We start from the raw sequence: 60,948 nt of genomic DNA, 5'->3' as shown, positions 1-60,948 counted from the left end.
AAAACAGGACTTCAGGAGATACTTTACCTGGCTACTGAATGTTAGCTGATGTCCTGACAAGGTCCACAGAATCTTGGTTTTTACCATGTCTTCCATCAAATGCAGACCAGCAACAACATGCATCCTGCACAAACGCTCAGCAGTGGTATCCTATGGGGAATAAAGAGCGCAAAGAAAATAAATGACATGTTCTTTCAAGAACCTCATCTACAGAAAGAGCCATAACATTACCTTTCTCCCAGCTAACACAGAAATTTTTGTTTCTGTGTTAGCTCAACACAAGATTGAGCTTCCCTCTTCATTTTGGTTCACTGGAGTAGCACTGTGGCAAATCTTTTCCTTCTGTTTGTGTACACGTTCAAATACAGGGAGACTGATTAACCTGAAAGTGACTTTAGAGGAATCCCCTAGACAGAAACCTATAGGTCTTGGACAATTTAGAAGCTATCCTTGCATGCTCCAGATTATAAAACTTGCTAAAGCTCCCCATACATAATCTTTATGATGAACCATACAGGTGGTCTAAGCAACTGAATTTACATTTAGTTTCTTCCTTTGTTTTCCAAGCTTTCCACCACTGGTGGTTCAATACCCTATCAATATTGATTTAGTTGGAAATTACTCATGTGGGAACAGGCAGACTATGCAACTCAGCAGCCTTTTGTGATGTATTTTCTATGAATCCAGGAATTACTATGATGATCTAGGCACACGGCATGACTTGCGTTAGTGGAAATTAATGTTCAACAGGCTAGTAGGAGACAGCTTATTGGTTAGGAGTTGCTCCCTTGACTCTATGCGAGAATGCAAGTCACTGCTGCTGCACACATAGCTTTGCTATCAAGCAAACGAATGATATTTCTAAACCCCTTGGAAATGTCATGTTCAAATGGGGTTGGTCTGTCTAGATTCTTTTTAAGGCATTTATCTTTTTATATCCGAGTGCTAGCTGTAAGCTAGCTGCCACCTGAAACACAATTAGCATGCAAATAAAATCCCTGCTGCATGAGCTGCCTTTGTAGCTCATGTGAGTAGATTTTTAGCTTTGTCCTGGGAAAATGGCTTATATACTTTCTCATCCTAATGATGGATAGCCTGGTTGTGGGCTTAGCTGTGCAAAAATTACTGCAAAAAAACCACCATTTAATTTAAATAAATAAACAAAATAATCATATGACCTGCAGGACCTGCTTGCTGATGCCCAGAATTCCCAAACTCTTGTCCTGCCGTACTCGCTATCCCCATCAATAAAATGAGCTCTTCTCAAGAAGTTGACACCATACCCACATCTAGAGCCACAGAGCCAAAATCCAAGACTCTGATGCAAATGTCAGGCCCTTTTGAAAACCCCAACCTCAAATAGTGGAAAGCCACCTAAGAGTTTGAGAATAGTTGCACACAGGAGGTTTGAGCTTTAAATGAAGAATGACCAGAAATGCTTGCACTTCCTGACATTAAAAAACAAACAAACTCTGTCAATATTGAAGAGAGAGATAGAGGTGAGGGATGTAACATCCTCTGTGAGAGTGCAACTTAACCAGACAATGAATCTTCCTAAGAAATTGTTTCTATAAATACTGCATTCCCAAATTCCCCCCTCCCTCAGTTCTTACAGGCTGCAGAACTCAGGCAGGAAAGAACAGAATAATCTGCTAAACGCAAGAAAACTTACATTAAATTCCATTCTATCATGAATGGGAAGCAGGGATGGTACAAAGACTGTGAAAGGTCCATATTTAGTCAGCAACACTGAGCAACCAGAAACTGTAAAAAGAGTGGCAATGTAAAGTAGTTACTTAGCATATGGTTTAACTCCAGCAATAATTATTCTTCTCAACACAATTCAATCGACATATTTTTGGCCTAGTGCAAATAACTAGTACTTGTTTACAGGGAATCAGAGGGAGTTTGGTATTGGTATCACAGCCCAACTTGGTTGCTATTAGTTTTAAGCACCTGCCCACACGATTTCTGAAGGACTGGTGGTGGCTTTGGTTTACTTTGAACCACTGCTGAAATCTGCAGAATGTTCATAATTTTGTTTCCACATGCTTACTACTTTATTCTTGGGTCAAGTGTCCTTTGTCTTTCCTTCGGACCAATTAATTTGGGGGTTTGAATGAAGAAATTCTTTACATCAGAATTTATTGAGACTAAATACTTCTTGAGAAGCTGCTATGAACCCACACCTGCCAGTCTTCACAGAGTCATCATTGGCCCATCAACAAAATCCACATCAACAAAGCTCAATAGGTAATAAGTCCCGCTGCACAGGTGTTAGAAACCTGGAGATCCTCATGTGGTTGTCCATTGCACAAATCATTACGGGCAAAAAATCAGTGCTGCCAACACTGATACATAGCAGGGAAGAGTATTCACAAATACTAAGCTGAGCTTTGAGACCTATCTCTATGCTCCTGTCAAGTTAGTGGAGATAGAGAAGACTGTGCAGAGGATGAGTTGGAGAAGGTATCTAACATGAATATGCTTTGGTCCAAAGGGTTCTCATTCTTTCCTTGGATTACAGTGAGGCAAAAAATTAAATTCTGCAGCTATCACTCCCCACACTTGCAGTACACAGGTTCTAAAACATTTTTCTATGCTTTGCAAAGCATTTCCTCACTCAGAAAGTACCATGGTGCATAGAATAAAGCCTTTTCATCCCTATAATAGCCTCTCATTAAGGCTGTTTAAGGGCTCAGTAAATGTTCTAGTAAGTAGAGGACCCATGGCACACCAGCCTCAAGCATCACTGCTAGAAAACTCAGCAACTGCTGAAGATTGCTGAGCTTTCACACAGATGCTGCAGGTGGAGGCACAGCAGTGGTTTGATACAAAGAGGTTTGAATTACAGCTCCAAGGTAAGCTTTTCTTCTTCTGTGGATATGGTACATTCTTCACCAGAACTGTCAAATATCTAATACACATCCACAGTGCTCTCTGCAACAGTCTCCTCAATTCACAATCTAGAACTGGTTATATGAGCTCAGAGATGTGATGTGTTTAATTTGTAGCCCATGCTCATACACTGCAAAATAGATCTATTATACTTGAAGGCTTTTAGCCTTTTCTAACATGCTCATGTTTGCTCCATTCCCCAAACAAGTTCAAAAGACATTTACCAAACATTTTCCTGGCGACATTTAACTTCCTAGCAAACCTTCCTCTTGAATTCTGCTGATTTATCTCACCCAAGAGATCTTTATAGCAACTTCTCCCATCTCCAATCTCCCCTTCTTTACACACACAGCTAAGAGACAAGAATGAAACACAAAAAAACATTACAAAACACTTCACAATGCTTTCAACAAATGTGAGTAGAACAACATGTCAGAATCTACATTTGAAAGACAAATCCGAGCTTTAGGGAACAGGTAAGAGCTTGATAACTTCTCCTAAACTGACAGGAAAAGATGCACACTTCTGGAATGCAAGCAAATTTGGACTTACCCAAAGAAAATAAAGATGCTTTCTCAGATATAATCAACATGAGGATTGTCTGCTCCAGAGTTAAGGGTGCAGATAGCCACAATATATTTATCAACATCTTTCTAACTAGATATTCAGTCAGTACTAGTCATTACAGCAGCTGAAAATTTGAGGTAATGTTTAAAAACCACAAGCTAAGTGAAAATCTAACAAACAGCTCCTGTGTGACCCCTCAGATTCACTGAGAAGTGCCAGTGCAAGCGCATCAGTTAGCTACGGCTCATCTTAGACTTAATGAGGGCCCCAGGCAGGCTAATGACTTTTCCAGAAAAGCTTATCTACATGTGAAAATCTCCGTCCTGATTCACACGCGTTTACAGTCATTACTCAGAGACTACCCAAGATCACTGGCCGATAACTATGTTTTTTCCCGTTTGGGTTTTGTCCAAGCATCGGCTCTGCTCTTTCTGTTTCAGGGATGCAAAGACATGCGACACAGGAGAGGAATTTGACATTACTCCAGCCTCAGAGAGCTGCGTGCCAGCTGCTGGGGAACAGACCTACTAAGGCAGGGACTGTGCTGAACACCGCGTCCTGCACTTTGCTAGCAGATCTTCAGCAAGGGGAAGCCGCCATATTTCAGTTCTGGCCTGGAGCACACAATGAGCAAGTGGAAGCTAACAGTTTTAGCAGCACTGGAGAAGGAAGGGTCAAAGAAATGGGATTGCTCTTCCCCTCTTCAGCCTCTCAGAGAAGCTCCACCTTTTCTTGGACTGACTCTTCACTTTCAATGGGCTTGTTACAAATAGGCTCTACTCAAAAGGTGACTCTGGCTCATTCTCAGTTAGCTCTCAGTTTCTTCAAAATTCAGCTCACCCAAACTCAGTTTCCATTCTGGCTTCAGAATAAGCATTTTTAATAGCAAGCTGTAAACTGGCTTACCTAGGATTCCCCTGGGAATTAATTTCACATGTGGAAGTCATGTCGCAAAGATACTGCCGGCAATCGTTGGGAAATGCAACACACTCAGATGAAGGACTTCTCCTGCTCATACCAGGCCTGCAAATACAAGTTGCCTAATGGAAGGCAACACAGTGATTATACAGCTTCATTCATCATCTTTTACCCACTAAGTTACCCTACAAAAGAGCAGTCTGGTTTCCCTTTGCAAAAATCTAAGGTGAAGAGAGCAGATTTGACCAACACAATGGTGAGCTCATTTGAAGAACTCACTGACCATTTTTCAGACCCTTAGAGGTTGCTGAGATGCTGGTATTGCCCTTACCTCTCCTGGACGTCTGTAAACACAAACTGTGGAGTTCTCTGGGCAGCCTCCATTGTTGTCAACACATGGGTTTATGGGCTGGCAAATCTTTCCATCTCCCTGAAATCCTTCTTTGCAGGTACACTGATACTTTCGTGGTCCAAGAACCTTACATACAGCAAAGGGGGAGCATGGAGAAGCAGCACAAGGATCTTGAGCTGCAATTAAAGAAGTGAGAGTAACCAAATTTGTTTTCAAAACAGCACTTACTGCAGCACAGCAGAATGCAAAAGGCCTGGAAAGAATGGATTATAAGGGATTTATACAATTAAGCTTCTAAAATTTCACAGGATAATAAAAAAATTCAAGAAAGTAGACATTTTGATGGGTTTTAATCTGAGGAATTTGGATGACACATTCTTCATGTTACTTCAGTAACAGAACTGGGAGTGACAGAGGATGCTTGGGCTTATTTCTGAATTTCCATGACATTTGAGGATATATGAAACCACAGTTTTGTTGGCAAAACCTGCAAAAAGCCAGTCAAAATAGAGCTATCCATAGCTAGCTGATCGCATGCATCTTACTGATTTTCTGTTAACAAAGCCAATCCAGAAACTTATATTTGAAATCAGTGAAGAAATCCACAATCACACACCTTATTATTTAAACTGATACAGACAGCAATATCCCATTGTAACAGTTATTCAATACATACTTATAAGTGAGTGCTGGATGAAACCTGCAAATCTGATCCATTTCTTGCTTTCAGGACCAAGTGAGAGGAAAGCCAAAGCTTTAGCCGTTAATCTTAAAGGTATTCCTGAAAACCAGGTTCTTAAGCATCTGCACTGAAGTAGGCACTGCATTTATAGTGATCAAATTCATCCAGAGATGCCAGTGCAGTAAGGTTTTTCCAAACAGGGGACCATTTATGGTCACAAAGAAGTTTCTCACCTTGGCAAGTGCTCCCGATTTTTCTGTATCCCAGCTTGCAGTCACACATCGCTGTTCCATCCCTTACCACGCATTCGCTATTGGCCTCACATGTCACGCCTTTGCAAAGGGGAAGCTCTGGAATCACACAGCAAAGAGAGTTTCCTTTTGAGCATGCAGAACACTGCTGGAAAACACATCTTACAATGTATCTGGAAATGAAGGCAAATGTGGTTTCCAGAGACTGCCAAGCTGACACAAAGGCCAAGGGATACAAGCAGTATGGACAGCTCTAAATTACTGCAGCCTAGGTAGTCAGGTCCTGCAAAACTTGGAAAGAAGAGATGATCTATCTGCTTTTCAAAGAAAGAACAGAGGCATGAAGAAGTGGTACATCTCGGCCACTGTCACAGAGTGGGGAGGTCACCCCAGCTTTTCCCTCTGTCTAGCTCTCCAGTGCTCAGATCATCTTCCCTCTACATTCCCAAGCTATTCATTGCCCCCCCCCCCCCAGCTGCTTTTGGGACACATGCATTCAAGCCCATATCACAGTTTAGCTCTAATAGTTCCTTTGCAGTTATCAATATATTTACCTTGGTCACATCTGGGGCCAGTGTAGCCTCCATAGCACGTGCAGCTTCCATTCCCATTGATGCCACTGTTGCATTCCCCATGCACACAGTCACACACTGCAAGGGAAGTCCAGACAAACCAGCTACAAGGCAGTGACAGGGCTCCAGGCATATACTGGCCAACAGCCCTTAGACTTAGCACTCTGATTTCCCAGTAATCCACAGAACCAGGAATTCACAGCAAATGCAGCTACTTTTAAAAGCTGTCTATGCCAGTCAGAGCTTACAGAGGGCAAACTGGATGTCCTGAGCTCAAGGAGACCAAGTACTGCTCTGTAAGACAAGCCTTGAAAGCAAGATCTAGACCAGCTTTTCAGGCATGTGTTTCAAATTCCCACTCCTCTTACTGCGGCCAGTGTGGAAGGAGGCAGTGTTATGAGTGCCTGCTACATCTGTATCCCACCATTGGTGTTGTCATGTGAGCACAACTACCAAGATCACACCTCTGTAACGACCTGGCAAGAAAGAGACAGGAAACTGAGATAGCTCTGGTAAGGGGATAGACAGATTTACAATAGGAAAAATGGACTGTTTTGAGTGAAAGACTGAGAATCATGTGTCTAACAGGACAGTGGATAGGGGCACAAAGACAAAATGCCAAGACACCTGCTACTGAACACTGACAGCTGGCACCCTCTCCTCCTCTCCAGCAGCCTTCTTCATTCAACCTTCCCCCTCCCTCCTTCCTTGCTTTCAGTTATTCATGTGAAGATTTCACTCAAATTACTCATTCTTACCTGACAGACAGTCTGGGCCAAAACGATTTTCATCTTGACAATCCTGGCAGGCAAACCCACTGTATTGCTCCTAGAAGGGCCCCCAAATGTCCCAGACGTTAATTTCTGTATCATTGTATTATTCCACACATCGTTATAGTTCAGTCTCTCCCCATTTCTGATTTTTTATGACAGCCAACACAATACATTAAAGAAAACTGATCTGTTAAGTGCTCCATTGTATTAGTCAATCCCCATGGCAAAGATCACCACAGTGTAAGCTGACACAGAGAGTGCATGCAAATGCCAGCAAAACTCTGGTGGGCACTGAGGAAACAATGTCAAAATGTGACAAGCATACAAGAACGTACCAGCTCGCTTCTGTTATCTCTGAAAAAGGAATCTGGAATTCACTAATGCCAATGGGATTTCTGACACTGATTTTACTAGGCCTGGGGACCTTCAGCATATATTTTAATTGAGATAAGGCATCTTTCAGTCAAATCCAAAATGAACCTTCCTTAAAGAAAGGCCCAAGAGGTAAGATTTTAGCTCACAATGCTATTAATTAAAGATGCTGTAAAAACACACAATTCATAAGAGAAAGTTTCAAGCCTAACACTGATCCATTAAGCTAAACATTTTAGAAACACAGCTCTGTATGATTCAAACATGCAGGGATTTTTTTTTATGCTTTTGTTGTAGTAAGTCTGAAGCCGTAAAGAAAAAAAAATTAACATTAGTCCTAAATACTCTTTCTGGACTCTTCTGCTTTTCCTGAGAAAGGTGCAGCACCAACTAATTTGGGTGATAAATCACCTACGTCTGGAAAAGGTGCTGTGCATTAAGAACCAAGTATCTCAGGGCTTCCTGCAGCCACAGACAGGCACTGATTATTTCAACTGCTCAGAGGGTTAAATCCATGCATTTTTTTCTTCATTTCCCCACAGAGATCCTTCCCAGCTCCACACCCTCACCACCAGTATCTTAGTGCTACTGCAGACCACACCAGCCCTCCGGGAAAACCACAGACACAGATGCTGAAACGACCCTCCAGGCAGAAGGACATCCTTCATCCAAAGCATCCGTACAGACACCGTACAACTCCCTCTGACAAAAGCACATGACCCTCAGAATAAATCATACACTGACCTTGCAGATGCAGGTCCCATTTTGCTGCATACCATCCAAGCATGTCCCATGGCCATTGCAGGGATTTTGAGAGCCACCTGCACACTCTACGCAGGCAAGAGATAGGCCAGATAAAGTAAGATTTAATACTTTAATTTAATACCAGCACCTGTATCCCCCTTTTTATCTCACCTTCCTCCAGGCATTCCAGTTGTGCAAAGGCAATGCCCTCTTCACCAGTGTAGTCCCTGCCTACGTATCCAGTACCAGTCGCCCAGTACTGGTGAATATGGCCAGAAGTGGCATCAAGGAGCAATCTGGCTAGTAGCTAAGAAAAGCCTTTTATTGAAAGTCTAAGGAAAAGTCCCAATGGGCCATAACTAACTAAATTTAAGCAAAGGCACTGAAGCATGTTTTGAGATTGAGCCACTGCTGCACCAGCAAGAGACAGTATCAAACATCTGAGGGCTGTTCTGGAACTGAGGACAGACAGGAGCCTGCTTTGCGAAGATATTGAGTATTTTCAGCTCTCCCTCACTTCATGAAGAGCTGGAATTGTGCTCAGAAAGCCAGTATCCACACATCTTTGGAGTGGGGTACCTCCAAATTCTGGGGACTATTTCTAGTAATTTTAGGCATGTGATTCCTCTGACTAAGCCATGTGTTTATTCAAACCACTTTGTGTGAGAACAGGCCCAAGCACTCAAACAATCTCCCATCCCATTTTGTGCAGGACTGGAGAGTGTCATTTCCATAATCAGTCAATCATATGAGAAGTGTTTAGCTTAGCAGGTCTTGCTTTGGGATTTTTGAGACAAGACAAATTCTCTTTACTTGGCATAAACCAGTGTGGGAGCTTTGGAATGGTTATTTTCACCTTGGATTGGAATTGCTAAGTATTTTCAGTGTCTGAATGGCTGACTAACTCCAGACTATACAGGAGCACACATGGCACACGTGCTGCAGACTAGGACACCAGAAAGAAACAGCTTCCTCTTCCTTTGGAAACTTTCTTAAAGAGGAACAAAAACATCCCTTTCCAAAAGCTTATTTTTAAAGAAGAGACAAAAGGAAGTTCTACCAAAGGAGATTATGTGTTAAATGCAAGAGGATTCAACTCATCTGAAGCAGAGATTCCTTCCCCATTATATTCTGAACCTCCAGACAGATAACAGATCTTGTGAGTGTTCAAGTAATAGTGGAAAAAAAAAAAATCACCTCAATGCATATTTAATGCCTCCTATTAAAACTGTTTGGTTATTCAATAGCTAGAGAATGTCATAAAAGGATGAAAAACTTACCATAGCATTCGGTACCCCAGAATCCTGGACAGCACTTTTTCTCCTCAATTTCCTTCTTACATATGTGATGGCACCCTGGCTGGGAAAGGGTATTTTCTCCTAACTTGACAGTGTATCTTAAAAAGAGCAATCCAAGATTCACAATTACAACACAAAACCAATGTATGCCTGTTGGAGGGTTTCTAAGCAATTACACTGCAGTGCGCTGAACTCTGAATAGAAGGAAGGACACTCATTCTCTCTGCACACAAGAGTTTGCACTTGGGTTATGTCTTCTCTAAGGATGCCCATTGGTCTAAGCCTCAAAGATTGGTTCCAAGAAATCTGCCAGGGACTGGACATGAGACAGGACCTTGGGCATCAGGACAGAAACTGTGGATGCTGGATGCTTAGATAAAGTCAGTATCTACAGGGTGACTCAACATTAAATTTCACACCTAAAGTAACCTCGAAAGAACAAAATCTCTTCGCAAGACTTGTCCCTTTCTGTTGCACTAAAGGTTCCAGGCTGAGATGCTGGAAATTTGGATTTAATAACTGTGTAATCTACAGACTCTCTGTTCAATCTTGGACAAACCCCTTTTCCCCAAAAGCAGCACCTCCTTTTCAACCCTTCATCCATCACCTCTACACACAGGGTAAGCCTTTGGTGGCAGTGTCTCTTGTTCTGCACGTATGCAGCACAGAACTATTCCTGGGTCTGCCCAGCAACCACCATGACAGCAGATAACACTCAGAAAAGCTGCATACACTCACATTATTCTTATACTTCATCTCATTTTTGGCACAATGTCCTTCCCAAAAGGAACTTGGAAATTGTCTCAATAGCACTGCTGCTTTGGCTTCAATCTGACTCCTATGTGTGTCTGTGCAAAAACTGCTATAAACTGCAAAACTGCCATGGCTATTTTTAAAGTATTTTGATAGAATAGTGAATCACAGAAAACAGTAGACAATGGAGCTATATATTAAGTTAACATTCACTACTGAATAGATATGCAAACAATAATCTATAGTGTTTCAGTTTTTAAAAACTTCCTAGTAAATTCAGTTTTCCTTCACCCTTTTCCTATTACAGCCAAGCTCAACAGAATAAGAGCAAGGAACATATGAACAAGCAATTGTCATAAAGTGAATTAGGAAGGTAAAAAGTTCAGAGAATTATTGCTGGAAGCTGGAAGGATATACAAGGGGAACTATCATTATATTATTTTTCTAATAATACACTATGGAATTCTGGGTCTGAAACAGGTTTCTATGCTAGACAAACCTCTGCTAAGTGCTTACAGCAGGATTAGCAAACTCAGGTTGTTTAGGGCAAGTTACAGGTAACAAACACGTAATTTCTTCCGTGTATATAGAACCTTATGCCCAGCAAAAAGTCCATGGAATTTGCAAGGAGGCAAGAGCAACAGTAATAGCGGCCATAAATCTATTTTTATGCCTCTGAAAACAAAACTTATTGCATCTTTAGAGCTCACAACCCATGTGTGTTCTCCTGAAGGCATACACACTACTTCTTACATAGCAAGGCTGCACCAAAACCTTAACATTGTTAGGAAATAGGCCTTACCTGCAGCCTCTCACTCCTAATCCTTGGGTCATCTTTAACCAGCCTCTTGGACACATCATTTTAGGTGCTGCAGCACAAGCAGTACACGCTGTATTCAAAGTAAACATCGTCTTGATATTGCATCGCATGGATTTTAACTTCAAAAGAAAAAACAAAATGGAAATAAGCCCAGATTAAATTGTTACCCTGGCCACTAATCTTGCCAACCTTCAATATCTTTAGCAACATTGCACCATTATTTAGATAGCAGTGGGGAGGACAGTGACCAGTGCAGCTGCTGGGAGGTACACCACACACTCAGATGGGCTAAACCATCATGTCATGCTGCTGCATGCTGCTCTGCTCGGATCTCAGCTAGAAAGCAATAAGGTAGATCACAGCTATTTTATCTTTCCCTTATGCTTCACAGTAAAAATTCAAACAATTTCTAAAATAATCATAACTGCGCACTGTTAATTTAAGCTGATCTTTTACAATCATGTGGTAGTGGTATGTGAGGACATGCCCTAAATTAATAACCCTTGTCAGGAGACACTGACTTAAAATTCAACATAGCATTTCTCTTTTCCATGCCATTGACATGATGCAGTTCACTGGTGGTTTCGTTGCTGTTCCATGGGTCTGAAGAACCACATGCATTAGTTCAGTCTATTACCCAGAGCCCAGGGGCCGCTCACACAAATATATCTCATGGCAATTTTCTTCAAGGCGTGTGCGAGGGTGGAGAGGTGTGGATTAAAATGAAAGGTGGTCTGTACTTCTCTGAACACCTGAATGGCCCTTCATGCTTTTATCCTAGATGAAAAGGACTCCATAAACACTGGCAAGATGACCAGGTTGGATGCTTGGATAATTCACATGGCTGGTGATAAATTCAGCATGAGTCCTTCCAACCCAAGCAGAGTAACTTTAGGGGTTTAGGTTTCCTCACAGGGCTTTCCCGAACCCCCATAACAATTAACTTTACTTCTTCAAATGAAACATAGCCTGAGCGACAAAAAACGTACAGCCTCAGAGCGAATAATCATCAGCATCAAATGCCAACTTGTTACTAAAACTCATGATTTTACCCCAAAAGCATTTCCTTGAATTTCTAAACTCCTGAAGGCAAGCAACTGCATGGAAAACTCATTGCTCATTTTAAAAAAAGACAATGTTTGCCACTGATGATGACAGAGAAAAGCTGGGAGGCACAAGCTGTGTTTGCCCGAAAAGGTCAGTGGCTGGAAAAAGCTCCATGCAGCTCACCTCAACTGTGCCTCTGCAGGCACTTTGTTTTCTAAATATAAACCCATTAGATCAGATTTTGGGAGGAGGCCTTGATCTGGGTTCTTTTAAGCCTATCCTGAATAATGGCCTTAATGCAGCAGCTCTCCTGGGCCCAGAACTTCTTGTTTTGGACTCCCATCAGCAATCTTAGCTTTGCTTCCTCTGAACTTTGGCCTAAATGCATATATTTGCCTCAAGGCAAGGCAGGAAGCCCATGGCTTCCCATCAGTTATCAACAGCTCAGGAAGGCCCTCCCAAATGATAGCCAGCAGACCCTGTCAGGAAAACCTCCTGAGAGATAACCCTCAAGTCCCAGGTCTACAGAGACATCTCCCTGGAACGTTTTCCTGACTCACATCCACATTCCCTCTGCCTGGACTTGTTGAGCTTTTTCTCATCTTCATGGATCCATCTTCTGAAGCCATCCATACAAGAATGCTGCCCAGTGAAGAAAGAGATTTCTGTGTCTCTGGTTGCCCTTCACATAGATGTTAATTTCTAGTTGTACATCTGGGCCTTTTCTTACTGTACAATAACTTCCACTTCCTTTAGTAGGAGAATCCCCAAAGAACCTGTTACGTCAAGGATTCCCTTGCATTAGGAACAGCTCGAACCCAATCTGAGATCCACCAAATCTACCTATTCATGTCCCGAGAGCACCAGCTTTACTAATTTCATGCAGCAGGAGAGAGATCAGCTTTGCTGTTCCTTATATTTCCACCCCACTGGCACGCAGTGCCGTCAAGAGATTTCCCTTTTTTCACAGAGCAAAACTGAGAAGACAGCCTCTATGGATGGATAAACCATGTGCTGCCTCTGGAGTACTTTGTCTTAAAAGATCTGCAGTGCTTGATGTGGTAGGGAAGTTGCCCATCTAACCAGCTGATTCAAGGACAAATTAGGTCTTCAGATTAAAGTTAGGCTTTTGAGAAGACCCATCTGAAGCCAGGCACACAGTTCTGACAGAACAGTACACCTCCTGCCTTTCTAGTCTCACCAAATCCCAGCTTTAACCTTCACTGAGACAAAGCTTTGGAAAGAGGAATGGGAAGGTGCCCAAGGAAGAAACACAGAGACTGATGCCTTCCCATGAGTTATGATGTTAACACTGTCAGAATTACCCCACAAACCTTTATCAGATGTCTTAGCCACCCTATCTGTATGAAAAAGACCACACAAACATTAGAGCACAAAATACCAAATGAAAACTCTCCAATCTTCTATTTCATCTTCACTTCCAGACATCAGGAGTTGGCTGTCAAAACACAGTTGGGCTATTAAATGTATCCTCTGTCACGCTGGTGGAGGAAGACACCGTTATGCTCACATTTTCCTTCTCTTTCCTTCATCAATGTGACTCCATTTCTAGATGGAGATGGACACTGGGAGAGAATGGCTATCACTCCTCCCTTTCAGCATCTTTTATTACTTGCAGCCCTCTAAGACAAGACAGGTTATTGTGGAATCCCCTCTACCCTACTTTCCTAGGACACTTCCTGATCTTTAGGCAGCTTTCCAGTAAGATCTTCCCCTTTTTATAAAGAAATACTCCTGTGTCAGCAGCAACAGGCAAGAGAAAAGAGGAAGAAAACAGCTGAGTGGAAAATAAAAAAGATATTTCCTTTCTTATTTGAGTGACAGAACTGATGAAGCAGTCATTTTCTGGAGAGTTTTGCTTCTTAAGAAAGCAGAAGAGGGAATCAAGGAACATAAATGCAGCTGTTTGAATACTCCAATTTTGGAGAGGATGAAAGACAGACAGGAGTTTGAGTCAGAGGTGGCTCCTGGGGCACAGCCTCATGATAAAAAATGAGGCTCTGCTCCCTTGGGTACATCTGTGACCACTGCTCCTAAGTTTGAAGATGCTGGAGAGGAAGCAGCAAGAGGGCATGTCTGCTCCCTGTGATGCAGCAATGCTACCTGGTGGGCTGAGAGTCAGTGAGGTGCATGGTGGCTATGCTAGGGAAAGGGGGTGAAAACAAGTCACTGTTCTGACCAGGTGATGTTGTGAGCATGAACTGTATCACACGTTGGGTACAACACAATGGAAAAGAAAGACTGGTGCTCTCAAACAGCTCAAAAATGAAAGGAGGCCCTTAGCAGAAGACATCTAGCTGTAGCCAAGAGAAGTTAAGAGCCAGGGTGCCTCTGTCCATGCTAAGCTCTGTTTTGCCAGGGCTGGACTGTGCTCTCTCCCTGCACTCAAACACATGCATGTGCGTGAGCAGCCATTGCCCTCTGTGCTTAGCTGAGACATATCTGAGCTTTTAAATGTTGTAGCATTTCCTTCTCTCCTCTCACTTTGACATGGATGTCCTTCCTTCTCAAGTGCTCATGTTTCTCCTACTCCACCTCAAAAGAATAAGCTGGAGAGGTTTTTTTTAAGGGCTACTTTCATTCCCCTCATTTTCACCCTTTATCTTTTCCTCCCAAACTGTAACACAAATCCTTCTGCATGGCAAAATCTCAAGGAAGAAAGAAAAACACATTTGGACGTCAGCGTTTGGCTCCAACAATCCTGGGAGCTGGTTCGGGAAACATTCATTATCTAATGAATCACCAAGTTTCCAGCACATGTGCCCTTTACAAAACAGAGATGTAGACACATGCTTGAGTCATTATAGTCATGTACCTCCCCAAGAAGCTTTCAATAACACTAGCTGAACAGACTAGTGTCTTCCGGACACATAAACCCTTCACATTTGTCCAGGGAAGACACTTTTCAGCATGAGGATGAACCATCAAGCTCAGAGATCACGTAACATAAGATCTACTGTTGCCCTGAGTGTTTCCTACTGTCTCAGCTGCAGAGCACTGGAGGCACAGGGACGCAGAAAGCACTTCCCTCATTTCCCACCTGCCTCCATTCATCCTCCAGTACAGCTTGGGATTGGCCTCCCCCCACCAGAAGAACTGTCATGGTTCTCACATCTGCTGCATCTTCCCCCACCCATGCCAAACCAAATCAGGCTAACACATTTGCTGTCATGTCTGATCCATCAAAACAGAACCCTGAGGTAACATCGCTGAAAAGCTAGCACAAAAGCTCTTTTCTCTCTTAATGGCCCCTGCAAGGCTCCTGCAAGCCAACGGAGGCCTCTTGTGGAATCACAGCACTTCTATTGCAGTCAGATCCAATGGCCATCCTAAACGATCAGAGAAGACTTCATCAGACTCATATTTTTCCTTATCTCCCATTATAACTTTTCAAAAGTTTCTTCTCTTTCTCCAAAAAAAGCAGCCTTTTAGGGAAAAAAAAAAAAACCAAAAACCCACCAAACCAACAAACTCTAAAAGGGAGTTATTTTACCTGGATTAAATAAAGTGCTCCAGAGGTGATTCCAAACACTGCCCTTCTCTGTGAGCGGGTACTTATTACCTGACACAACTTTTTCACGTCAAGCCAGACACCTGAGTGATTTGAGAAATCAATACAGTGTCTCAAAGTGAAGAGACATAAATTTTCACCTCCACCAGTTGAAGATGTGAGCCCATGTTTCTGAACGCACAGAACCTATGCTTCTAGACAAAGGAAAACCACCAGCAGAGACACTTCTTCATGTGATGATCCTACAAACTGAAAGTTCATGAGGTTCTTACCTTATTTGTACGCCTATTAATCATTTATGGTCCTTTTGTTAAACAAAAGTTTCCACTCAAATTTCTGACACTGAAGCATCTTCTCAGTGCTCTGGCTTTTTATAAATAGAGTCTTTCAGACTCACATGCACGTTCCTTAGCACAGGTCTCTCCACTCCCCACAAGGCCCATCATTGTCTTTCAAGACAAGACAACCCTTCCATAGCTTGGATCCCCAGGGAATACAATTTCCAATGCCCCACACAGCTTCTGACTTTGCAGACCAGTTCATTCTTCCAACAGCAGGTCACCAGAAAGGTGATGGCAGAAGACAGTATAGTAGGAATTAGTGTGAATTCTAGCCTACAGAAGATGGGATGCCTCACCATGGAGCCTAGAGAACAGATCTACAAAGGCATCATACATACTTTTCTAGATGTTGCTGCTAAACACAAGAACAGAGATAAAAGAATCAAAAGAAAACCAACAAAACTGAAACAAAATGGCAAGTATTCCACACTCCTCACCGGGGTGCTGCTGGGAAACGTACCTGAAGCAAATATATTTACCCTATTGCAAAGCATCAATTTGCTGAGATTTTTTATTTATTTATTTATTTTTAATAAAATTCTCCTGGGAAGTTTATGGACCTGTCCTGCCACATACTAAGCTCCCATCACACATACTGAAGGAAGCGGAAGACAAAGATGTTGAGTATATTCCTTTCATACTGCTACTTTCACATACAGTGTGAAACAATTTAAAATTCAGGCAGCTCCCTTCAACCTTATTTGTAGTTCCTCAGTTTAGACTACACACATACATACCTACACATAAAAGATACTTTACAACAAAGAAGATACTTTACAGTCCTGAAGCTTAATTATGGATGTTATCCTACATATAACTAAAAGTCAGTGAAAAAAGAAGTTTTGGGGAGGACTATTTCATAACATGCAACCATCTAAATATGAAGAATCATTCAATTAACATTTAAACAAAGACTCACAGACTTACCTTCTGACTCTGGCAGTTAGCTGTGGGAGTGAAGCATGCTGCTAAGAAGAAAAACAGCAACCCAGGAGGATGCATTTTCATGCTTTTACAGGCAGGACCCTTTCCACAAAAGGGGTGGCGATAGAGGCTGCAATTTCTGTAAGATAAGACCGCCTACTAAGAATCAGATCCAAGAAAAACCAGAGGTTAAAAGTAAACAGGGAGAGAGCATTTTCGCACTGTGCTCTGTGGCTGCAAAGCCTTCAGAAGTGGATCTGCTACTTGGAGCATTACGTCTGAATTGATACCACCTTTTTCTTTCTTTCTATTCTTACTTAAATGCACAAGCAGAACTCCTTAGTAAAAGGTTTACTCAAAACAGGAACATCTACGGATTTCCTCTTACATATCAGTTCAAAACAGAAGGAAGGAAATCCTTAGTTTTCAACTAATTGCAATGAAAAAAGGTTAACTGTATGCTTAACTGAAGGCAAATCCAATGGGCAAACTTAAACACCATGAATTCATAAAGGGTAAGTTAATTTCCTTTTATCACTGATGTTCGTGTGTCCACACTACCTCAAAGAGAGGGTAGACCTGATCATTGCCTATCCCAAAGTATACATGAACAAAGCAATGCAAATGACATGCTGTGCTTCAGAGGAATAATGCAAGCACATTGTATCAATCAATCAAGCAAGCAAGCTCTTTGGGTAGGCTTTGGTATTTAAAATATTTAAGTTTCTCAGCAAGAAAAGCATCAAATTTTGCAGGTGTTATGGCAGCAATGGCAAAATACATCATTTTCCAAGCACTCTGCTGACAGCTTGATGAGTCCAAGGAACACCTCCATAACACTCAGAAAAGTCCTAAAATTTGATTTAAAAAATACATGCTAGCCTGAGGTATGGTCTGCAATTTATTTTCTCCTTTTGAACACCAGAAATAACCAAGAATTGATTATCAACAGATTTTACATGGACTTTGTCTCCCTGTGCTACCAAGAGAACCCACAGTACTGAGTAGTCCAAGGACTGTTTCTGTTAGTAACAAATCCTGTTTAATTTTTGAGCCATTGATAGCACATGAAGGTGCCTAAATGAAGCTAGGATAAGAAGCTGTTCTTGTCTTTACATAAATAATTGAGAGCATTACTATTTTTTTGCCCCCTGCATACACACATACACATGCTAACATACGAAGGACATAAAAACTGCAGTACTTACTAGCGCCGTTAATTGTGCTTTACCTCTTCTTCCATCCTACAAAGAGAGCCAGCATGATGACCAGCCAGCACTATTATATATCCTGCACTAACAGGAAGCAGATAAGGCACACAACCATCCACTGCAACCCATTTGAGAAGTACCAGCCCACAGCTCAATCTGACAACTCAGCCCACTTGTCCTGTTAACAGGACAACTGCAGTGTCAGAGGGTTCACACAGCTCTAGAAATCACTTGGTACCCTGTGTGCCTGTGAAACGAGGCATAGTCCACATAGCTCAGACCACTTCTGGTGGGATGGTAAAGTCGCAAATGGACAGTGGGAACATTCTTGTAGAGGGGGCATTAGCATGGAAGCTGTACGCCTTCTTCATCCACAGTCACGGTACTAGGCTGGCCTTGTAAACAGAAGAATGAGACTGCTAGTCTTAGGCACACACATCTATAACAGGCGGCCTAGAAGGATGTTGACTGCTGCTTGGTGGGTTTCCCAGAGCTGGGTATATGATACAAGGATTATGTTGTCAGAGATAGCTAATAAGTTTTTAAAGGCGAAAATAGACTACCCTGAGGCACCTGAAGAGGCATAGGCATCTTTTAAGGAACCTTCAGACCATTTTCTAAATGATTTGACACTAAAAATGGTACAGGGGAAAAAGGACAAAGACAGACTGATTCCAAGGCTCTCCACTGCTGCTTGTCATTACCTACTACAAGGAAACTAGGAAGAGAAGTGAGAGATGGCTTGGTGACAGTCCCATCTGATTTAAATCAGATTCACAGCAGCATCAAAAGGTTCACAGCCAGCTTCTTTATCTGACTATATATCATTTAAAGACAAGCAATGCAACAGCAAAATACAAGTAAAAAATGCAAACACTGAGTAGTGCCGCTGTACAACAGCAGAGCATAAACTGAAAAAAATCAAAAGATGATCTGTCATCAGATGCTGCTTTCCTGATCAAGTGGCACAGCCAGCATGTTTCAGTCACTGTTTATGAACTGCTCTGAGGGAATGGAAACTTACTTTACTGATCACTGTTGCTGCACCTGGAACGCCAAACCCCTTATCAACTTTGGGTCTATGTGATTCTGTGAATTAAGAAGGTGAAGCACCAAGTGCCTCCAAATTAATGGGTGACCAAGAGCCATTAATAATACTCAGCGCACAGTGGAAAGACGCCATTAGACTTGCAGTGGTATTGTCACCAAAGATGGCAACACGAGCATGGAAACAACACAGGGAGCAAAGCTGGGTGAAAAAAACTACTGCTCCACTTACACTGTTTCCGTTCTTGTCTAATGGATGGATTCCTCCTAGGCAGACAGATGGACTTTCTCATGGATGACATCAATAAAAGTCTTATGACTTAGAGACAAAATGCATTGGATTGATTTTTGATTGCACTGTTTTGTCCAACACCCTTCAAAACTGTCAATAAATAAAAAAATCCAGTTCCCTCACTCCTGTCTACATAAGACCAGTCCATATAGAGGCATCTGCACAAAGCATTTAAATCTTCTAAAGTCCCACAAAAAAACATCCTGAGATCTGTCAGAGAGCTCAACATCTGTTTGCTTCTAAACTGTCCAGAATTTACCCAGGAAATACCCAGTAGTGCATTAAGAATGAAGCCATGGGACTTGCTATGTCATTAGCAATTATAGGAATATATAAGACAGGAAAACTAGGGGGAAAAAAGCCTTCATCAGAAGTAAAATTTATAGGCAAGACTTGTAAGGATCTAATGACAGAGCATGTGAACAACCCTGTGGAGGCAGGGTAGAAGGATTTTCATTCACATCCTAGTCAATATCTGATTAAACAGTATTGTGCAAATCCAGTTTTAAAACATACAGTAGTTGTCGCCAACTGTCTGCCAGTGTGCTTATCTGTGAGGTTTAGCATGGGGGCTTTTGTTTGTTTTGGAAAGCACAGCAGTTGACTTATCAGTCAAGTGTCTCCCCTGCCCATTCAGCAGAAGGCAGCTGGTTTAGCAGTTGAAGTCACAGATGTAGGTCTCAGAAGCATCATCTTCAACTTCTGGCCCTGGCACAGACTACTTCTACAAAACACTAATAATTTGTCTTGTGGTCTCAGTCTCACAAATCATCAGCAGACCGTTGGCAAGCAGCACTGCTCAGGATTTTTTCCTCACTTGCTGTTTTTCCTTCATGCATTGATGAAAGGTTGGGTCCTCCGAAATAACTCGTCTAAGACCTGGCTTTTTTTTTTTCTTTGAACACATTAACATCCAGAGTTGAGAAACTGCTGGCAAAAACTACTCAACCTGTTCCATGGGAAAAAAAAAGAGTAGCCTGGATAAAGGCAAAGGATATAGCTACAAACGCTTCCAGCCTCCGTGCCTGTGTCAGACATTGCAGTTTAAAATGCTGGGTCACCAGCCCTCCTCTGTGATGTGTGCAGCCCTGGCGAGCTTGGGCAATTTCCTGCTATTGAAATCTTTTGTTTAAGCAATCTTTACAGAAATTATAGAGCCAGGACAAAGGATTTGCCATACAGTCCACATGGCTTCTGCTGGACCTACTAGTTGGTTATATCCACAGGGAGAAATGGACTCTCCTTTCACTCTTCTTAGAAAGCTAGGAAAGAACATAAAGTCCCTTTGCTCTGAATTATAAGTGTGTAAGAAGGCTATGAGGTACTACCAAAAGATTAAACAGACCAATCCAGAAATGCTTGTGTGTAGAAAGAGGGTCAGCTGTACCACACTTACTGAACCTACTCCTGAAGCTCTTGGTGAAGAGACTAGGATACAACCCTAATTTTTTTTGCCTTTTTTTCATCTTGGCAAATTGGAAAGTACAGGAATTTTATTAAAGTTCACTGACAAAACAAAAAACCAGAAGGGTCATACAGTAAGCAAAGAGGAGTTCACTTATCTCTCTCTCACACGTGCACACATGCAATGGTCCAAGCAGACAGGTAGAGCTGCCTGAGCACAGTGTTGTCATGTCAGTCAGGAAGAAATTATCACAGCTGCTCACATCCTGTTAGGTAGATACCTCGAAGGGCAGCAGTACAAATGTCAGTACATAAATGCTGGAAGTCCTGGCTTGTTCATTGCTATTGACTCCCAGTTCCTTTAAATACGCTCCTGCAGTGAAAGCCAGCTACATACGTCCCATCTCTTGGTTTTATTTTTGTACTTTTCTCACCTATTAAGCAGTGCTCTGGCCTTGTTCTGAGAGAGTCAAGCACTAAATTCCCCACAGATATTGAATATGAATTAGAAGTCTGAGTAAAAATCTTTTGAACAGGCTGAGCTATTGAAACTCGGCACCTGCTCACATCAGCGTGATCAAAGAGGCAGTGTGTTTTCCCCATGGTGATGGCTGCTTATCCTTCACATACTGTTACCTATAAGGGATAGAAAGGGCCTATAACATGCCTGCCTGAGAACAGCATGATAAAGATAGGAGTTTGGATTCCACTATCCCATCATTTTCAACAATCTTTAGAGATGATGTGAGTTCTTGTCATCTTCTCTTAAAGTCTGAAGCACAAGGGCTTTGTGCCCAGCTTACCAACCCTGGCTATTACTCTTTATGCACCTATTCAGGTGTTGGGCTTTTTCTAGTGTTGGACAGAGTCCTTAGCACTTTTTTGGTCTAGTGAGTTTCATATCCCCCCTTTTTCCACACTAATTTTTAGCTTTCCAAATTACTAACTGCCCTTCAAAATTAGGTAGACAGCAAGAAACAGGAGTTAGCAATCTGTTTGCTCTGAACCACACTTCACACTTTTCCTTGCATTGCTGCTTCTCCGACTAGATTTAGTACATTCAAGTAAGAAGTAGCAGCATTTTGTATTAATTCCATTAAAAAAGAAACTCCTTATCAAAGCTGACAAGAACAGGAGGACACATCAGGAGGGCTGATGTAAATACACCACCATTCAGTACATCTACACCCAGGCAGATCACAGAGTGCTGTAAAAGCAGCACAGGAATGAACACAGGACAGACAGGATGCAGGTCACTCTATCATGTTTTTTTACAAAGACAGCAGTTTAGCTCAGGTCAGGTCAGCACCTTATTTACTTTCCTTCCTAACGAAATTCAGATGGAATTTTCCAATTGTAATAAAAGGGAAGTTTCAAAACTTTTGGCCAGATCTTCAGCAGATGTCACTGAACATAAATAATTACATGGGTCTTCCAAGGGTGACACATCTACACCAGCTGCAAAGCCAGACTATGGAAGTCTAAGATGGTTTAGCAGGTACCTTCTTCAGGCAACTATCTCCACCTGCCTACACGCACTTTTAGCTACTCAGATGTTGTCTTAATGTTAAATAGGGTTGGAAATTGTAAAAGATCTGGGTATGAAGGATTACTAAAGAAAAATACACATGCAGGCTCCATAGCACTCTTGCAAAAAGGAAGGAAGAAATCAAGACTGTCTCATGTGACCACAACCACTTACAAAACAATTAATTTTACAGAACTTTCTCTAGAAAGTAATTACGGAAAGCTCTGAGAAACCTTTATGAAATGAAACAACCAGCTAATTCATAAAGCTCAGGATGAAGGATTGTGCATTTTCAAGGAAAACTCTTTAAATAAATCCCTTTGTATAGAAACAAACAATTACATCAGAATTAAACAACAGGCTGGTGCTGAGGAATGACAGTAAAGAGAATCCTTCAGCTTAGCACTGCACTTAAATAAACAGAAATCCGCACCCAAATCATTGTAGCTCCAGCAGATTTTAACATGGGCAAAAGAGCAGGGTATCAGATATGTGGTGACAGGAGAGAAGGAGGATTTCTTGGTTTGGGTTTGTTGGGGTTTATTTTTTAAAGAGAAAAATTAAAAAGAGCTGAAGTGTCAGAGAAGACACTTTACTTCACATAGCCCATGTGTTCCTTGCTAGAGTGTAAAAGATTATTTATCAGAAAAAGATGACCTGAAAATAAAGAATTCTGGTAGCACCACAGCTGAGATACTTAATGGAAGAATAACTGGAAGAATACTGTCGTATGTATCTAATGAATGACTGAACATTTTGTTCATCTTAAAATGTGATCACAGTTTACCAACAACTCAAAGGGAAATTGTACCTTTGCCCTGGATTAATAATCTGATCTAAAGGGACAGATTTAATGTTTTAAACAGCTGTGGACTTCAAAGAATTTCAAGTTTAATCACAGCTGTGTTCTTGCTGCAATACAATCTTCAAGGAGACCTTGACTGCTCAAACTATGTAACAAGAGGGGATTATCCTTGCTTATTCTAATACAAGATTCTATGATATGCATTAATGTATTAAAATAAATCTGAACAGTTGGGCTTTACAAAAGATGCTTAGAAAGAGAACTCGGGTCTGACTCAAGCAGAGGGCATCCCCCAGGACGGGCCTTACGAAAAAGATGGAAGCAAGGTTGGCTTATCCGGAAATAATGACAAGTATAACTCCCTAGACAGATCTATTCATGTTGGCTCATTAATAGTTTGGCTCAATAGTTCCAAAGGACTCAATACAGATTCCCTTTGCATTCACTTAAACCATAAACCACAGAATCACAGAATCCCAAGGGTTGGAAGGGACCTCAAAAGATCATCTAGTCCAACACCCCTTCAAGAGCAGGGTAACCTAGAGTACATCACACAGGAACTTGTCCAGCCGGGCCTTGAATATCTCCAACATAGGAGACTCCACAATGCCCCTGGGCAACCTGTTCCAGTGCTCTATCACATTGTAAATAATCTACTTATCTGGTAAATTCTCAAATGCTTTGCATATCAGACTACTCAAGTTGCCACAGGTTCCTCCTAAGTGTTACCTACAAGAATTACAAGTGATTAAAAAATTTACATCAGAAAGAATGAAGACCTAAGCTTTTAATTATGTTTTCCCTAGATTTTTTTATTTTAGAAATTAGGGGTTTTTCCTAACTGATGATGATTAAGCTTACATGAACATAAGCATCCTTAGCTTTTCAGGGAACAGATGACCTCTAAAATACAGGAAAATTTACTTTTCCCCAAGAGTCTACCATAGTCCTCAAGAGTACCTACCTTAATAGTTCAGTTTGGTCTAATCTTGAAAGGGGTTAAGTTTCCTCTGCTGAAGTGTGAGAAGAGAAGCACTCAAGTAATGCTCCTCATCTCTTTGGTTGCTTAGGGAACTCCACTGCATCCTGCAGTACAATCTGGCTGCCTGTGTCTGTCATCCTTGCACTGACTGCAACATTTCCTTGCATCTGGAGCACAGCCAAGCTCCACATCAGCATGGAAAAATACTCCATGGAACCATCAGATTTCCAGCTCCACTGTGGACTTGCCATTCTTGGGGAAAATTCAAAACTTGTTTGGACCAGGCCCTGAGCAATCTGTTTGAAGTTTGCCCTATTGTGAGCTTGACTGCTGGACCTCCAGAAGTCTCTTCCAACCTAATTTCTTCTATGTGTTTTCCTAAGGAGCATCAGTTTTAAGCAACATCATCTGGCACATATGTATCAAAACTGTTTCCTCCCTTCTTATTCCCAGTGGATATAGGAGTCTTTTTTCAAAGTCTCAGTGTTCATAATACTAAGGACTTTACTGTCACAGGGAAGGATAAGCTTATTGGGCATGATAATAACTCTGTGACAGAATTCTTTTATTTGACCAAGCAAGGAAAAAAAACCTTCAGACTTTGTTACCTTCACTGTCCTTTGATTACTTACAAGACTTTATAAGTTAGGCTGAAACTTGCCAACTTGGATGACAGCTTGGAAAGCAAAGTCCTAATATCTGACGAAGAAGCAAAAGTACTTGAAATATAACCTCCTTAAATTGTATTTAGAAGCCGCAGATCCTCCGTTTCCATGACAGCTCTATTTCTGGACCAGTAAAAACTTGCTATAATAGAATAAACTACTTTCTTCTTTCATCTTGCTGCATATTTCATACTTTACAACACACTCTAGGAACATAGCATGTGCTGCTGAACTGCCATATGGTATCCTGCAAACACAAAATAAATTCAAATAAAGACAAAGCCAAAAGAAAACTGTCAAATTACACTTTATTTGTATTGACAAGATAAGCAAAAGAAAGACTGTGTTCAGAGATACAAATTCATTATTTGCTGACAAAATGCTTATATACCCATGTTGGGTATTTCCACTTTCAAGACAATACTAACTGGATTTTTTAAACAGGTAATTCCCTTTATCCTAGGATAAGGAAAAAGAACTCCCATGAAAATGTCACATGAAAATCTGTTACCTGCTTTTGGCTCAAATTTTCCTAAGTTAATGATTGGCAGCAAATAATCGCATTTGGCCTCAAAGAAAAACATATGTAAAACTGTAAGATCATTAAATAATATGCATTAGAGCAGAATACCCAAAATACTTCTCATACAAAGAACATTGCACTTGAACATACACAAGCATTTACCCTTATTTACACATTAAAGTTTGTATAGAACAGCAAGACTGATATATACAGAAAATTAGCAGAAACCTTAACAGCCCTAGACAGCATATCTAGTGTTGACTCCTTAATTTTTCCATACAGTTTCCCAGGATGTGTCATGATTATTTTTTTCATTATACACTACTGCATAAAAAATAGACTTTATAAGAAGTTCAGTCCCCAGTTAACATGTCAGAATATTTCTATATACTATTAAATGTTCACTGCACTAGGGAGCTAGGGAGTCCACGTCACCTCCTTATTAAAATACAGAAGTTAACAGGCGCTATTTAAACACTGTGCTTTATCTCAAAATCATGTACCTGTGCAATAACTAGCCAGTGAGTTCCAAAGGCAATTCCCTACCACACAGGATCTCCCACTGTCTTGCAAGCAATGAAATTAATTTCTCCCTGCTTTCTGCACTTGGGATAAAGATGCACCACTGGATCTCTCTGCTCCTGCTGCCTTCTTGTTTAGCATTTCCCTTTGGGACACTATGAGTTTCTCCAAAGTGATCCAGTGTTAAATTCTGCATCAGATCCTGATTCTGAACATCATCAAACACAAACGTAAGGGCCTGTGGATATGTCTGATAACCCATAAGCACCCTATCTAAATCCCGGATTCGTCTTCCATCTGCAAGTTGATACTTATCTCTCTTTGGCGGTTCCTTAGCAAATTCAGGCAGTGGGTAACTGATATAATCTTCATCAAAGAGAAACAGATCAGAGCTCGTTAATATAAGTGTTTTAGGTTGAAGCAAACTAGCATTTTGGGCAGATCCTTCAACATGATTTACTTGAAATGCCAACACATACAGAAGGATGTTGAGGGACTGAAGATTAGTCAAACCATCCATCTTCTCTGCCACTAGAAAAGCAAGGTCCCCAATTTCCTCTTCATTTGGATAAATAAATTTTACTCTGCTAGAGTGAATGAGTTCATAATTCTCCATTTTTCCTGCAAGAAACATACATTTTTATATTTAGCACTTTAAAATACTTTCTTAATGTATTAGCATCTGCAACTAACCTTTGACAGTTGGCTGCAGCTGGAAGAATTCAAGGTTTGGATCTATTCATATACAGTTTTACTTATGTATAATATCGGAAGAATTGTATTTGGATTGCAGATCCTTACTGGAGTCTCCTCTTGCATTACCAACATACTTTTCCGCAAATTTCTAGCCACATAACTAGTTCAGGGAGTTGGCAGAAGAGGTTCCAAATAAATACAGCTGGATTCTCAGAGATGATCCACCCCCCCACCATCTGACCTCCTCTGCCTCCTTCCCACTCTCCAGTTCTGAAAACACTGAAAGCATTATTAGATCACAGAGCACAAACAAAATCCCTGCTTCTTTTAAGCAGAGAGAAAAAGCAGAAATTAAAACAAAAAAGGAAAATCATTCTGATTTTTATGCATTCTGGAAGGGCAGAAGGTGACACAGTTCCTTACTCCCTAAAAGTGGTGAAATACAACAGAGAAAACCTTTAAGGAAGCATGCCAGCTTTTTTCACATAAACTGATCTAATAAAAGATGCCTTCCCATTAGACCTTGCACTTTCTGGGCTTACACAGCTTCTTAGCACAGTAAGGGTAACAGTCATTCTTCAGGGAAATGCCATTTTATTTCGTGCCTTCAACTAGATTCAGAATTCTAAGCAAACGATTTCACCTCATATAGGAATTAAACCTAACACCTTAAAAAAAAGCCTAGTTTTCACCACATTCTCACAGAATGACAGGATTCTTTTATTTGACCAAACAGAAAAAAATAACCTTCAGTCTTTGTTACCTTCACTGTTTTTTGATGACTTTATAGGTTAGGCTGAAACTTGCAGTAGAGCTACACTAATGTACACCCCAAAATACTGTATTGGAAGTGCTGTTTCTGCTGGACTCAAGAAGCTATCACTAACTTCATATGTGCAAGACTTTGTATTTAACAATTCTGTTTAGATAAGGAACATGTAAGAATTAAAGTCAGAGAGTCTGGTTAAAGTATGAAATGGGAAACAACTGATGCATAAATTTCCCTCGAAAGAGTTTTTCATCAGTACACTTTAGATAATGCCCTAAGTATGATGCCCAAGTAACTCATGACAAATTGAAAAGACTACCTACCTGTGTTTTTGCTCCCAAATTCAGAGTAGAAGTCTTTATCTACTGGTTCAGGTGAAGGTGTTCGTGCAAGCAAGGACAGAACTGCCATAAGCTGCTGTATGAAGGTGTGAGTGTTGTAACTGTCTCTTGTCAGGCAGGTGACTATATGATCTGCAGAATGTCCTGAAGAAAAGACAGAATATAAATCACTCACAGATCTGTAAATGGCGTTATCATTTCTTCAACCAACATACAACTGTCAACAGAAAAGGATTACTTCTCCTGAAAATATGCATTATTCTGAAAGCTTTCAAATCTTTGGAAAACAAAATACTTACAAATACCACAAAAAAAAGAAAGAAAATATTTTAAATCATGAGAAATTATAATGTACACTTAGGATTTAACTGTTCAACTACTGCTGTAGGGATTCAACCTCTTCTTATGATTACAATTTATCTTACAGAAAAAACTGCCCTCAGTTTTCTTTGTTACACATAAAGTCACTTCAAACAATTTCCACAAGGGAGATTTCACCCCCAAAACTCTCAATGCATTCAGAAGGCATTTTAGAACACAGCAGTGTATGCTCACATGCATGCACATTTTGCAACACATGGGCAGTACCTTGATTTCACTCCTTATTGCAAGCCAAAGCCTCAGAATTTAGGTTTCCCTTCTGACATGTCACTAAGTGAATTTTTAAGATCACTTGTGGGACCAATTAAATCTTTGATATTAAACTTCCCATTAAGATGTTGCAAGACAGCATATCAGCTACCGGCACAGCACCAGTGTTACATTAACTTGATTTCTTTAAAGAAAATAAAATATACACTTCTACTTCACTAATAAAGACAGGAATGCATCTAAGATAAGACTAAACAGACCAAACAGAACTGGAAAAACTTAAAGTTCAACATGTACTCACCAGTAATTCGGAAGTATTGGTCAAACAGGCCAACATTTACTGACTGCAAGTCATTAAGTTTTAGCACAAAGCAGCAAGAGAGGTGGAAAGAACTATTTTCACAATCTGAGTCTTCTTTGTTCCAAAAATCTGTTGATAAAGGATATATGATAAAAAGTCAAAAGAAAAAATATTCTTCCTTTCCATAAGCATGATTTTTATATTAAAATCTTATACCTGTATCATACTCAAAGGAAGAAATTTGGAAGAAAGGGGGAACAGCAACTAATTTCTCAAGCAACAAATACAACCAAATCTCCTTGTTAGCAGCATTTCTTGAAGTACATGTCACATCACATTTAAATCAGCAGGTGAATTAACAAACCACTTTCACTAATTGAACACACACCATGAGTTTCATTATCCTTCACTTACCATTTTGGTTATGAAAGGGTCATTAGCTGCCTAGGTGTTGCTAGGGACTACAGAATTAAATCTGAGAAAGGCATGGATACAACAGCACATGGAAAGGTCTACTTTGAAAAGCAGCCATGACTGAAAACCCTGGTTTTTGAACCTAAAAGCCTTATGCAAGTATTCTGCACACAGCAAGCTGTGCCACTCCCTCCCTCAAATAGGAGGGCCAAGTAAGAATATTGACCAAACCTGGTACTGAAACTGAAGACAAACACAGAGTAAAGGATTAAGTTAGTAATCTTACTAAAGGGTCAGAATAGTTTCTTACCTGACTGGCACTCATCAGCATGAATGAAAGAGTCATCCAAGAGAAAGTAAACAGCTTTTGTTGAGAGAAGCACACAAGCCATCACTTCCACATTGGGAGTCTTGTAAAACAGAACTGAAGACCACATGAGATGTCTCAACTCTTCATTTTCCACCTAAGATATAAATTGCATTTTATAAGTTATCTGCATACTTTGATATTTCAGATAGTTTCATCATCCTAGAAGCAACTTTAGATTATTGGAAAAACAGTTTCAGAATCTGAAGCATCTGACCATGCTATAGTCAAGTATCTGTCTACTTGAAAGTGTCTTGTGCTTGGATCACAACAGAAAAATAATTCTGATATAATTATTCTGTTTTCTGATGAAAACTAGAAAACAAACATATAGTATACAAAACTTTCTAGAACAGACCCTATACATGAAATTTTCATCAACAGCTAAGCAGCTCCAACCAAGCCTCAACAAGTCTATTGAGCCTTCAGATGCTACTGAGGGGCTGGATTCAAAGATCCTTAAGAGAGGACCAGAAGCACAGCTTGCCACTACAGCTGCTGTTCCAATTAGGCATCTTCTCAGCTTGATGAGCCTATTGTGAATTCTCAGATGAGTCACCTGCTTGCTTTATCAACTTCTCCTGGTGTAAAAAAGAGAAGCACAACTTAACTTGTGCTTACTTATATTTGGAAGTGATGGTAATTGAATAAAAAGTATTTCTCAATGAGCTTTTCAACTGACTTTTGTACTCAGTCCACAATGATTTATCACTCAAACCCACATGAACTTTAGGCAAGATTTGTACTTTTAAATTTGATGTTCCCCACATAGATTATAAATCTTTCTCAGAAACTAAGTTTATTTGCTCATGTTTCTGGAGTACCTACCACCATGCACATGTTATATTCATGCACTCATATTACACAAAGGAATCAGAGCCCTCATTGATTTAGCTAGATACCATCACAAAGTAATTCCGCTCCAGTTTTCTTTCCTTTTGCCACTTTAAAGAAAAAAAGAGGGACATTCTTGGAGTAATTATATCAAGACATACAATAACACACACTCCTATTCTGCATCAAGGTTCCTGAAGGCAAAATATGCCAAAAATGAAATAGCAGGCAGCCTTCTGATCAAAAACCTTCCAGGTTTTGTAGAGCCTAGCTATTTAAGTCTCATCAGGAAAGTTTTTTAAAACACTGTAGTACTGACAGGCCACAAGGCATCTTCTTATACATCTGGGCTAGGCACAATACCTCTGCAATATTGCCATGGAAAAACTCAACTAGGGCATTGCCTTTCAGCCCAGCCACATACTGCAGAGACACAGAAACATGAAGGTGAACAGGAATCTGGTTATCTTCTGTTATCTTCTGCATAAGAAATTCAGATGGATATAAAGATGACAGTGTCAGATGAGGCTTGCAAAAGCTAGAAGAGATCCAGAAAACACATCATCAAAATTTAAGGAAATACACAGCTCTTCTCCTACAAGAATACTTTGTATTTCATTCAGGAATTAGAAACAGGCAACTTCTACACTTAACAGTTTACTTTAAAATCATTTAAAGTAAACTGAGCATAGCTGTCAATCTGCCATGACCTCAGTTTGCAAGCACATGAAATAGGAAGTCTCCTTCTGTAAGACATTTTATGTTGGTACAGTCTAGGATAACCATTCATACATACTATAGATTAGCAGAATGAAAGAGTACTTCATCAATACTACAGGCCAAAATCGAATTACAATGACAACTGCAAACACACTGGCTAGGCCACATTAACTTCAGCACTGCACAACAGACCTTTTATGGGCATTGTTACCTTGCTGACTGACCATGTCTGTTTGCCTCCACAACATGGTTTCTTACAGCATCTGATTTGCTTGAAGCTTTGAAAATAATAATAGTCTTAACGTCCTGCAGGAGTGTCCTTAAAAGACTGTAGATTCTTAGGAAGTGGAATTTCTCATGAGGTAGAACGAACACTGCTGTAACAAATCTGTATCCAACAAGCAACTCCAGTACATGCCCATCCAAAAATGAACCCTTCTGCTGGATGGAACCATGAGTCGGATGCAACACAAGTGATGCTAACGGAATCCTATTCAACTTAAATGCACTTCCCAACTCTTCTGTGCCTATCCATTTACCTGGCAGTAAACTGAAATCCACCTTTACTATATACAAATGCTGGGGTGTTAGAAATATCCAACATGGATGGACCACACAGGGGCCATGGTCAGAAGGTTTATACACTGAAGAATAAAGTGCAGAACACAAAACATTTTTTGACCATTCTTTGTTATTGCCAGCTGACTCAGGTTGATGCAAGATTTTCTCAATATTGGTTTTATTCCCATAAACAAGGTATGTTGGGAAATGACCTTTTATTTCAACATCTTCTGCTGAAATGCAATTCAATTCCATAAGCTGAGACAGAAACTCTTGGAGATTTGCTTTTCCACAGTACAATGTGGAACTTGGTAACACTGGTGTGTAGTGTTGAGAGCAACGTGTGTGTAAACAGGAATAAAAATCTTGGAGATTCTGGGAGTCTGAAACAACGAACAAGTAGTTGTCACCATTTCTCAGCTTCAGTGTTAAACAGATTTCTGGCAGAAGAAAGCCAAATTCTGTTAGATCCGTATATGGAAAGCACAGTGTTAATTTCAAGGCAGAAGGAATGTGCTGGCAATTTCCTTTCAATTCCTGATGAGGGATCTCAAACACAGCTAGCATATCATCAGTCAAAACCAAACAGGAAGCAAACTGCTTGAGTCCTTTATGAATGTGAATAGAAAAACTCCAGAGAATCTTGACTATGTCAACATGCTCCACTGCTATGTTGTCAGATGACCAAGTGTCTGAATTAGTGCTGAACTCAAAAGTCTGATCTCCTTCATGAAGTCCCATTTCAAAATATCCATCTTCTTTGTCTGTGGTTCCAGAATCACCTGGAGGGCTTCCTTTATTCTCTGTAAAGGAAGGGGGTGATCTCTGCATAGTCTGCACTATCAAGGCAGAAAGGTGCTGGATAAAATCTTCATTTGTGGCAGTATACGACATACAATTAAAAGGCAAGATGATGGTGTTGCAGGGGTCAGGCACTGCACAGTGTTCTTCCTCTGAATGATCCAAACTTCAAAAGAGATAAGCCACAGTAAGTCAAGCTCGAGTTTAAAAACAGTCATAGCTACCTATGATTTATAGTGTTGCTTTTCAGAACTTTGATGTTCACTCTCATTACTACAGTTAAATCAGTGCAATTCCATAAAACATCTTTGTACTGCACACAGCCATTTATTTTAAAGGCTGGTAGCATGTAGTTTTATAGAAAGCAAAACCCAAAATGCTTAGTTCACCTTCCATTTCCCATCCCCAGTAAGCATATCTTTATGAGTTAAAGGACTGTACAATACAAATATTGCTAGTTTTTAAACTACCAACTGCATCACAGGGTTCAGCAGTTAAGAACACTTTACACCATGAAAATTATTTTGGTTGAAGAAACCCAAACAGGGGCAGCATACAATAAGAGAGACTGTTCTGCCTTAAAGGCCAGGTTTAAAAATGCAGCATCCACTGTTACTACCCAATAGCTAACAAGGATTTAAACCAGAACTTGTGTATCTAGCTTACCACATATCATGACCACTTCCATATTCTTTGCTTGAATCCAGTAGAGAGGCAGGTGCCTAAGGAAAAAAGAAATCATCTGGAAGCTATCAACTACTTACAGCAGCTGTCAGACTTCAGCATACATGAAAAGTAAAGTTAATGGTGGCTCCTGCTTTTTAAAGCCAGCCAACTCACTGCAAAGCCCTACTGCTGTATCCACAGACAGCTATCCTTTGACCCTGAAACACTGTTTACTTCAAGTACAGCATTCAATTAAGGCAGAATGAACTCTGCTACTGACTTGAGAACAGATCCAATCCGCAACTCAAACATTTTAGCACACCCAATTTTTCCTGAAGTAATGCAAAGTGAGGCAAAAAGGTAAAGGAACTTGACAAAGACCAACAACACTGGTAGCAAAGGAAAAGATTCCCAAGTGGTGTTGTCTCATTCCTTGAAGCCACACATATGAAGAGCGCTTCCAATACAACAAACGAAATCACAATGCAGAAGTTGTCAGACAGCAGGAGTCTGAAGATAACAAATTGTTACCTACTGACAGGAAAAAGGTTCTTCCACTCTACTAGCAAGAAAATTATCTTCCAAAACCTGATATAGTAAGATGCAAGAAGTCTTACACTCAGTACCTAAGTGGATATTAAATGATGTGATACCAATACTGGGTAAGCAACTCAATGTCATGACATCATGACAGCAATTCACTGCAAGTCTGGTAAACTTGGATTATGCATTTAATTTACAAGATGGACTTGACTCAAATTTGTGTTTAACTTCTCCATTACAGTAGCTCTGAGAATCAAAACACCAACTTTGCTATGGATTACTATGATAACAAGTTTAACATCAGAAATAAGCTTGCAAAAAACACTCAAAAATACCATAAAATAACAGAAGTATGGCAATTACCTGATTTTTACACCTGGAGTCTGGTATTTCAAAGCATCTCTGGGGAACTGTATGGTCTGTAGGAGTCGAACCACTGGACTGCAAAAAACTGCTGGCTAGGACTGTTTCTTCACAAATTATTTCTAGAACAAATATAAAGAGCTCTTAAAATCACTGAAGTAAAATCAAAATGAATGTCTAATACTATCTGCCAAACAAGTGGAATTAAAATTATATAATCAGGATTGGATCATAAACCATTAAAGCTAAAGGATATCTTCACATAATAGCCAGGATAAAATAATATCAGGCAGAATTTCAGTCCAATTACAGAAGCAAATTTAACTGCACTAAAAGTTGCATTAAAGACTGGTAAAGTTTGTTTTTCAAGCTAACAATTCAAATCTCTACATCTGGTGCAGGAGTTCTTCCTGACAGAACTCATCAGCTTTGTTAATACTAACCTTTTTACCAAAACATTGCCAGGCTGGAAAAAACACAGCAGAGCACTTCGTGTAAACTTTGTAGCATTGTCTCAAATTTCTATATGTTTCAAGTGAACAAAAGTCTGTGCAAAACCTTCCACCAACCTCAGAAGATCTGGTCCCCCAAATGCCACTCAAGACAATTATCTCACCTTATTCTGAACATTCTTCCACAGTTCAAAGCCAAATCATTAGTAAAAACTTAGAAGTGCATATAAAGCAACAGTCTCAGACATTTGACTTTTTACCTGTGATATTCACAGGTAATACAATTCTCAGTATTACCACTGAGCCAGCCAGCTCAACTGTATAAATGTGCAAATAAAACAACAGAATTACAGTGTGGATATGTTTCTGGCTTGAGCAGAAAAACTCCTGTGTCTGTCTTTTTGGATTGATGTTAAAGTTTAGCAGATTACATCAAACCATCTCTTAGAGGAAACACAAGAGGTATTTATTACTTGAACAATACACTGCATTAGCAAAAAGGAAACTCAAATTGACAGGAAAAACATAACATGACAGCATTATTTTTGGGTTTCTGTTTCCTATATAAATATTTAATCTTTTTCCATAAGCCATTTGCCAGTGACATTTCATTTGAATAATATGTTATGGAAACAGATGGTGTCTAGAAAAACTACACAGAAAATTCATAGAAATAGCATATCAGGAAATTAATCCCATTGGTCATGATTTAAGGCCTAACAGTGAAACTAATTGCTTAGCATATTTTGAGTTTTTAAATTGGATTTCTCAAAACTGGCATTTTGCAAACAACCCTTGATAATTAGATATGTAGCACATAGTCAATTTATGTTGTTAAAGCTGAGAAATAGCCTGCCCTATTCCTCATTTTCCCACTATTCATACAAGCCATCCCCAAGATACCAGTAAAGTAGCATTATGTAGAAGGGCAACAGTAAATAAACCTTGAATGTTACACCAACCTCTTTATAAACAGTACTTTGTATAAAACATACTTCAAAAGCAAGATCTAGATTTTCATTTTTCCTCCCAAGACTCATTTGCACCTAAATATTTACTGTAATAGAAAAACTATTGACAAATGGCTTTTAAAGTCACAGTGATTGCTAGCATTTTTACAGCTAGTCCTTTATAAAACTGCAGGTTGTCATATAGACAAACTGTCTCAATCCTGTAACTTAAATGCTTAATACTTTAAAGCAAGCATTGACTTCATTTTGGAAAAATCTGGCATTTTGCTTGCAGACGAAAAGAGATCTAGAATGGCAAGTGAAGTATCTAATAGCAATGAAATCTGTATCTAAGTTTCCTGTCCCTCAATCAAATGCTGTCAGAACAATTTATTTCTTGCAGAGTGAACCAAGAAACCTCTACTTATTTTAGAGAAATCACAGTAATGGACTTTTTTCAAAGATGAAGCTTTCCAAGCATCTCTTCCCCATCCACCAATCCACTGATTTATAGGGAAGAGTAGACTGTTATACCCCAAATTATCAAGAATATAATCCCCGGTCTTTCAAATGGTTACAAAGTCTTCTCCCACTCTTCATATCCTCCTGCATTTTAAGTTTTCAATCAGGTAAAAGGAAGAAATAAAAAGTATCTTTATCTCTTCTTCTCAGTCACAAATGAATATTCACTGAATAAGTCAGTCTTACAGGCTTCTGCCAAAGATGAAGATAAATTCTTCTAAGTTGCTAATGCAGCAGGCACACTTACTTGAAGCATACAGTAAAAGTAATTTTTAGGTAAGGTTAGCAGGTGCTGTAGAGCACAACAGATATGCTGAAATCACAGGCTCAGCCAGAAGAACACTAATCCCACAGCTGTCATTTATTCATCTTTTTCTATCTTCCTTGTGGTTTGATAGAAATACAGCTCTTGCAAAAAAGCAATAATGGAACATGCTGCTTGAGCTCACATTTTGCAGAAAAGGAACAGGTAGAGGAACAGCTTTTAAACATTGCCTATATATGCCCTGGTATTCCACGAAGATATGTATCTGAACTAGGAACAGATATATAGTCTTCTGCTGGTGATTTCTGCAGGATGATGCAGGAAAAAAAGCCTGTACCCCAAAACTCCGCTACAGTTAATTCACGCTACAGTGAACAACAGCTCAGTCTTGCCAAATCGCATACATACAGCCTCCACTTTTTAAGCCAATACTACCAGGTCTTTCTGCTTTGACTTAATAAGCCCTATATCCATGCACATAATATTCATGTATATCAATGCAGCTTAGAAAAGCAGAACCAAGAGGCTCAGCCCAGCAGCACGATACATACATGATTACCTTGGCTGGAGCTGACAGGACGAGGCAGAGAGGGAGAGGAAGGACGAACAGTAAGAGAAGAACAGTTTGATTTGGAGCTGGCAGCAGTGAGCCTGGAGTCCTCACTGATCTAATAAAGAAAGTATGCAGCAATTAAAGAAAAAAAACAAAGTACACAGGACACATTAGATCCTGAACTAAAATAAGTCTACACAAGCTTTCTCAATTTCAGTAAAAGCAAAGATAGAGCCAGCTTTTTTGAGGGAGAGGTGGTCACATCCTCTCAAGTGTCTGTTTTTACATTAAGTGGAATTCCACTATGAATTTGTTTAAAGAAGTCATTCTGATCACTGACTAATCACTGTATTGACAAAACAAGCAGCTATTTTCACAAACCACAAGCAAATGAAACCAGAATTTCTACACACTGTAAGGACAGAACATGTTCTGCTAGTAAGTTTATTACCAAAACAAGACTAACCAACTACGTAGCACAGACATGAGAGAAGACAAAGAGGATTTAGAGGTCCAATTCTTTCTCACTGTTAAAAACCCAAAGAAAAAAGTTTGGGGAAGTCATTTCAGCACTCTGCAAGACAAGCAGTAAAATCACACCTCTGCAATACTTGTACTAGTAGCAAAATATGGCTGGTTAGGGTCAACTGCATATTCATTGTAAACACCATTAAGTCACCTTATATTTTCCTCCCACTTCCCTTCTCCCAAGCCAGTACAAAAATCAAGGTCAGATAATTATTGAAATTACATTGAAAACTAAATAGGAAAAGAAGCAACCTTAAAAGCTCATACACATTAAAGCACAAAAAGCCATAAAAACTTTCATGCTAAGGAAAGTTTAATGAATTCCCCTTAATTCTATTTTGTTGAAGTCTTTTTGTAAGCTGCTTTTGCCCAAAGCACATTCTACTCTTCCCACAGCACCAACTCACCCTTTTATCAGAGTTGCTCAGTTTGTATTTCACCTCCTTTGCTTTTTGAATAGCTTTTAGCACTTCCACAGTGTCTAGTTCCTTTTCTGTGGTAACAATGTTATCCAAACAGACCTAAAAAACATGTTAAAGCACCCAAAAATATGTAAAACATTAAATTGCAGATCTGACTTGCATTAAGTTATGGAATTAATGTAATATTAAATTACGGTAGCTTAATGCAAACTTAGGTCCATTTTAACCATTATACAAAACCAATCATCACATTGGAGCTCTAACATCAATTTATAATGCAAACTCAGAAGTGCTCGGTAAGTTTAAGACCTTTCTAGCACAACTGTGTTTCACTATTAACATACTGCTACCCAATGAAGGCACAAGTTCCACTTACATCCAGCAGCATAGTCAATGTTAATACTGTTTCATTCTCTAACAACCTTCTCCAACACACACCAAAAATTTGCCAGGTTTTTAGAAGATTCACACTACTTTCCTCACCAGGCGTGAAAAAAGATTTTGTTCACATGCCCATTTTAAAGGAAGTGCACAATGGCTTACCTCTGAGGCCCTGTCTCCAAACTGAGCAAGCACTTTGGTCCGGTAATCGGGGATGATGCTCAACGGATTGCTGTATAAGACCACCTTCTCTAAGCATGGGAGGTTTCCTATATTTTTTACTTCATCAATCTGAAAGTTTTTTAGTAAAAGGATGAATACAGATTGGCTGAATGAAAATGACCAGACAGACTGAGCATTTAATGCATAAATTACATATGATAACCAGAATTAAAAAAACTGGAAGCACTTCAATTTGCAGTTTCATCCACTAAAACAATTGCTTGTGATCTGAAGTACAATTCAATAGTGAAAATCAGCAGTTACCTGTTCTATTTTGTTGTTGCTCAGATCCAGGTTGACTAATGAGTACAGTTTGTTAAGACCACACAGCCTTTCCAGCTGATTTCCCGCCAAATTCAGAGTTTTGATGTTTCCCAGTTTTGTGTGAACGCCTTCCAATGATGTTAGCTTGTTGTAGGATAAGTCCAGGTGAACAAGGTTATAAAGGTGCTATAAAAGCACAGAAAATCCATGTTATGTTCAGTAATCCATCCATGTTCAGTAAGCAATATCAAAAGACACTGTATTGCAGCTTGCTCTTTTTGTGCAACAGGGTTTTCATGCTGGACATTGCCTAGCATGAAAAACATGACATGAAATTTTTCATTTCACAGGTTCAAGCTTGTAGAACAGGAACCTCAACTGCATTTTTACCAACCCACAGATGTAGCTGGCAGTGACTGAATTTAGTTAAGAACTAAATGCTCTATGTCAATATTGGCAAGGAAATTATAATATCCAGAGCAAGTAAGAAATGCATCATGAAAAGTGTTATGAAGGATAAGATATTTGGGCTTAAATTATTCTCCATGAGGAAAATAAGCAACAAAATTCTGATCCAAGAAAATCTGTTCTAAGGTCTCAGAGAGTCTGAAGGGAAAAAAAATCACCTTCAAAAGCATCACTTACCTGTAAATTTTCTACCAGAGACACCCCATTGTGACTCAAATCCAAGAATTCAATCTTCGGTATTAATTTCTATGGGAGGAGGAAAAAAAATGTATGCTTTAAATGCATTACATCTTATAAATCAGGCCATACTTCCTTCACTATCAGCTGGCCAACAACAAAAGAAAGGTATGCACAGTTCCCTCTTGGCTGTTGGCATTCCATATGACTTAGTGCAACAGAAGAGTCGAATATTGCTCTTAAGAAAACCAGGTTATACTGAGAAGCATGGTTAAGTTTTAATTCAAAACCTGTTTCTCTCTGAAGACATACAAATGACTCTTAGTTTCACCCTATTAACTATAGATCAAACATTAATAGGTGTTTCCATCTAAACAAGCATATTTGTTACACAAATCTGGATAAAGACAATAGTACCAAAAACCAGAATAAGTTGAATGATTTGTATCCATGTTTTGATTATACCAGCCAAGTGTTACATGGCCACACAAACCTCTTGAAAATGAACTTTAACCCAGAAAGCCTTTTATTTTTGGAGCACTCGTGCCTTGAACTTGATGTTGAATTCTAACATCAGTGATTTTGGTTGTAATCTCATCAATGATTCACCTTGGAGTTAAGGCTAGACTCAGACCTGAAGAACCTAAAGTCACCATCACAAAAAATCCTGAACAAGAGAACTGCACTGCAAGTCCATGATTTCTAGTTGAGCTACAAACATAACTATTTTCTGCTTCACAAGAGTAGTTCAAGTAAAAAGTTATGTTCATATTTGACACATTCTTGTGATTAATGCTATTTCTCTTTTCTTAACTGATTGGCAAAATGTAATTCTAAGGTATCAGCAAAATACTCCAAGTTTTTGTTTTATGCTCGTCATATTGTTCTGATGTCAAGAAGGCTGCCAGCAAGCCCAGATTCTTAAATATGCAGGAAGCTTCAGCCTTGGTAACACTCCAAAGTTGAGCCCAAGAGATGTTTTGCTGTTTTTAAAAACACACCACTTCTGTAAGTGGCCTAAGGCCAATGAAAACAGTAAAAATGTTTCAAAAAGTCAGCACTGATGGCAGTGTTGCTTATAGAGCACAGGATGATAAACTTCTCCTTTAGCAAAGAAAATATCGAAGTAGTAAAGGAACAAATCTCCTAAGCATTAACTTGGGTGGGCGAATCAACATAAACCAAGTGCAACTGAAAACCTTCCTGAAAAAAGACACATACAAAGCAAATACAAAATCCCTGATACATGTAATGTACCACAAAAGATCAGTCATGCTTTCTTCCACAAATGAAAAAGTATTTCTTACCACTGAATCATCAATTTGCGAGATGCTATTGTGACTCATATCCAAAGTTGTCAAAGTTCTCCAAGTTGGGATAACTGCTGTCACTGGACAACTTGAAGTTTCACCCTCTGGCTCCCACTGATCAAACTCAGAGGCCTCAGGCACTAGGATTTCCTATTTAAGACAAGAATACTAAAATATTGTGTTTGCACCTTCAGTGAAAGCTTAACAGTTTTGGAGCCAATCCAAAGAGTGTTATGTACATAGGGAAGATTTCTAAGCTTTATAATTTTGAAGTTTTAAGTCTTAAAATATGAGCTGACTGGGTCAGAATTGAGATCTACAGGGAGAGAGTTTCGATACCAGCAGATGATCCACACTGGTGAATGTGGAGGAACAATAGAAGGACTGTGAATTTTGTGCTATTGGATAGCCCTTGCCAAATCACAGCCCAGAAAAACAGTTAAGACACATGCATTCAGTTCTGGATGTATATCAAAACCATACACTTCAATAAAGGCATCACAAATGTCCCCATTAAGAGACACTTGTAAATACTTCCCCCACTTAAAGTTGAGACTCTGAACAGCTAGCAAACACTTTCACAGTTTCACAAAGTAGAACCCACAACAATCAGGACAGAAAAGTACATGGACTCCAAATGGCTATTTCCATAATGTGTGTGTTATTTTTTGCATGTGCTTTGAACACTTACCAGAAGTAGGAACTCACTCTTACCTTCATTGACATTGCTGAAAATCGAACACTCATGGTGGCCAGAGCATGTTTAGATGAAGTCAGCCCTTTGATAAGCTTCCCTCCACAATGACTGATCTATTAAAAAAAAAAAATAATTATGTTACAAGGTCAGAAATGCTAGAACAGACAAATAAGAGACATGGAAGAGGCAGCTAAAAGCTTCAACAGATTGTCCACCAATTTGGAAAGTAGTTATAGTACAACCTTAAAATCTCCTGAGATGCTCAGGTCAGAAATTCCAATATTTGGTAAAGCTGAAGCAACAAATTAGACATGACTACAGAAAATTGAAATTCTAACAGCTATCTAAAAAATGCCTCTTCTCCATTGACTTTCTACCTGCCTCATGTATTCTTCAGTGTGAAACTACCCAGGCAGTTTAACAGGAGACAATATATTACTGTTTCCAAAAAGAGAGGTATGTCAAGCCATGGCTCTACCTGTAGACACTATTAGTTAGGTATCATGCTCTCCATTGTAAATAAAAAGCATAAGAAGTGAAAATACTAATATAAGTATTTAATACACTAGTGAGCTAATTACACAAACCCAAGTTTAAGATTAGAGTCTTTTTCCTGTAGCACTATTTGGACCACCACCACTCAAGGTCTGTCCAGCAGCCAAGTCCTTCTCTAGGGACAGTCACACACATTGTACAACCACAACTGGCACTTTTGCTGGTGTATCAGAGAAGCCACAGTAAACAGAAAGCTCCTGCCACCCTTGAAAAAACTCTTTCCAGATTACTACTGTTAATTTGCAGGCAGTGTTCATTACTAGATGAAAATGTCAGTCTGGTGCAGCCAATCCAACACTTATCATGAACACAGAATTACAAAGTCCTCAAGATGAAAAACCTTCCCTCCTCAATAAGCAAAGCTACACCTGAAGCTTATTTTGAAGACCTGTGAAACAGTACTTTTTTCACAAATGAAACAGTCCTTCTAAACACTGCACTCCTCAGTTCTAGCACCAAATGAAAGCACACAATTATCAGTTATGAGAGATATGCAGATCTGGCATTTGCAGAGCATATATAATACAAGCACTATCTCAGTTGTACCTCTATTTGATGAAGTGATTTGAAAATTGACAGATCAAAAGGCAAGAGATGCTCCTGAATGTTACTGGTTCCAAAAGGTCCTCCTGTTCCACTGACCTAGTAATCAATATTTGAGAACAGAGTTACCACACACAATCCAACTCATCCACATTTCTGATAGCCTTACACAGGTAATGGCATAAACACAGTAGCTTGGAATGACAGCCAGAATTCCAGCTAATTTTTCAAGTATGGAATGATTCATAAAACTTGCAGATTAACTCTTCAGGGAAAAAAATGGCAGTTGCTCCAGCTAAGTGCACTGAACCTGAAGCACTGAACTTGAACTGCCACCTTGTGCTTGTATTTTGTAGCACATGGGGCATGCAAAAAAGATACCACAGGCAAGACTGACAAAGGCTTCATTCTCAGCTGACCAAGCTAGAGCTGCATTCACTAAAGACCATCTCCTTGGAATACCTGTATCCTCAGAGACAGAATTGTCTTCAATTTCATTACAGTGGAAGAAGTTCAAGATGTTGACAAAATAGGTTCAAAGAAACATTAGACACGGGTACACATCTAAAACATGCATCTAGTATTTCCATGTAGGCACTGGATTCTTGCCTCAGAGCATGTTGGCAGCATAGAATACACTTATAGTTTCATTTGTATTTGCTGTAAACAGATTTTTGGGAGAAATATCTAAAGTTTTCGTCTGTTCTTATATGTGTCTTACAAGCTCTGAAGGTGCCCACTCACAAGCATTCAGAAGGGCCAGAAATTCTGAAGATGGGTATTTTCCCAATATTGCTCTTCTCCAGCCAAAGAAACCTTTGTTCAGAGGATGACAAAGGCAACTTAAGATGCACTGGAATATGATTACAAGTTTGATGTCTGCTTTTTCAACTTCTTCAGTCCTCCAGTAAAGCTTCCCTCACTCCACTACTTTGTTTCCCCTTTGAGCACACCACACAATTAAAAGGAAGCTCTTCATGTAATAAAGAGGTTAAAGAGTTAGAGCTGTAGCATGAAATGGTAAAATAATTGCTCTGGAAAAGTCTTTCCAATTCACTTATTTGGTTATAAAAAATGAAACTGACTCCAGAAAAAAATTACCTATTCTGAGGCCACTTCACATTTATTCTGAAATGGTATTTGAGCTAGAAATTCAGGGGCATCTCATCTATGAAACTGAGTTTATTAGTTTTGGGGGTTTTTAACTTTTAGATATAGTCAAAGGCAAGAAAGGGGACAGGATTTATGTATACATGCATATGTATGCATATACACTGGCCTACCCAGTGTTCGCAAAGAATGCAGGGTTTAAGAGAATAATATTTATCTATCTCCCCACTCCTACTAGCACCCAGGAAGATTATGGCTGCATCTCTACAGAGAGCACTGCTGAAGAGACCATATCACACAAGAGAATCAACATCCTTATTAGAGAACTACACTGTACTGAAAGCTGGAAGAATAAACACTTAGCATTGACTTCTAAGTGCTTGCAGGCATTTACTATCAAGTAAAGTTCTTGTGCATTCAGACTAGACTCCAAAAGTATGCTAAGAATCATGTCAGTCTGGTAGAAAACATCTCCAGTATTTGTGCAAGCATAGCTCACCTTTAAATACTTCAGTCTACAAGTGAAATCTAGAATATGACCTAGATCTGTTTTGGCATCCCCATTAGCACATGTAGGCTTCCCCTGGAGCAACTGTTGAGTGACAGCATATAACTGCAAGGGTCTGATGGTGAAGACTTCTCCAGCCATTAACAACTGCTCTCCTGAAAAACAGAATATGATGGTATCAAACACAATGTTGCAGTGGTTACAACAGAATAAAGAGTACACAGAATACCTAATGTTAGAGATTAAACATCTGAATATTTGTCACATACTCTAAGCTCACAATGGAGTGATCAAAGTCCTCATAACCCAGGTGTTCAAATGGGCAAAAATTACACAAGCATGAAGCTTCTAATGCACCTAATGACACATTTCCCTCAATTTTAAAGAGGGCTGGAATCCAAGTTTATTTATATAATGTATGAGTTAGTAAGCTTTTTCCAACACAGCCCTAAGTTCTATGGCAGTTAGGATTTATTCTATAAAAACAGCACATGCCATGTAAAAAACCCAAAACTTAAATCTTTTGACATGCTGCCTAAATGCAGAATTGTAGCAAATTGTTTTCTTTGAGATGATGAGGACTTTCACCACACTAATACCAATGTAAATTCCCAGAACATGAAATGCATTATCTGGTATTTTTACAATCCCATTTCATTCTAGGAAGAGTAGAAAACAGTACCCAAAACCCTCTCTGAAGGCACAAGAGTCAAAGTGGACTACAGCAGTCAAAGCACACACATGCTGAATTAATATCCATCTTTCTCTACTTCCTGTTAGGGGCATCAATTTAACTTCATGGACAAGAACATCAGCTTTCATGATAGAGAATTTGACAACTCTGCTTGAGGAGTAAAGTTCCCTTTGGCTTCAGTGGGAGCAAGACCAAGAGTCCAGCTGCGCAGTCAGACATCAGTCATTCTGGTACCAGTGAGACTACAGGCACTACAAAGTTAGGAGAAATTTCTTCAGAAGCTTCCTTAAAATGTTCCAAAATTTGCTGAGAGAACTCTGAAATGGCTTCACCTGAAGTTAATTTTGTGCCAGAACAATCTGAAATGGCATACTGAAGCATGCTTTACCTATTCACATGAGAATTACATGGTAGCATCTAGCATGTTCTTTTAAACAAAATTAGTATGGGCTTATCATTTCACATGACTCCTGCTGCCAATGGACCTATTAGACCTGTTGCAGCTACAGCAAGTGCATTTCATTTTCATCTGCCAGCCCCTGAAAAGCACATCCTTTAATTAACTGACTTAAGGTGGTCTCATGTTTCCTGAATTCTGGAAGAACATTATTTAGACATGTAAAGTGGTCTCTTGCATTTAACACACACCTGTATCAGGACTCTGATAAAAAAAATCTTCCTTACATGTTACACTAAAACATACCAAGACAGAAAGGTTAGCAACAGCTCCTGATCACCAGTACCACACCCTGTCCTTTACAGACACAAGCTAGTAAACCCTTTTCAAAGCCTCGATTTACCAATTTCTTCTGTTTCCAAAAGTAGCTGCACTACTGTTACAGCTCATTCCAAAAGGCAGCTTGAATCAAAACGCAAGCTGCAAGAAAAAGGTGAAGGGAAAGAAGGGAAAGAAAAAAGTCTCATAATCTGATACAGAAGATTCAGGTCTCTCGTTTTCTGGAGATAAAACATCACAAGTATGTGAATGCAAGCACACAGAGAACATTCCCAGTTCAATTCTTGCCAGTTCTTTACCTTTGTGGAAGAGGTCTTCAGCCAATGCAGCAGTGATCCCATTGATCTCCTGCAAAGAATAAACCAAGTATTATTTACATATTTAGGGTTCTAATTTTTCAGTCCAACTTGAAAGAAAGCTGTTTGAAGAAACTGCTACAACTACAGCATTAAGACCAGCCTAATGCACCAAGCACTCAACTTTTCCTTAGAATATCACTAATACACAGAAAACTTCAGATTAGCAGGTCTACAGGGAAGAAGAGAGATATAAGTAGCAATGAGTTTTCTGTACTTCAACTATTATGCCTGCTACAGAGTAATTCAAGAGTCCCTTTTCCCCATCCATCATCATCTCCACCCTCCTGCACCTACCCAGGAGCTCACCCTTCATTCCGGGCACTGACAGCTCCAGAAGGAAAGAAAAATCTGAAAGCTCTCAAAGCTGGGATTTGTTTCTAAATCTGAACATTCACAAAGATCAGTACAAGCATTTCCCTATCTGGGCATACACCCCTCCACAACAAGCAAATGCTCTGTGGAAGTCCAGAAATAGTTCTGAGCAATTCCAACAGTGTTCTCTCAAAAGCCCACAGAAAGAACAAAATAAAACTATTTGTGATAGTGAAGCTTTCCCTAGACACACGCATATCATTTTAAGGTAGCTGCAAAGGATAAACAGATATTATGGATCATCACAAAATTAATATTTGATGAGTTTACTTTGCTCACAAATCCCTCATGATTCATCACAAGGGAATAAATCCACAGTACATCTGCAGCAGACAGTTCAGCACATCTGATGAAGCAAGCATTTTAAAGAGCACATTCTTAGTATAACTGAAACCCCACTCACTGAGGATGAACAAAGCCTCCACACCATAGTTTTGAGAACAAGCTAGAAGCTGCATTCCAATTGAAATTCAACAATTCTGACTCTCATTTGAATAAGCCAATTACACTCCTCTGGCATGCACAGACTTAATTGAAAACTATATTCTGTATCTCTTTTGTCATCTGGGACAGAGCAGAACTTTTTTCTACATTTATAATTGAAACAAGATGATGACTTCAACTGTTCAGCCACTAGCAGGCAAAGCAAGCAACTCTATTCCTCTGTCAGACCTACAAGAGACCTCTGTCACAGCTCTAAATACATATATGCATCACATCCAGAGATCCATTGTTTGCAGGTGTCTCTGAACAGCAGTTTGTGGGTACTCAATTCTTTTCTTGCTAAAGCTTCTATCTGTAAGTCAACAAACCAAATATTCTGAGATGATAAAGTACAAGACAGTGCAACAAAATAAGCATCCCCATATCACTGGAGACATCTTATTAAATGTCAAAATAACAATAATGTTCTATATTACTGTTACATGAAAATGCTTCTCTAAACTGCACCTGGCTTTTCCTTGTGACATGTAAGGGCTACAAAGTGGTTTTAATGTATTTATGTTGGGGTGTTGGTTGATGAAAAAATGAGCATGAGCCGGCTTCAGTGTGTGCTCGCAGCCCAGAAAGCCAACCATGTCCTGGGCTGCATCAAAAGGAGCATGACCAGCAGGTCGAAGGAGGTGATCCTGCCCCTCTACTCTGCTCTCATGAGATCTCACTTGGAGTATTGTGTGCAGTTCTGGTGTCCTCAACATAAAAAGGACATGGAACTGTTGGAACAAGTCCAGAGGAGGCCATGAGGATGATCAGGGGACTGGAGCACCTCCTGTACGAAGACAGGCTGAGAAAGTTGGGGCTGTTCAGCCTGGAGAAGAGAAGGCTGCGTGGAGACCTCATAGCAGCCTTCCAGTATCTGAAGGGGGCCTACAAGGATGCTGGGGATGGACTCTTCATCAGGGGCTGTAGTGACAGGACAAGGGGTAATGGGTTCAAACTTAAACAGGGGAAGTTTAGATTGGATCTAAGGAAGAAATTCTTTACTGAGAGGGTGGTGAGGCACTGGAATGGGTTGCCCAGGGAGGTTGTGAATGCTCCATCCTTGGCAGTGTTCAAGGCCAGGTTGGATGAGGGCTTGGGTGGCATGGTTTAGTGTGGGGTGTCCCTGCCGATGGCAGGGGGGTTGGAACTAGATGATCTTAAGGTCCTTTCTAACCCTAACTATTCTATGATTCTATGTTAGGAATTTCTACTGCATTTAATTCTATTAACCTGCAAAATAAAATTAAACAATTCCTACTGGAAAGACTACAAGTAAGTATAGACAAAAAATACTGCAGCCTTCCTACATATATCACAGAATCCTGAGGGTTGGAAGGGACCTCAAAAGATCATCTAGTCCAATCCCCCTGCAAGAGCAGGGTAACCTAGAGTACATCACACAGGAACTTGTCCAGCCGGGCCTTGAATATCTCCAACATAGGAGACTCCACAACCCCCCTGGGCAACCTGTTCCAGTGCTCTGTCACTCTCACAGTAAAGAAGTTTTTCCTGATGTTCACATGGAACCTCTTATGCTCCAGTTTACACCCATTACCCCTTGTCCTATCAGGGATTATAATAATGGCTCAAGCACTAACATGGGCTGTTTGGTATTAAAGATATTTTAGAAGATCAAAGTTCTACAGGAAGGTCATTTTCCAGTAGAAGTGCTGTGGTAAGTATTTAGCTTTTCTGCTGAATAACCAACTTTTTTGGTAAATATTTAAAAGTAAAGTTCCAAGCAAAACCAGTTGAGTTTATACCTCAAGTCAGACTGCTCTAAAGCAATGAAATACAGATTAAGCAATAACTTTGCTCTTAAAACACAAGCACCATATGAGATCAGGGAAGCATTCATACCCAAATAACACTATTTCTTTGGAAAAGGAAAAAATCATGAACATTACAGCAAGAATAATAATAATAGTTTAACTGAAAACCAAGAGAGGGACTAGCAAGAATTCTGCCTACATTAAAAAGCTTTGTTGTTTATAGCACTGAAACATTAACAAAACAGACCATTTAAGAGATAGTAGCCAGAGAACAGAAAAATTATGCTACTTCCTGGTGATCAGGTAGTTTGTGCCATCTGTTAAAACTTCCAATCCATTTTAGTGGGTTTGACTGTGACAAACTAATGCTTCTCACTCAAATCTGAAGTGCAATAGCAACATTACAAAGTAAACCTTCTTCTGTTATTCAAGTCAAACTCTAAATTCTCACCAGAATAATTATGTTCATGTAACTTAACTAAAACAGGTTTTTCTTTGTTGATAACACTTCATTAACACACCCAATGGACCACCTGTGATTCATTCCTGAAGCCTTTATATGAAATTGTTAAGGGCCATCTCAGCACATTCCCCCAAGAGCAATTACTGTTCCTCCTTTCCATTGAGCTCCCCAGTACATTTTCCATCTTACAAATTCCATTCTTCCCCTAACAACACGATGTCATACTGGAAAAAAAACAACTCCTAACTATACATGGGAGATATATGAACAAATTGCAGTCTGAACATGAAGGCAAGCCATTGCTTCTTTCTTCAAGCATCCTTTACTGTAACATTCTGTCTGCTAGCTGGAGATGGTTCTCCAGAGGGCACTCCATCAGTGCTCTTTCCACTGAGAAGCACCATTTTTCTTCATTTGGGCTACTGGAAACTGTTTTAGCATGAACCACAGCTCTAACCATTAACCACTAAGTAGGGGGTGTGGATCAATTATACAATGTTTCTTCAGAGAGCTAGTGCTATTGACTTCAGCCTAACAACCAATTTAGCTTCACATTTATCCACAGCTTCCAACTATCCTGCCAGCATTTACCTTCTCCTCTTGAAGTCCCTACCCACACTACAGCTCAGCACAGTATCTGCAGCAATAAAGTGGTGTCAGAAATCTTTAAATTTGCTTTGTTTATTACATTGTGCAAAATGGTGAAAAAGAGCAGTTTCAGCTGCTTTGCAAAGATTCCACACAATTCTCTCCAAGTCACAGAGCCAGAGAAAGACACTCAGGCTTCCATTCATATGCTAAAAACATAACTCACATATAAATCAAAGTGTAGGAAGTGTGACAAAACTTTTGGAGCAGTAACAGGGAACTTGACTAGCAGAGTTTGCAGGTAGACCTCTAATTCCTTTTGTCTTTTTTCCACCAGGCTTTTGGAATTTTTTCCAATAATCTTCTTAGGAGGTAACAGATTTTTATCTATTTTCTTTTCTGAAACAAGCTGAAAGACAAAGACCAGAGTTAAAACCCAACTCACTACCTGAACTTGTACAAAAGATGCAACAGAACACATTAAGAGCATGTTGCCTGATCCTGGTAAGATCCAAAAATAAAATTACTTCAGTAAACTTGGCTCTCCCTCATTTTCACCTGCTTCTTTATTAAATCAGTACTGGTTAGCAACTACCCCATCATACTAACAACAGTTTTACCATCCACCATACCTAGAAAAGAGGCTTTGTGCCAATCAAGCATTTGGTTACCAGATCAGCTGATCATAAACATTTCTCTTGGGAAGTTTAATGACTCTAAGCCTGCACTCCACTCTGATAGAAGGTTCTGCCCAAGGCCACCCTTCCCCAGTTTTAGAGGGAAGTGTAACAAGCTGAAATAATATTGTTCATACAAAAAAGGATTTAATCTGCAGTTCAGATGGTATCTGGCAGATATTCTCACTCTTTATTTAGGAAAGAATTTGTCCCCTACAACAGAGCCATATAAACTGTACAATACCAAGGGCACAGTTTTAATATTCTTACCTTTTCATGCAGGTCATGAAAGTCACTGTAACGATGTTTCACTGTCCACTGATGACTGCCAACACTGACCTGAATAATGTACACCTGGAAAGGAAGAAATTTAAGTAAAGGGACAGCAAAGCAACTTGACTTAAAGAGAAGCTCACTGTGAGGCACGCTGGTCATTGTAGCACTATAAGGTGATTCTACATTCTGAAAGTGCCTGAAATATCGCAGTTAACTAAAATCTAATCCAGACTCTAAGGTCTAAGGTGACTTTGCTAATGTAAGATGCCGCCCCCCCCCCCCCCCCCATACAGATAGCAATCTAAAGCAACAGCTTTCATTTTTGCAGCCCAAAGGTTAATAACCAAGATCTCTAAGCTACTTCCTGTTTTGAAGATTCCTGCTACTTAAGTTGGTATTCAAAGCTATCCACAACAAGCCTGCAACAGCAGCATCCCTCGTTCAATTTACCAAGTTCCACAACAGGCAGAGGAACTTGGCAAGCATCCTGCTGTCACTTCACAGTTAAGCAGAAATCTGCTTCCCTTAATTTACCCTTCTGAAATAGCCAAATCCTTTGGTGGGCTGGATTATTTTATTCCTTTTAGGGTAAAACACACAAGACAGCTTTCTGAGAGTTACAACTATGCCCAAAGAATCACTACAATTATCTACAGCAACCCAACATGTCTTTACAAAGGCTAAGTATTTTTAAACATGCATATACCAAACAATTCAAGATTTTCATTGCAGTTGACTTCCCAGATTGAACAATACCAGTTCTGCAGGAAGCTCACAATGTACCTTTGGATATGCCAGAAGCAAGCTATCCCAAAGAAATTTAAAAGGTACAAAATATAACACAAAAAATAATGCTCAGTAAAACCAGTTCTACAAGTACTTGAACAAATTAAACTGTTATCCCCATCCAACTATATTCCTTGGGGAAAACACCAATTTGTAATCAAATCCTGAAAGCATTTAGTAGCTGAGAACTTGCTTACTACCACAGATCACACAGATCTGACTCACAGCTGCTACGAGAATGCTCCATGTCTAGGCACTAAACACACTTGAAGAAAAAAAAAAAAGCATCAACAGTCTCAATTTGTTACTGAAGAGGCCAGTTTTCACTGGCCTTTTACTCTGTCCTGTTAGTACAGAGCAGCACACTACCAAACATAAAATAGAATACCACCTGCATTTTAAAATGTGAACTCTCTCATAGCAATTATATTTTTATAAGCATCTGACACTGGCTTCCTCAACAAAACTCAAGTCCTACTGAGAAGTGAACCAAGATGTCTGACTACTGCACACAGCAAGTGACACATCAGTGTTCGGATGAGCACTGGAAACACAGATGAATGCCTACAGAATTACAGTCTCAATTAAGTAAGTCCTGTGTCTGTATTCCCATAACGCTGCACTGGGAAACAGCAAATCAGGATTATTCACCAAGCTGGTGACAAACTAGAACAGGAATAACCTGAGCATTCAAAAGTAACCCTAAGGAAAGCAAGGAGATAATCAAAGAAACCAGAAGATTAAAGTCAGAACCAGAGTATTACTACATTTAGGAGCCATAATAAAAAGACTAAGTTGTTTTTAAAAGCTGACTGTGCTAAATTATGGTAGATCAAGCAGTATAGCTAAATGAGTACAGATTAAGTACGCAATGCATAAACCCTCAGATTAGACATTGAAAACACAGTAAACTTCACAGCCCACAACTGACAGCTCACAAGATGAGGAAGGAGTGTTCCTCCTCTCTGTGTACAATAAATTTATAATACAGGCTTCATATACTTTTGCTGAAATGGCAAGCACTGACCACTTCTGGAAACACAGCACTGAGCCAAATGGATAGCCTGGTCAAGAAACTATCTGTTAAAGTGAGTGTTTACATGCACTGACACAATTCCTTCAATAAAATCTTTAAAAAGCCATAGCATTCCCCATGTAGAACACAGCCAGAGCTGGCAGCACGTATTCACCACTCAAACAGCATCAGTATGCAGCATGACAGCAACCGATTTCACATCAATCTACAAGCTACCATTATCTTGAAGAACAAACACAAAGGCAATATACTTACGTGCTCCAAAAACCTGTTGTAATCCAAAAATCAATATAAAAGCCCCCCTAAGTTTCTAAAAAAGACATATCTAAATTCATCTTCAATTAATTTCAAATGCACTAATACGACAAGGCTGCCAGTTTAGGTTAAGCTTCTTCAAGGACTGCCTACCTGTCAAGTCAACTGCTAGAAGGCATAAGTAGATGGATGATGAAATTCTCTCACACTTCACTGTCTCCCAAATATACCACATGAAGCCTCCACCCATATTTATACCATTAACTGCATTTCTATTAAGCTAATACAAAAGTATTTACATTCACATCTTTTCCTCCTCCCCATGTCTCTATCAAACTTTTCTGTGTAATAAACTTTGTACATCTTTCAATTAATGAGTTGTTTTGGCTAAATTCTACTTTTTAAAGTGTTTAGTGTATCTGCAGTGCTGTGTATTTTCAGTATTTTCTACAAACTTTGCAGTAGTCACCCCACCAAACAGCATGCTTTCATTTTGCTAGTATTTAAAGGGGAAATATTTACTAATTTTTTTTTTAAGATGCACACATTACAAAAGCTTGTCCATTTCACTTTCCACAGAAAGCTTGAATTTTACAGCATCTCTCATCCAACCTCACATACTTCAGTACTGTAAAGAAAAAGACAGATGACAGACAGTGCTGCTCACAGGAAGCCTGGGACACAGGTGTGACTGCAGCCAGTAGGTCCCAAATTCCAGAGTACTGATGCAAATACATCTCCTTCTCTCTGCTTCATCAAGTAGTCAGACACTTTACACCCATTAAAGGAAGCCACAGTATTTTCCTTAAATATCAAAGCTAGTAATTACACTAAAAACAGCTGCAAAAGACAGGAAAAGCAGGAAGGCAACTCTAGGCCAAACAAAAGTATAGTAGTAAACAAAGGAAACACTGGCAGCCTTGAGGCCTTCTGCAACCAGCCAGTTTTCAGTCAGCATCAAGCTGACATGCAGGAGAAATACCTAGTAAAAGTGCTCATAGTGTTCTAGCCCAACAGAAGAAAGCATCAGTAAGTGCAGTATTTTTTCCTGCTGGATTTATCCATACTTTACCTGTCACACTAATAACTCCAATAAGAATCACATTTTTTAAAGCACCTTCAAAATGACACAGAACTGTGGGCCTCCCTGACATATTTTACAGGATTTAATCTCACAGCTGTAAAATGGATATCATTGAAATAAATCTGAATTCTATTGAGATTGAGCTCTCAAATACAGAGTACAGTGGAAAGTACACATGCCAAGAGGAAAAATAACTCAAAACCAAGGACCACTGCCACCTTGACTACATGTTTAACAGATAAATATGTAGCTTGCCACAGCCATATTTCCTTTCTCACATCCACCAGATTTGCCTGACTTCTACATCATCTAATTTCTTCACTTCTGCTCTAGTACAGGTCTTTATCATGTTCTTAAGTGTCTAATTTTAATCTAATTTTGAAACACGAATGCTAATTCTTGTAAAACATTTCACCTTGTAAACAATTTTATACAATTTCTGCTTTTATTTAAAGATCTATTCCTACATTTCTAATGGCTTGGGTCTATCTCAAACAAACTGGCTGCAGGCTTGAAGTCCTGCCAACAGCTTTAGAAGGCTTATACACAGGTAAGCTTAATGCCACAACTCATTCAAAAATGCAGCAAGAGAATCAAAGTAGGACCAAATACTGATAAACGTTGCCTTTCAAACACCTTACTTTTAAAGCTCCCAAGAAAAAATGGCATTAAAGTAACATGGCATCTTCAGGACCCTAATCATTAAAAAAAAAAAAGAAATCTGGCTTTGAAGAAATAAGCTTCCTTGGGTTTAGCCTCAGCAGTTTAAGATGTTATTCCCCACTATCAGCTGATCTGCTGAACACTACCTGGAGCACAGTTATACACCTGAACTACAGCTCAGTCTAGCACATTAATGGTAGCAGCCACATAAAGGTTGGCTGAACCATAATACTAGTTTGCAGGCTGAAGCAGCACAGGAGCTAACATTTTACCTCTTGCATCCATAACCACCTGGGGCTTAAGGGGGCAGATAACATTTTAATGTTCGCAACTAAATTCACCTGAATTTCTCATTCACTGGTATTGCAAAATTCTCAACACCAACATGAACACTGCTGAGTCTTAGTTCACACCTGAAATTAAAGTTTCCAGCCACCATGCTCATTACATTCTTGTCCATAAACATGGTTACTCACCACCTGACAGTAATTCCCACACAGTGATGTTTCAAGGGTCATTAACTGGAAAGGCACTAAACCCTTCATGTACTACAGCTGTGTACATGCTCTGTCCTACAAAAAACTTAGAAATCACTCTCCTGTTGCACTGTTTTCTGTGAGTACCTTTCCAGAGTCAGTAACCTGAAGTATTACTTGAAACTGTTACACAGCTTTACAAATACCGCCTTTCTAAACCACCACTCCCTTTTCTTTCAGGTTCCTACAGCAGAAAGAAACCTGGTGTCATTACATGCGTTCTATATAATCATTCAAATCACATTAAAAGGAGCAGAAAACACTTTTAGTTATATAACTAAAGGGTGGTGTGCTCAAGATGTTTACTGGCTGCAATCATACTGAGGTTTGTTTCAAGATGAGCTTCTTCCTGAAAAACAGACCAATTAACTCTTGGTAGAATGCAACCAGTTGAAAAACAAGTTATACATCAAACATTTAATTCCTTCCCCAAAACAAACACACTGCTCACAATCTTTCCTCTTTCTGTAGGGCATGAGAAAAAGCTATCTGTCCCAAATAATCTGATTTCCTCTGAAAATAGCATTATCTTTTCAAGAAGAATTTTTATGTATTTTCACCTGAAGAAAAAAATTTCCCACTATATTTGCTCCAGCTTTAAAAGCCATGTTTACTCCATGACAATTCTGTCATAATCATATGCACACATACATTTAGACATGCATATATAGGTATATATGAGCAAGACCACGACATCTGCAAACACAGCCCCTGTGTGCTGTAAACACCAGCTTTCCCGAAGGGTCAAAGCTCCGAAAGGCTCAGGGCGATCTGCGCCGGCCGAGACCCGCAGCCCGGCGCCTTCCGGCCGGTTTCCCACAACACAGGTCCCTCCACAGGGGCAGAAACCACTCACAAACTTCTGCCAAATTATACTCGCTCTGGCTTTACCGCGGGTACAAAGCCGGGATCTGCTGCCCGGCTTCCCCAGCGCCGGGCTGGAGCGGCGGCATCAGGCAGGAGGCAGCCGACACCAAGACCGGCCTCGTACGCTCCCTCGGTACCTCGCCGCTGCCTGAGGCGGCGGCGAGATGGGTCCGCTCCCCCACTCCTCACCCCTCGTTGCCACCAACGTCGCCTCCCCGGCACGTCCCTCACGGCCTCGCCACTCGCCCCCGCGGGGACTCCCTCCAGCCCCGCACCGTGTAGGTCTCCACCAGCTCGGAACCCAGGACTCGGGCCTCCCGCGGGGGGTCCTCGCCGTCCTCGCCCCCTGCAGCCGCTTCCATAACGCCGCAAGAACCGCAGTGGACCGGCCTTCGCCGCGCTCACGCCGTCACCACTCCCCTCCGGCTGCCACCACCGCCGTCCGCACTGGCGTCGAGCCGGGCCCGCTGTCCTTCAGCCGCCATCTTGGCTTAGCCACCCCCTCAGGGTGCGGCTCGCCCCGGCCGCTGCCTCTTTATTGGCAGACGCCAGCGGTGGAAGGAGCGGGGCTTGTTGTTGGGGGCGGGGTTTGTTGCTGGGGGTGGGGCTTGTCGCCGAGAGAGGCGGGGTTTCGGGTGCCTGGGCGCGGGTACGCTCGCGTAGCGTCACGCACAGCTGTGCTGAGCGCTGGAGCATGACGTCCAGCGCTGCAGCGGTGTGCGGGACAGTGCGGGGTACGAGCGGTGCTGTGCTGTGCGGTGCTGTGCTGTGCGGTGCTGTGCTGTACAGTGCTGCCCCGGGCAGTACACTGCAGTACAGGCAGTCGTAGGCGTTCAGGTTCAGGCCTTGAGACATTGCTATAATCTTGCTGAACACATCTGTGGGGATCTGACAGTGTCCATCTTGCCACTTTATCCCCCAGAACTGTGTCTTCTGTGCGGGTCCCTTGACCTTACTTTGTTTTCACAGAATCACACAATATTAGGAATTGGAAGGGACCTCAAAAGATCATCTAGTCCAATCCCCCTGCTGGAGCAGGAACACCTAGATGAGGTTACACAGGAAGGCATCCAGGCGAGTTTTGAATGTCTCCAGAGAAGGAGACTCCACAACCTCCCTGGGCAGCCTGTTCCAGTGTTCCGTCACCCTCACTGAGAAGTTTCTTCTCAAGTTTAAGTGGAACCTCTTGTGTTCCAGTTTGAGCCCACTACCCCTTGTCCTATCATTGTTTGCCACTGAGAAGAGCCTGGCTCCATCCTCGTGACACTCACCCTGTATGTATTTATAAACGTTAATGAAGTCACCCCTCAGTCTCCTCTTTTCCAAACTGAAGAGACCCAGCTCCCTCAGCCTTTCCTCATAAGGGAGATGCTCCACTCCCTTAATCATCTTTGTCACCCTGCGCTGGACTCTCTCCAGCAGATCCCTGTCCTTCTTGAACTGAGGGGCCCAGAACTGGACACAATATTCCAGATGCGGTCTCACCAGGGCAGAGTAGAGGGGAAGGAGGACCTCTCTTGACCTACTGACCACCCCCCTTCTAATACACCCCAGGATGCCATCGGCCTTCCTGGCCACAAGGGCACAGTGTTGGCTCATGGTCATTCTGCCCTCCACTAGGACCCCCAGGTCCTTTTCCCCTACATTGCTCTCTAATAGGTTATTCCCCAACCTGTACTGGAACCTAGGGTTGTTCCTGCCCAGATGCAGGACTCTACACTTCCCCTTGTTATATTTCATCACATTTTTCACAGCCCAACTCTCCAGCCTGTCCAGGTCTCGCTGGATGGCAGCACAGCCTTCTGGCGTGTCAGCCACTCCTCCCAGCTTAGTGCCATCAGCAAACTTGCTGACAGTACACTCAATTCCCTCATCCAGGTCATTGATGAAGATATTGAATAATACTGGCCCCAGTACTGACCCTTGAGGCACTCCACTAGATACAGGCCTCCAACTAGACTCCGCCCCATTGACCACAACTCTCTGGCTTCTCTCCTTCAGCCAGTTCACAGTCCACCTCACCACCCGACCATCCAGTCCACACTTCCTCAGTTTAGCTGTGAGGATGCTGTGGGAGACTGTGTCAAACGCTTTACTGAAGTCAAGGTAGACCACATCCACTGCTCTGCCATGATCCAACCACCTTGTTATGTCTTCATAAAAGGCTATGAGGTTGGTCAAGCATGACTTCCCCTTGGTGAAGCCATGTTGACTGCCCCTAATGACCCTCTTATCCTTGATATGCCTTGAGATGACACCAAGGATAAGGTGTTCCATCACTTTCCCAGGGATGGAGGTGAGGCTGGTGGGTCTATAGTTACCCGGGTCCTCCTTCTTGCCCCTTTTGAAGATTGGAGCAACATTTGCTTTCCTCCAGTCCTCAGGCACCTCTCCCGTTTCCCAAGACTTGGCAAAGATGATGGAGAGTGGTCCAGCAATGACTTCAGCCACCTCCCTCAGTACCCGGGGGTGCATCCCATCTGGACCCATGGATTTATGGATGTCCAGATTGCTTAATTGCTCCCTAATCCAGTCCTCATCAACTAAGGTAAACTCCTCCAATTTCCTGACTTCCTCTGGAGCCTCAGGGGTACAGGGCTCCTCAGGACAGCCTCCAGCAGAGTAGACAGAGACAAAGAAGGCATTCAGCAACTCTGCCATCTCTGTATCTTCTGTCACCAGGGCATCCACCCCATTCATCAGTGGGCCTACATTACCTCTGGTGTTGGTTTTATCTGCCATATATTTGAAAAAGCTCTTTCTGTTGTCCTTGACTCCTCTTGCCAGGTTTAATCCTAAGGAGGCCTTAGCTTTCCTAGTTGCCTCCTTACATCCTCTGACAACAGCCTTATATTCTTCCCAAGTGGCCAGCCCCTCCTCGGTTTTATGGCAAAACCGGCTGTCAAAAGGATTTGGATTATTTTCTTCCCTTTCTCAAAACCTGCTGCTGCTGTATGGCCCCACATAATGGTGTTGCGAATGATTGAACTAACAAGGGCAAAGCCAGTCCCTCTCTGCCTGGTGCCACTTCAAAAACAGTGCTGAGGAGCTGGGTTTGGGGTGGCCCAGCTCATACCTGAGGAAAGGGCTGTGCTCTGCCCTGTCCTGCCTTGCTGGAGGATCCGTGGGGCCATGGCTATTGCCTGCCACAACAATGGGCCCCAGCCCCAAGTGGGACCCCAAATGGCATGAGGCTGCAGGAGCTGCCTTCTCTCAGGGTGGTAGCAAGGGTGGTTGATTGATGCTGGAGCCAAGTGTCCCTTCAAACATGGAAGGAAACAAAGTGGCTTCTTTCACCCCTATCTCTCAAGGACATTTTGGGTGGGAGAGAAGTGTTCAAGGCCAGGTTGGACTGGGCTTGGAGCAAGCTGGTCTAGCGAAAGGTGTCCTTGCCCGTGGCAGGGGGTTGGAACAGGATGAGCTTAAGAGTGAACTCTGGGTGTTTTCTCGGGTGACTTCACTGACATTATGAACTTTGCTTATCTCAGTGCACTCTGTTTCAAATCTGTGCACCCTGCAGGGATCTTGCCAAGAACTTGTAACAGAAGTGGAGAATCTTAAAGGATGCTAAGCACATCCTCCTCAGCCTTTTCACTGTGAACCCAAGCTGCCTTGAGGGGCAGTCACAGGAGGTTTGGGTGAAAAAGCACCTTCTAACACAACAAAGGTGATCACACTCTGTCCTTTCTTAGGGGATGCAACTAGCTCCAGTGTAATGTCATTAATAATAACAGTAGAAGTGCCAAATGCCTTGGGTGCATGTGTGGCTTTCAAAGTCATCTGGACAGAAAGTATTTCCTGGGCAGACCGGAGCTGTGGTGCAAAGGCAGTAATGCTACAGCAGGAAATGCTGGCATTGGGCAGATGCAACCGGGACCAGGAGGCAGATAAATAAACACACCTCTGCAAATGGAGCTGGAAAAAAGCACTCTGATTTTGACTGCAAAACACCTTCCTTTGGTCAGGACTCAGCCAAAGGATGATGTGTGTGAGGAGAAAACACGCATAGTAAAGGCAGCTCAAGAAGGATTTTCAAGCACTGTTCCAGCATCAGCAGGAGCTGCCACTGAGCTCAGCCTCTTGACGAGATAATAAGTGCTTTCAGAAAGCAACTTTAATTAAGCTCCCTCTGAATGTCCCATCTCCTTAATTAAAGAACAATTTGCAGCACTCGCTTGTCTGTTGGTCTTGATCTATACTCTTCTCCTTTTCATAAAGCAGTTCCTGCCAGCAGGCACTGAAGTGGCTTCTGGTGTGACAGCCCTGTCCTGGCTCCCAGGGAAGATGAGCAACGCAGCTGGGGAAAGTAGCAAATGTGCTCATTCAACGAAAGTCCTCCAAGGAGGATTTAGGTAGCAGTAAATTGCAGGGCTTTATTGTCAGTGGGTCTGGCCCTGCTTGGAGCCAGGTGCCCTGCATAGGAAAAAGGGAGCTGGAGCATTTTGCTGCTGTTTGGAGCCATAACAGACTGCCCAAGGAGCCCTGCAAAAAACCCTGGCCTCGAATAAAGTTGCAACTTAGTTGTGCTGCTGCATTTTTTTTCCTTATACTTGACCTGAAGGATGCCGCTTCTTGTTTTGCAATGGGTTACAGGTGCTTGGAAAGGAAAACCTGAACTGAGGTTTTGGGGACAAAGTGCAGTAACCCCTTCCTTCTGCTTGTCTTGGTACCTTGGATTGGCTGACAGGTTCCGCAGCATGTCAGGATGCAGCTAAAGCCTGAGCTAACTTGCCGTACCTAACTGCAGAGACACTGTGCCCCAAGCTGGCCACGCAACCATATTAAGGGCATTTGTGCTGGCAGCCCTCCTTAGGCTATAGATAGCCATGCTCCAGCTCTGCTGTGGGTCTGGTACAGGGAGGAGAGAAGAAACAGCAGGGATGGTATCCCCAGGACACCCCCATACCCACCACAGCGGCCTCCATCTGCACAACAGAGGCTCTGGATTTCTCTACAAGACTCCAGTTTCCAATTCTTTTGTAAGCAAACCACTTCAGAGAGCCAGGGGACGCTGAAAGCTTTGGTTCCAAGCAGCAAGCAGGGATGCAGGGGTTGGCATGATGCCCCTCACATGCATCATGCCAGATGGATTTCATCCTTCACCTTCTAGGCATACCTGTGTTTCATAAGTGTCTATTTGCATTGGGCATGTGCAGAAGTGTGCATTTCCCGTGTCAGTGTGTATGGTGGCAGTAGCCCAGATTTCCCATCTCTAAGCAGACAAAGGCGCTTCTTCCACAACCTGACTTGGATTTCATCCCAGGTGCTCCTGGAGCAGGACTGCACTCCTTTGAAGGCAATGTTAGAGGTCCTGCTCCCACCATACATCACCCTAGATATATTCTGATGCATCCCAGGGGCTGTTTTCAGGGGGATGACTCAGAGCCATTGCCACCCGGGATGGAAGGACAGGGCCAGGCACCATTTGTCACCCTTTGACTGGAGCCAGCACCTGCCACAGGGAATCCCACAGGGAAGCAGCCTTGGGCTTGGGTTTGCCTCGGGGCAGCACTTCACTGGGAAGACCTCCATGGGGGTACTCAAGAGGGTTTGGGTGATGGTTCAGTACTGAGAGACAGCAGAT

General features: G+C 41.0%; 1 protein-coding gene across 4 annotated transcripts; it reads right to left on the bottom strand.

Moving 5' to 3' along the window:
* Positions 1 to 10,987: 10,987 nt before the first annotated feature.
* On the bottom strand, positions 10,988 to 55,871 carry NISCH (nischarin). Of its 4 annotated transcripts, XR_013957624.1 has the most exons (22): positions 55,640 to 55,871; positions 50,132 to 50,215; positions 49,411 to 49,593; positions 45,447 to 45,495; positions 43,709 to 43,872; positions 42,103 to 42,198; positions 41,019 to 41,114; positions 40,302 to 40,454; positions 38,995 to 39,063; positions 38,350 to 38,535; positions 38,026 to 38,154; positions 37,468 to 37,581; positions 36,539 to 36,647; positions 33,791 to 33,912; positions 32,885 to 32,940; positions 31,068 to 32,384; positions 30,500 to 30,674; positions 29,246 to 29,399; positions 28,522 to 28,650; positions 27,612 to 27,773; positions 16,848 to 16,983; positions 10,988 to 11,119 (listed from the first exon to the last, which is right to left on the bottom strand). XR_013957624.1 is itself a non-coding variant. In XM_080625330.1 (21 exons), exons 1-21 carry the CDS (start codon positions 55,724 to 55,726, stop codon positions 25,816 to 25,818), a joined length of 4,263 nt encoding a protein of 1,420 aa, XP_080481456.1. In that variant the 5' UTR covers positions 55,727 to 55,871; the 3' UTR covers positions 25,068 to 25,815. The 4 variants fall into 4 exon arrangements, 3 of the variants coding, with proteins under 3 accessions (XP_080481456.1, XP_080481457.1, XP_080481458.1); XM_080625330.1 differs by lacking the exons at positions 10,988 to 11,119; positions 16,848 to 16,983 and adding an exon at positions 25,068 to 26,444; XM_080625331.1 differs by lacking the exons at positions 10,988 to 11,119; positions 16,848 to 16,983 and adding an exon at positions 25,068 to 26,444 and having other exon boundaries at positions 55,554 to 55,782.
* Positions 55,872 to 60,948: the final 5,077 nt, after the last annotated feature.

Source organism: Psittacula echo (genome assembly GCF_963264785.1).
Source record: "Psittacula echo genome assembly, chromosome: 9".
NCBI lineage: Eukaryota > Metazoa > Chordata > Aves > Psittaciformes > Psittacidae > Psittacula > Psittacula echo.
This window is presented reverse-complemented; position numbering and strand designations above follow the sequence as displayed.

Bases quoted from the DNA above. Each gene is read 5' to 3' on its own strand.
- NISCH (XM_080625330.1), bottom strand. From the start codon at position 55,726: ATGGAAGCGGCTGCAGGGGGCGAGGACGGCGAGGACCCCCCGCGGGAG. The intron at 40,455-41,018 runs GTAAGAGTGAGT...TGTCTTAAATAG, and splicing joins TTTCAGCAATGTCAATGAAG to GAAATCCTAGTGCCTGAGGC. The intron at 39,064-40,301 runs GTAAGAAATACT...CTCCTCCCATAG, and splicing joins CGCAAATTGATGATTCAGTG to AAATTAATACCGAAGATTGA.